The following is a 72,089-nucleotide window of genomic DNA, read 5'->3' as shown; positions in this document are numbered from 1 at the left end:
CTACAGAGTTACAATGTTACAGTCTGTTCTTCAGGCTCCCCCTACAGAGTTACATTGTTACAGTCTGATCTTCAGGCTCCCCCTACAGAGTTACAATGTTACAGTCTGATCTCCATACTCCCCCCTACAGAGTTACAATGTTACAGTCTGATCTCCATACTTCCCCCTACAGAGTTACAATGTTACAGTCTGTTCTTCAGGCTCCCCCTACAGAGTTACATTGTTACAGTCTGATCTTCAGGCCCCCCCCCTACAGAGTTACAATGTTACAGTCTGATCTCTGGGCTCCCCCTACAAAGTTACAGTGATACAGTCTGATCTCCATACTCCCCCCTACAGAGTTACAATGTTACAGTCTGATCTCCATACTCCCCCCTACAAAGTTACAGTGTTACAGTCTGATCTCCATACTCCCCCCTACAGAGTTACAATGTTACAGTCTGATCTCCATACTCCCCCCTACAAAGTTACAGTGTTACAGTCTGATCTCCATACTCCCCCCTACAGAGTTACAATGTTACAGTCTGATCTCCGGACTCCACCCTACAAAGTTACAATGTTACAGTCTGATCTTCAGGCTCCCCCTACAGAGTTACAATGTTACAGTCTGATCTTCAGGCTCCCCCTACAGAGTTACAATGTTACAGTCTGATCTCCATACTCCCCCCTACAGAGTTACAATGTTACAGTCTGATCTTCAGGCCCCCCCCCCCCTACAGAGTTACAATGTTACAGTCTGATCTCCATACTCCCCCCTACAGAGTTACATTGTTACAGTCTGATCTTCAGGCCCCCCCCCTACAGAGTTACAATGTTACAGTCTGATCTCTGGGCTCCCCCTACAAAGTTACAGTGATACAGTCTGATCTCCATACTCCCCCCTACAGAGTTACAAAGTTACAGTCTGATCTCTGGGCTCCCCCCTACAAAATTACAATGTTACAGTCTGATCTCTGGGCTCCCCTCTCCAAGGTTACAATGTTACAGTCTTATCTCTGGACTCCCCCTATAAAGTTACAATGTTACAGTCTGATCTCCAGACTCCCCCTATAAAGTTACAATGTTACAGTCTGATCTCCGGACTCCCCCTATAAATTTACAATGTTACAGTCTTATCTCTGGACTCCCCCTATAAAGTTACAATGTTACAGTCTGATCTCCGGACTCCCCCTATAAAGTTACAATGTTACAGTCTGATCTTTGGTGTCCTGCCGAATTTTCCAACTTGCCGAGATCTCCAACCCATGTCACTTCTGGTCAGAGTTCTCGGCAAGTTGCCTCTACTGCGCATGCACGAACGCCAATACACGTTCACAAACAACTCCAACGCTGTGCATGAGAGTTGGGAGTTCTCGGCAGCAGAATGCAATTACTTACTGCGCATGCGCAAACGGCAATGCACGCTCACAGAGTACTCCAACGCCGTGCATGAGAGTTGGAATTCTCGGCAGGATAATTCAATACTACTGCGCATGCGCCCGCAGACAGTGCCTGACAGTTGGAGTTTGTGGCAAATAAAAACCCATGCACAGTGCTATCCCCCCACAGTAACGTGTACAATTGTGAGCGTCCCTATGCGCTATTTGAATGGGCAGAGACACAGCCAGGAGCTAGCACAGCTAAGCCTGAAAAGGAATGCTGGGATTTGTAGTTCCTCAAAAAAAAAATAGTGAAGCTGAGCTTGACAGTACATGCTGGGATTTGTAGTCCCTCTCCAAAAAAAAAAAAAACACAATTGTGAACAGCCCAGGGACACCGGCTGCGTGATGGGGGACACAGGCTGGATGATGGCGGGGACACAGGCTGCATGATGGGGGACACAGGCTGGATTATGGCGGGGACACAGGCTGCGTGATGGGGACACAGGCTGGATTATGGCGGGGACACAGGCTGCGTGATGGGGGGACACAGACCGCGTGACGGCGGGGACACAGGCTGCGTGATGGGGACACAGGCTGGATTATGGCGGGGACACAGGCTGCGTGATGGGGGACACAGGCTGGATTATGGCGGGGACACAGGCTGCGTGATGGGGGGACACAGACCGCGTGACGGCGGGGACACAGGCTGCATGATGGGGGGACACAGACTGCGTGACGGCGGGGACACAGGCTGCGTGATGGGGGACACAGGCTGCGTGATGGGGGACACAGGCTGGATGATGGGGGGGGACACAGGCTACGTGATGGGGGACACAGGCTGCGTGATGGGGGATACAGGCTGCGTGATTGGGGGACACAGGCTGCGTGATGGGGGGGACACAGGCTACGTGATGGGGGACACAGGCTGCGTGATGGGGGACACAGGCTGGATGATGTGGGGGACACAGGCTGCGTGATGGCGGGGACACAGGCTGCGTGATGGCGGACACAGGCTGGATGATGGCGGGGACACAGGCTGGATGACGGCAGACATAGGCTGGATGACGGCAGACATAGGCTGGATGACGGCAGACATAGGCTGGATGACGGCAGACACAGGCTGGATGACGGCGGGGACACAGGCTGGATGATGGCGGGGATACAGGCTGTGTGATGGGGGACACAGGCTGCGTAATGGGGGACACAAGCTGGATGACAGCGGGGACACAGGCTGCGTGATGGGGGACACAGGCTGCATAATGGGGGACACAAGCTGGATGACAGCGGGGACACAGGCTGCATGATGGGGGACACCGGCTGAATAACGGTGGGGACACAGGCTGCATGATGGGGGACACAGGCTGGATAACGGTGGGGACACAGGCTGCTTAATGGGGGACACAGGCTAGATGACGGCAGGTACAGAGGCTGCATGATGGGGGACACAGGCTGGATGATGGGGGACACAGGCTGGATGACAGCGGGGACACAGGCTGGATGATGGGGGACACAGGCTGGATGATGGCGGGAACACAGGCTGGATGATGGCGGGAACACAGGCTGGATGATAGCGGGGACACAGGCTGCATTATGGGGGACACAGGCTGGATGACGGCAGGGACACAGGCACAGTATTCGTGCAAATTCGACGCCCATGCCAGTCCTCATAAAAATTAGGCATCAGCCACAAAAAAATGAGTGTGACCCCTGGGGGTCATCTAGTCATCTAGTATCCTTGTACCAAGTTTGGTGCCCGTAACCCCCCTGATTCGGGTACCACAGGGCCCTAAATTTATGATAGATTGGCCCACTATGTTAACCTATGGCTCGGTCGCGGTTGGGAATTTGAGGGGCCACAGCTCGGGCCCCGAAAGAGTCCAGGCTCCTACAGCTTGAGCCCCTGGACATGTTTGGGGCCCAAGCTGTGACCCCTCAAAATTCCCTACTGTGCCATATATTAACAAGGCTAGGCATAGACTAGGCCTGGGCCCTGTGGTAACGGAATGATGTTGCCCAGGGGCACCAAATTTGTTAAAGGGTTACTAGAGAACTCCCAGGGGCCACAAAAGTTTTTTGGGGCCAATGCTTAATTTTCATGGGGACCTTCATGGTGGTGGAATTTTCCCGACCACCGCAGGACACAGGAACTGCAGAGCCCCGCTCTGCAAATACTGTTAAATACTGCTAAGAGTCCAGAGATTCCAGCGCCCGAGGGCCACACACTCCCAAGGGGCCCCATAAAAAGTTGACCATAAAATTTCAGGTTAGTGACCCCTAAATTGTGGGGGGGGGGGTATAGGAAGACCCTCCCTAACTCTGTGCCAAATTTGGGCCCCTGGACTCATTCGGGGCCCGATCTGTGGCCCCTCAAATTCCCGATCGCGGCTGCACCATAGATTAACATAGCAGGCCAGGCTAGCCTAAATGTAGGACCCTGTGGTAGCTGAACCACGGTGCCCAGGGGTACCAAGTTTGACACAGGGATACTATATGATCCCCAGGGGCCCTCATACATTTGTTTGGGGCCAATGCTTAATTTTCACAGGGACCTGCATTGGGGGTAGACTTTAGCTGACCACCGCAGAATAGTCAAGGGATTCCTGTGGTATCCAGCCCTCCCTGCTGTGCCGTACGGCCCGGGGGCCACATAGTCTCAAGGGGCCCTAGAAAAAATTGACTAGGAAACTTTGGGCTAACAAACCCCAAAATGTTTGGGGTGGTAAAAGAAGGCCTCCTCTACTTCTCTGCCGAATATGGGCCCCCCGGACTAATTTGGGGTCCAAGATGTAGCCCCTCAAATTTCCAGACTACGACCCTGCCATAGATTAACAAAGCAGGCCATGTTACTATAAATGTATGGCCCAAACCACGAGGGTTCAGGGCACCATACTTGGCAAACTTATACTAGAGGACCTCCAGTAGCCACACAAATTTTTGGGGGGCAATGCCTAATTTTTACAGGGATTGGCATGGTGATCATCTTTGGTCAAATACTGCGGAACATATGTAATGCAAAGCCCCACTTCATGGGTCCTATCGGATAGCTATGACTATGGGGATTAACTACTTGCCCAATGACGGCTACAGCACGGTCAGCTTATTCTGGGAGGGCATACAGGGACATCCTCCCAGAATCGCGCTTCCTGTGGATTGTGGTAAAGGGCCAACGACAGGGGCCCTTTACCACGTGATCGCTTCATACAATGATGGACCGATCATTTGTCAGCAAACCGCTGCATGTCCAGTTCAGCTCTCTCCTCGCATGCCATACACACCGATCGGTACCACCCCTGCCTCATCCATGCCCATCTGTGACTCATCCATGCCCATCTCTGCCTCATCCATGCCCATCTCTGCCTCATTCATGCCCACCTGTGCCTCATTCATGCCCATCTGTGCTTCATTCATGCCCACCTGTGCCTCATTAATGCCCACCTGTGCCTCATTCATGCTCACCTGTGCCTCATTCATGCCCATGCGTGCCTCATCAGTGCTCATTTGTGCCTCATCTGTGCAACATCAGTGTGTCCCTCATCATGCAGCCAGTATCCCCCATCATGCAGCCTGTGTCCCCCATCATGCAGCCAGTGTCCCCGACGTCATGCAGCCTGTGTCCCCATCACGCAGCCTGTGTCCCCCATCATGCAGCCTGTGTCCCTGCCATCATCCAGCCTGTGTCCCTGCCATCATCCAGCATGTGTCCCCCATCACGCAGCCTGTGTTCCCCTCCATCATCCAGCCTGTGTCCTCCATCACACAGCCTGTGTTCCCCGCCGTCATCCAGCCTGTGTCCCCCATCTCGCAGCCTGTGTTCCCCGCCATCATCCAGCCTGTGTCCCTGCCATCATCCAGCCTGTGTCCCCTATCACGCAGCCTGTGTCCCCCATCACGCAGCCTGTGTTCCCCGCCATCATCCAGCCTGTGTCCCTGCCATCATCCAGCCTGTGTCCCCCATCACGCAGCCTGTGTTCCCCGCCATCATCCAGCCTGTGTCCTCCATCACACAGCCTGTGTTCCCCGCCGTCATCCAGCCTGTGTCCCCCATCTCGCAGCCTGTGTCCCCCATCATGAAGCCTGTGTGCCCGCTGTCATCCAGTCTGTGTCCCCCATCATACAGCCTGCGTCCTCCATCACGCAGCCTGTGTCCCCCATCACGCAGCCTGTGTCCCCTGCCGTCATCCAGCCTGCGTCCCCCATCATCCAGCCGGTGACCTCGCCCTCATCCAGCCTGTGTCCCCGCCATCATCCAGCCTGTGTCCCTGCCATCATCCAGCCTGTGTCCCTGCCATCATCCAGCATGTGTCCCCCAACACGCAGCCTGTGTTCCCCGCCATCATCCAGCCTGTGTCCTCCATCACGCAGCCTGTGTTCCCCGCCGTCATCCAGCCTGTGTCCTCCATCATGCAGCCTGTGTTCCCCGCCATCATCCAGCCTGTGTCCCCCATTACACAGCCTGTGTTCCCCTCCGTCATCCAGCCTGTGTCCCCCATCACGCAGCCTGTGTTCCCCGCCGTCATCCAGCCTGTGTCCCCCATCACGCAGCCTGTGTCCCCCATCACGCAGCCTGTGTCCCCAATCACGCAACCTGTGTTCCCTGCCGTCATCCAGCCTGTGTCCCTCATCACACAACCTGTGTCCCCCATCACGCAGCCTGTGTCCCCTATCACGCAGCCTGTGTTCTCCGCCATCATCCAGCTTGTCCCCCATCATGCAGCCTGTGTCCCCCATCATGCAGCCTGTGTCCGCCATAACGCAGCCTGTGTCCCTGCGCTGTTCGCAATTGTGTTTTTTTTTGGAGAGGAACTACAAATCCCAGCATGTACTGTCAGGCTCAACTTCACAATTTTTTTTTGAGGAACTATAAATCCCAGCAGTCCTTTTCAGGCTTAGCTGTGCTAACTGCTGGTTCTGTTTCTGCCCATTCAAATAGCGCATGGGGACGCTCACAATTGTACACGTTACTGTGGGGGGATAGCACTGTGCATGGGTTTTAATTTGCCACAAACTCCAACTGTCAGGCACTGTCTGCGGGCGCATGTGCAGTAGTATTGAATTGTCCTGCCGAGAATTCCAACTCCAATGCACGGCGTTGGAGTCCCCTGTGAACGTGCATTACCGTTCGCGCATGCGCAGTAAGTAATTGCATTCTGCTGCCGAGAACTCCCAACTCTCATGCACGGCGTTGGAGTTCTCTGTGAACGTGCATTGCCGTTCGCGCATGCACAGTAAGCAATTGCATTCTGCTGCCGAGGACTCCCAACTCTCATGCACGGCATTGGAGTCCCCTGTGAACGTGCATTGACGTTCGCGCATGCGCAGTATGCAATTGCATTCTGCTGCCGAGGACTCCCAACTCTCATGCACGGCATTGGAGTTCTCTGTGAACGTGCATTGACGTTCGCGCATGCGCAGTATGTAATTGCATTCTGCTGCCGAGGACTGCCAACTCTCATGCACGGCGTTGGAGTTCTCTGTGAACGCGCATTGCTGTTCGCGCATGCGCAGTAAGTAATTGCATTCTGCTGCCGAGAACTCCCAACTCTCATGCACGCCTTTGGATTTCTCTGTGAACGTGCATTGACGTTTGCGTATGTGCAGTAGCGGCAACTTGCCAAGATCTCCGACCAGAAGTGACATGGGTTGGAGATCTCGGCAAGTTGGAAAATTCGGCAGGACACCGGACTCCCCCTGCAAAGTTACAATGTTACAGTCTGATCTCCAGGCTCCCCCCTACAAAGTTACACTGTACAGTCTGATCACTGGAGGAGAGGAGACTGAGGAAATGCTTCCTCCTGCTGCAGCAGACTGATGACATCATGTCAGCCTAGGCGGAGTCACAGAACCGGATCTCTAAGGTGGCTTTTTTAATGATAAAAAGTGAGATTTTTTCTGAAAACTGATCCTGCTGCTGTATTTTGTAATTTCTTCATGTTTAGTGAACTGTCGGCTTTAAGTAGTTGATGCTTCATCATTCCCGTAGGAGAGCAGTCAGCGGGTTCCGTATCCTGCAGCACATTGGGTTGTTCAGTTCGTGTTTGCTGGGATTTATTGCCAGAGTCAGAGAGTTGTCTCCCGCCTATAGACATATAAATAGAGCGTATATTGTGAATGCAGGGAACGCAGCCCATGTGACCGCGGCTAAATTCAGCTCTCCCTGATACATGGCTTAGACACAATTACAATTTCCTCCTGGTTGGGAATCCAGATGGCCTGGCAGGGGGCGAGAGGACGATTGTAATCATATATGACAGGGGAATAATCTGCAGGAGGATGAGGAGTGATGTGCTGCAGCATGGCTGCTCTTCTTATACACTCTGTACATAAATCTCCAGGGGGCTCATTCACATTCCAGCCGTATAGAAACGCCCATTATGTCGCACATTCAAGTAGGTTGCGTTACGGCAACATATTAACCACTTCCAGACTGGAAGATTTACCCCCTTAACCACTTAAGCCCCGGAAGATTTTACCCCCTTCCTGACCAGGGGGTATTTTGCGATTCGGCACTGCGTGACTTTAACGGACAATTGCGCGGTCGTGCGACGCTGTACCTAAACGAATTTGGCGTCCTTTTTTTCCCACAAACAGAGCTTTCTTTTGGCGGTATTTGATCACCTGTGCGATTTTTTGATCACGCGCTATAAACAAAAAAAGAGCGTAAATTTTGCAAAAATAGCAATATTTTTCCCTTTTTTTTATATGAAATTCCCCCAAAAATAAATGTAAAAATCAAAATTTTTTAATATTTTCGGCCAATTTGTTTTATGCTACCTATGTTTGGTAAAAAAAATCGCAAAAAGCGTATTTTGATTGGTTTGCGCAAAAGTTATTGCGTTTACTAACAAAGGGAAAGATTTTTGTCATTTTTGTTGTTTTTTTTTTTAACGCGTAATGGCGGCGATCTGCGATTTTTTTTGCGGTACTGCGACAATGCGGCGGACAGATCGGACCCTTGACTGACATTTTTGACACTTTTGGGGTTACCAATGACATTTCTACAGTAATCAGTGCTATATATATGCACTGTTACTGTAAAAATACACTGGTAGTGAAGGGGTTAACTTTATTTGAGAGGGAGGGGCTGTGTGTGTCCCTAGGGGCGTGATTCTAACTGTGATTGGCTGGGGCTTCAACTGTATGCAGAGTGATCAATGGATCTACATAGTAGATCCATGTGATCATCTCTCATACAGAGAGGAGAATGACAGGCAGCTTGTTTACACAAGCTGCCTGACTTTCTCCCTCTCCCCCGCCGATCGCAGAGTGGCCGGCGGCGATCGGGTCCGCCGGTCACACGCGCGGGGGGGTCCGTGACCACGCGGGAGCGGGAGCGCGCCTCCGGCGGCGCGCGCTCGCTCCCTAAACCCTCACAGGCGAGCGACGTAGCCCTACGTCACTTTGCCTGTGAGGGGCTGACCGCCGACGTAGATAGTCGTGCGGCGGTCGGCAAGTGGTTAATGGCCAGGCCAATTTGTTCCACTGTTTAGGAGGTTTTCACAAGCGGTGCTGCTGGGGACTTCACCTGCACATGCTCTCCTAACCACTTCTGGACCGGAAGGATTTTCCCCCTTAATGACCAGGCCTTTTTTTGCGATTCGGACCTGCGTTGTTTTAACTGACAATAGCACGATCATGCGACGCTGTATCCAAATAAAATTGATATCCTTTTTTTTCCCCACAAACAGAGTTTTTTTTTGGTGGTATTTGATCACCTGTGCGATTTTTATTTATTGCTCTATAAACAAAAAAAGAGCGACAATTCTGGGGGAAAAAAAAATATTTCACATTCTGCTATATAACATTCTCAAAAACAAACATTAAAAAATCAAATTATTTCATCATTTTAGGCCAATTTGTTTTCTGCTACATATTTTTGGTAAAATAAAATCCCAATAAGCGTATTTTAATTCTTTTGCGCAAAAGTTATGGAGTCTACAAACTACAGGAAAGATTGATGTCATCTTTATTTATTTTTTACTAATAATGGTGGCGATCTGCGATTTTTAGCAGGACTGCGACATTGCGGCGGACAGATCGGACCCCTAACTGACATTTTTGACACTTATGGGGGGACCAGTGACATTACTACAGTAATCAGTGCTAAAAATATGCATTGTTACTGTAATAATGACACTGGCAGGGAAGGGGTTAACCCAGGGGCGATCAAAGGGTTAAATGTGAGCCCAGGGGGTGTTTTTTTAACTGTGGGGGGAGGGGCTTGTGGAAGCAACACAGAGACCTGTGTACCTAAATAGGAGGATCACAGATGCTCTGCATTGATTTCTGAGAGAACAGCGGTCTGCTGTGTTTACAACATCAGACCGCCGTTCGCTCTTCACGGGGAGCGATTGCGGGTGCCCGGTGGCAACCAAGGCCGGCGGGTCTGTGGATCGGCTTCCCTGCTGGCGAGTGGGCGCATGCCCCCAGGATCACTCCTGCGAACTGCTGTACTGGTACGGCGATTCACGGGAACCTGCTACCATATATAGGTGGCGGCTGGTTGGCAAGTGGTTAAAGCGGAGTTCCAGCCATTTACTCACCTGTCCAACGGTCCAGCGATGCGGCCGCCGGAAGCCTCGATCCTCTCCCTCGGCGCCGGCATCACTGCTGTGGGCACCCGGCTGTTACAGTTTGCGGCTTCACAGCCGGGTACCCACTGCGCATGCGCGAGTCGCGCTGCGCGCCGTGATTGGCCGGCAATCTTCTGGGACCTCTGACGTGTCCCAGAAGATTGCAGGGAGGGAGGGGGAGAGGAGAACTTCCGCTCAGGGCGCCGCGGCGCTCCGAGCGGAAGTGGGAGCGGGTACCTGTCAAAACTAGGTACCCGCTCCCCCCCCAAAAAATGACATGCCAAATGTGGCATGTCGGGGGGTCAGGACTCCCTAAAGCGGAAGTTCCACTTTTGGGTGGAACTCCGCTTTAAAATCAACAGGCTGCCAATGCATCACAATGTGTGACACAATGATCTTGCATTATGGTTCCTTAGGGCTCATTCATACGGGCAACAGTCCCTACCACCCCTCTGAAAAGTGATCTGTGGTGGAAAACGTTTTAAAGGTTTTTTCTTTTTTTCAGCGTTTGGCTCGCAATTTCAATGTGGCCCTATTAACTTCAAAGTGGGAGTTTGATGGGTGTTGTAGTGGGATACTCCAACTGGAACTATGTACATTGGATAAGGACAACTCTCACTTGGCCTCACCAGGTTGCTTGTGGAAGCAGTCACACTGCTTAAATCCATACTGCCACATGTATGGAAAGGGTTACATAGTTACATAGTTAGTCAGGTTGAAAAAAGACAGAAGTCCATCCGGCTCAACCAATAAAAAAAAAAAAACACTATAGAAAACCCAACCATACAATCCCATATACACAATCCTATACCCACAGTTGATACAGAGGAAGGCGAAAAAAACCCCAGCAAAGCATGATCCAATTTACTACAGCAGGGGAAGAAATTCCTTCCTGAACCCCCGAGATGCAATCTGATATTCCCTGCATCAACTTTTTGGGATTTTTATTACCAAAGACATGTAGCAGAATACATTTTAGCCTAAATTTATGAAGACATTTTTCTTTTTAGTTGGATATGTTTTATAGCAGAAAGTAAAAAATATTGGTCTTGATTAGAGTCTCCATTAGAGTTGCTGCTACAACAGAGTTCCCCCTTACATCAGGGTCCCCATCAAAGTTCCCCCCTTACATCACAGTCCCCATTAGTGTCCCTCCTCACATTGAGGTCCCCATTAGAGTTGCCGTTACATCAGAGTTCCTATCAGAGTTTCCCCTTACATCAGGGTCCCCATCAAAGTTACCCCCTTTACATCACAGTCCCCATTAGCGTCCCTCCTCACCATGAGGTCCCCATTAGAGCTGCTGCTACAACAGAGTTCCCCCTTACATCACAGTCCCCATTAGGGTCCCTCCTAACACTGACGTCCCCCATTAGAGTTGCCTTTACATCAGAGTTCCTATCAGAGTCCCCTTACATCAGGGTCCCCATCAAAGTTCCCCCCTTACATCACAGACCCCATTAGCGTCCCTCCTCACCATGAGGTCCCCATTAGAGCTGCTGCTACAACAGAGTTCCCCCTTACATCACAGTCCCCATTAGGGTCCCTCCTAACACTGACGTCCCCCATTAGAGTTGCCTTTACATCAGAGTTCCTATCAGAGTCCCCTTACATCAGGGTCCCCATCAAAGTTCCCCCCTTACATCACAGTCCCCATTAGTGTCTCTCCTAACATTGAGGTCTCCATTAGAGTTGCCGTTACATCAGAGTTCCTATCAGAGTTTCCCCTTACATCAGGGTCCCCATCAAAGTTACCCCCTTTACATCACAGTCCCCATTAGCGTCCCTCCTCACCATGAGGTCCCCATTAGAGCTGCTGCTACAACAGAGTTCCCCCTTACATCACAGTCCCCATTAGGGTCCCTCCTAACACTGACGTCCCCCATTAGAGTTGCCTTTACATCAGAGTTCCTATCAGAGTCCCCTTACATCAGGGTCCCCATCAAAGTTCCCCCCTTACATCACAGTCCCCATTAGTGTCTCTCCTAACATTGAGGTCTCCATTTGAGTTGCTGCTACAACAGAGTTCCTATCAGAGTTCCACCTTACATCAGAGTCCCCATTAGCGTCCCTCCTAACACTGAAGTCTCCAATTAGAATTGCCATCACATCAGAGTTCCTATCAGAGTCCCCATCAGAGTCCCCCCTTACATCAGGATCCCCATTAGAGTTGCCATTACACCAGCCACGTGGGGGGAAGTTGAGACCACATGCAGCCTTTGCTGACCTTAATCCTCAAGTTATGCACATTAACCAATTGCCACCCTCCCACTTTCAAATGACAGACACAGCCGGTCACATGTAAATGCGGAAGTGCTGTTTTTCGGCGCCTCTCACCTCACAGAGTGTGTGGCGAGGAGACCCGATCAGGGATGACCAGGATAGGTAATCAAGGCACTGATAAAAAGTGCCCTGATTATTATACAGTAAAATAAATGCACAGCAATGACAGCAACCATGGCCAATCAGTGACCCCAATCAGTGCCCATTAGTGATGCCAGTCGGTGCCCATCAGTGCCTGGTCATCAGTGCAACCCATCAGTGCCCACCAGTGCTGCCAGTCAGTGCCCATCAGTCCCGCCAGTCAGTGCCCATCACTGCCGCCCACCAGTGCTGCCTATCAGTGCCCATCAGTGCCACCTACCAGTGCCCATCTGTGCTGTCTATCAGTGATCATCAGTGCTGCATATCAGTGCCACCTAATCAGTGCAACATATTAGTTCCACCTCATCATTGCCCATAAGTGCCACCTCATCAGTGCCCATCAGTGCCACCTCATCAGTGCAGCCTATCAGTGCTGCCTCATCAGTGCCCATCAGTGCAGCCCATTAGTGCCCATCAGTTTTGCCTCATCAGCACACATCAGTGAAGGAGAAAAACTACATATTTACAAAATTTACTGACAGAAACTAGGAAAAACTTTTTTTTTCAAAATTTTCTTTCTATTTTCTTTTTTTGTAAAAAATAAATAAACGCAGCAGTGATTAAATACCACCAAAAGAAATCTCTATTTGTGTGAAAAAAAATGATAAAAATGTCATATGGTTACAGTCTTGTATGACCGCGCAGTTGTCATTCAAAGTGTGACAGCGCTGAAAGCTGAAAATTGGCCCGGGCAGGAAAGGGGTGAAAGTGCCCGGGATTGAGGTGGTTGAGGATACTGGCTCTAGCTGTGGGCCAGGAAAAATCCTGTAGAAGGCTGGATGTAGCCCATGGGCCGTAGTTTGGAGACCCCTGGATTAGTATAATAAAGTATACATTTATTTACTTCAGATGAATTACTCTTTGAACCTTTCTATATACAGTATGTATATCTTGTCAGTTCCATAGACTTGCAATAAACAGACTTTGATGTGTAAATCTGGTGATTTCCCGTGCATTTTAATTCCTGTGAATGAGGGGCACCTGAAGTGCCGAGGGCCCCCCTATGATCCCGGAGAGAGGCCATCCTTCTCTTCCCATACAGGTACCAGTATTCAATGAATATTTGAAAAATAAAGAGCCTATGTCGTTGGTAAGAAAAAGATATCAATATAATTTGAATGCATAAAAAGAAAAGAAAATGTGTCCAACATACGCGTAATTTCTGTTAAAAAGAGCATTAAATAGATTTATTTTCTGATGGGACAGAAAAAGCCATTATTGGTTCACTTTCACACATTAATGGTTTATCTAGGAAATTGCAAAATGAATAAATCTGGAATATTTATAGCATCTGTAATACACCCGGGTCTGCTTCAATGGTGGTGGTGGGAGGTCTCTGGTTCTGAATTTCATTGACAACGTGTAGACAGCTCTTAGCATTTTTATGAAAAGTGTTAATTGTTTTCTTAGCTTTCATCTTTTTGCTTTTCTATCCTACATTTGATAATTCAGTCTGAGCTCCAGAGAGGCAGAGAGGAGTTCTATTTACTCCGATGATTATGGACCCAGGAGATCAGAGAGACATTTGCAGGAAAAATGAATAAAGCAAAGAATGATGTACAAAGTCAGTAACTTACAACAACCAATCAGAACTTGTCTTTCACTATTCTGTCCAGTTCTGGTCGCCAGTCCTCCGGAGGGATGTGTTGGAGCTGGAGAGAGTCCAGAGAAGGGCAACTAAACTGATTAGGGGATTGGAGGACCTTAATTATGAAGAGCGTCTGCAATCGCTTGATTTATTCTCCCTGGAGAAGAGACGCCTGAGAGGGGACATGATAGCAATTTATAAATACCTCAATGGTGATCTCAGCATAGAAAAAAAGCTATTCAGTCGAAAGGATTGCATGAGGACTCGGGGACATACAATGTGATTAGAGGAGAAGCATTTTAACCTCAGGCAATGCAGGGGGTTCTTTACTGTTAGGGCTACAAGATTGTGGAATTCTCTACCACAAGAAGTGGTTTCTGCGGGAAGTATGGTGGCTTTCAAAAGATTCTTAGACGTACATCTCAAGGATCAGAACATTCAGGGGTATGAGAGATGATTACGGCCACACACACCTACACAGGTTGAACTGGATGGACTATTGTCTTTATTCAACCTCACCAGGCTCACCTACTATGTAACTATTTGTACTGCACTAGATTGATGAGAAATGTAATCTGATTGGGTATTATGGGTTATGGAAATTGCAAAAAAGAAAAAAGAGAAGTGTTGGGACTTTGTAGGTAGCCACTAGTAATCTCATTAAAGAACTCAAGTGCTCAATTGATAAAATATCAGTTTGTTGTAACAACATTAAAAATGTATTTAAAACCGAATCATGAGAAAACATGTGTGAAAGATAAAAAACAATATCTCCCCATTGTGAAACAAAACCTCCCCAGTCAGAGTACAAATACAACAGGGAGACCTGTGAAAATACCCGTTATATATTTATAAAATGCAAATTCTGTGATAGTTTGTAAGGTATCCGGGTCTCACGAGTATCTCAGGTAGTGCTATTGCCAAAAGATTGCTACGCGTTTCGCTTATAGCTTCGTCAGGAGTTCCTATTATTGCCAAATCCCAGGGGGGAAAAAAGGAGAAAAGGCATGGAGCACCCGGAACCGTATGATGGCACAAAAGGGGATCCCAGACACACCGACTCAGAGCTGGAAAGAGGGGAAACACACACACCACAAATATCTTGTCATGGACTTGCAATAGTGTTTGGCAGCTTACCTGTTCCTTCATGTCTGCATTAGAGGCCAGACTCCCCTTCTGGCTCCTTTTTATCATCTCTCCTCCCTGTTCTGCCCCACCCCAGGCCATTCCAGGAAGTCTATATTAACCAGTGCACTGCAGGTCTGCTTTGCTGTTCAACAGTGTTTGTTAGTTGTGTTCTGTCTGCCGTGTGCTTGATCTACCTTTCTGTGTACCAACTTTGGCTTGTCTCTGACTACTCCTGTTTGCCTGTGACCCTGACCTTTGGCCTGTTCCTTGGTTACCCTCGTCTGCCTGTTGTCCCGACCTCGGCTTACCCATCACTATCCCTTGTGTCCTGAGTGGCTTCTTCCCCTTTCTCCCTATGGAGCGTGACCCGGGGGACCCCAGGGGCCGCGACCTGGGCCCAGCTGCAGCCAAGTCCATCCTCACCACTAGAGGCTCTGGTGAACACCTGCTGGGTCTTAGACTCCGCAGGGCTCATGAATCTTAGAATCTTGGGCTCATGTTCCTGTCCATCCACAGCAGTCAGCTACTGGGTTCACTACCTTGCAGTGCACCCCTGCCTCCAACAGGGTGCAGTCGTCACCTGGCCACAGGTGACCTGACATATCTCTCTATGGTCAAAACTTCAGGAGTGTCGTTCTGGGGCCAATAACACTTTCCAAAAATGGCCGACTTGGAGTTAAACAGGCTTCAAGCCCACATAAAGTGGATGATGATATGATTGTCCCTCCAAACATTTTCTCTCTGTTAAAATGTGCTGATCCCTTGCTGCATAATACCCCTCAGCTTAGGGAATCTGGAATGCATCCACCTATTATGGGTTATGGAGCTTTGCACATTATCACTGCTCCAGTGGAGAAAAAAGAGGCATTCTATCAGTGTTGTGGATTTGAACCTATTTGCATCGGTCTCTGCACCAGAGGAGCTTCCAATCTAATATCTCCACCACAGTCACACACTATTATTATTTCTATAGGTTTGTATATCCCTGCCATATATCGCAGTGCTGTAAAGAGAACACTGAGCCAGTCGCATCAGTCTCTGCACCAGAGGAGCTTACACTCTAATGTCCAATCACAGTCACACACTTTTAATATTATAAAACATATACACAGTATATATATATATATATATATATATATATATATATATATATATATATATATATATATATATATACACACACACACAGTATCTCACAAAAGAGAGTACACCTCTCACATTTTTGTAAATATTTTATTATATCTTTTCATGTGATAACACTGAAGAAATGACACTTTGCTACAATGTAAAGTAGTGAGTGTACAGCTTGTATAACAGTGTAAATTTGCTGTCCCCTCAAAATAACTCAACACACAGCCATTAATGTCTAAACCGCTGGCAACAAAAGTGAGTACACCCCTAAATAAAAATGGCCAAATTAGCCATTTTCCCTCCCCGGTGTCATGTGTCAGCGCTACAAGGTCTCAAATGTGAATGAGGAGCAGGTGTGTTAAATTTGGTGTTATCGCTCTCACTCTCTCATACTAGTCACTGGATGTTCAACATGGCACCTCATGGCAAAGAACTCTCTGTGGATCTGAAAAAAAGAATTGTTGCTCTACATAAAGATGGCCTAGGGTATAAGAAGATTGCCAAGACCCTGAAACTGAGCTGCAGCACAGTGGCAAAGACCATACAGTGGGGTCAGGTTCCACTCAGAACAGGCCTCGCCATGGTCGACCAAAGCATTTGAGTGCACATGCTCAGTGACAAATCCAGAGGTTTTCTTTGGGAAATAGACGTATGAGTGCTGCCAGCATTGCTGCAGAGGTGAAGGGGTGGGGGGTCAGCTTGTCAGTGCTCAGACCATACGCCGCACACTGCATCAAATTGGTCTTCATGGCTTTCGTCCCAGAAGGAAGCCTCTTCTAAAGATGATGCACAAGAAAGCCTGCAAACAGTTTGCTGAAGACAAGCAGACTAAGGACATGGATTACTGGAACCATGTCCTGTGGTCTGATGAGACCAAGATAAACCTATTTGGTTCAGATGGTGTAAAGCGTGTGTGGGGGCAACCATGTGAAGGGTACAAAGACAAGTGTGTCTTGTCTACAGTCAAGCATGGTGGTGGGAGTGTCATGGTCTGGAGCTGCATGAGTGCTGCCAGCACTGGGGAGCTACAGTTCATTGAGGGAACCATGAATGCTAATATGTACTGTGACATACTGAAGCAGACCATGATCCCCTCCCTTCGGAGACTCGGCCGCAGGGCAGTATTCCAATATAACGACCCCAAACACACCTCCAAGACGACCACTGCCTTGCTAAAGAAGCTGAGGGTAAAGGTGATGGACTGGCCAAGCATGTCCCCAGACCTAAACCCTATTGAGCATCTGTGGGGCATCTTCAAACAGAAGGTGGAGGAGCGCAAGGGCTCTAACATCCACCAGCTCCGTGATGTCATCATGGAGGATTGGAAGAGGACTCCAGTGGCAACCTGTGAAGCTCTGGTGAACTCCACGCCCAAGAGGGTTAAGGCAGTGCTGGAAAATAATGGTGGCCACACAAAATGTTGAAACTTTGGGCCCAATTTGGACATTTTAACCTAGGGGTGTACTCACTTTTGTTGCCAGCGGTTTGGACATTAATGGCTGTGTGTTGAGTTATTTTGAAAGAACAGAAAATTTACACTGTTATACAAGCTGTACACTCACTACATTGTAGCAAAGTGTCATTTCTTCAGTGTTGTCACATGAAAAGATAGAATAAAATATTTAGAAAAATGTGAGGGGTGTACTCACTTTTGTGAGATACTGTATATATACACACTACTGTGCAAAAGTTTTAGGCAGGTTTGAAAAAATGCTGTAAATTAGGAATCCTTAATAGTTTAATTTTATCAATTAAAAAAATGGAAATTAGAGGAACAGAAGAGAAATCTAAATCAATATTTGGAGTGTTCACCCTTTGCCTTCAAACCAGCATCAATTCTTCTGGGTACACTAGCACACAGTTTTTGAAGGAACTTGGCAGGTAGGTTGTTCCAAACATCTTAGAGAACTAACCAGAGATCTTCTTTGGATGTCGGCTGCTTCAAATCCTTCTGTCTCTTCATGTCTTGCCAGACAGACTCCATGATGTTGCATTTAGGGCTCTGTGGGGGCCAAACCATCACTTCCAGGAATTCTTGTTCTTCTTTACAATGAAGATAGTTATTAATGTTATTGGCTGAATGTTTAGTGGGGATGTTGTCCTTCTGCAGAATAAAGCCTCATACACAGAGAATATCAGACGAATGATCATCCCTTTTTCTTTTTTTTGCATGCTAGTCTCATATCGAAAAAAAAAAGAGGTTACTAAAGTTACGGAAATTCTCGTACGATTGTATTGTATTGTAATATATTCTGTAGTTTCTGAGCATGCATGGTCTTGGTTTTCCAATTTTTTTTTCAGGTGAATACTGTGCTAATTGTACAAATATCATTTGTTCTGGTATCGTAGGAGAAAAATGTTCGTGTTGTTCCTTTTGGGTAATTTTGAGTGTGAATTTTGAATTGGCTCTCGACAGCTGTGTACTAATGATTAGATTATCGTACGATCACTCAGAAAGCGATATTTCTCGTTGGATTTTCTGATCGGCTTAAGTTTAGGAGAAATCACACGCCTCCCTGATGGTATGGCACGATGGATAAGTATCTGCCTGTATTTCTCAGAATTGAGGACACCATTGATCCTGACCAAGTCTCCAACTCAACTTGCAGAAATGCAGCCCCCAACTTTCAAGGAACCTCCACAATGCTTCACAGTTGGCTGTAGATACTCATTATTTTACCGCTCTCCAACCCTTACCCGTACAAACCGCCTCCTGCTACAGCCAAATATTTTTTGACTCAGCAGCCCAGAGCACCTGCTGCCATTTTTCTGCACCCCAGTTCCCATGTTCTCCTGCGTAGTTGAGTTGCTTAGCCTTGTTTCCACGTCGAAGGTTTGGCTTTTTGGCTGAAATTCTTCCATGAAGACCACTTCTGGCCAGACTTCTGCAGACAGTAGATGGGGGTACCTGGGTCCCGCTGATTTCTGCCAGTTTTGTGCTGATGGCACTGCTGGACATCTTCCAAAGTGGAAGGGAAGTAAGCATGATGTGTCTTTCATCTGCTGAATTAAAGCGATTGTAAAGGCAGATGTTTTTTTATCTTAATGCATTCTATGCATTAAGATAAAAAAAACCTTCTGAGTGCAGCAGCCCCCCTCAATTTTTACCTGAGCACATCTTTATCCAGCGAGGTTGCAGGAGTGTTTAAGCTGCCGGGGACTCCCCTCCTCATTGGCTGAGACAGCAGCGTGGCGCAAATGGCTCCCGTTGCTGTCAATCAAAATCATTCAGCCAATCAGGAAAGAGAGGGACGGGGTCAGGTCACGGCTCCGTGTCTGAATGGAGACAGAGAATGGTGCCCCCATAGCAAGCTGCTTGCTGTGGTGGCACTCAACAGGAGTGCTGAAGAGGGACCCAAGAGGTGAAGTGGGACCAGAGAAGAGGAGGATCCAGGCTGCTTTGTGCAAAACCAACTGCATAGAGCAGGTAAGTATAACATGTTTGTTATTTTGTTTAAAAAAAAAATGACAGTTTACAATCACTTTCAGTTACCTTGCCTGACCACTGCGTCTCCTGCCTCAACAATGCCTGTTTCTTTGTGCTTCTTCAAAAGAGCTTGAACAGCACATCTTGAACCCCCATTTTGCTTTGAATCTTTGTCCGGGAGAGTCCTCACTGAAGCAGTACAGGGCGGCGCTCCCGCTAGGCAAACTAGGCAGCCACCTAGGGCGCACTGCCGCCTAGGGGAGCAATGTTGCCTAGGGTGGGGTGACCTGTCCCCGGTTTTGTCCCCGCTTTGCAGGGCCGATCCAGGGCGGTTGCACCGTGAGTTGGGGCGGCCCTGCCATAGGTTCCTTGGGCTGCCTTCGGAAGGGAAGGGAAGGGGGGGAGGGGGCGAGGGCGAGCGCCGCATGATTAAACAGAGCAGGGTTCTTCTCCTTATCTGGTGCGGCCGCTGTAATGTGAAGTCCCGCCTCCTGGACCGCTGCCAACCTATGATAGACAGCACACTGGTGACGTCTATCATAGGAGCCGGTCCAGGAAGCGGGACTTCACATTACAGCTGCCGCGCCAGGTAAGCAGAAGAACCCTGCTCTTTTTAATCATGCAGCACTCTAATCCCCATGCACTGGTCACTCTGCTTTGATGGGGGCACACTGGTCACTCTGCATTGATGGGGGCACACTGGTCACTGATCAATCTGCATTGATGGGGCACACTGGTAACTGGTCACTCTGCATTGATGGGGGCACACTGGTCACTGTTTACTCTGCATTGATGGGGCACACTGGTAACTGGTCACTCTGCATTGATGGGGGCACACTGGTCACTCTGCATTGATAGGAGGCACACTGGTCACTGGTCAATCTGCATTGATGGGAGCACTGGTCAATCTGCATTGATGGGGTCACACTGGTCACTCTGCATTGATGGGGGCACACTGGTCACTCTGCATTGATGGGGGCACACTGGTCCCTCTGCATTGATGGGGGCACACTGGTCACTCTGCATTAATGGGAGCACACTGGTCACTCTGCATTGATGGGGGCACACTGGTCCCTGGTTAATCTGCATTGATGGGGGCACTGGTCACTGGTCACTCTGCATTGATGGGGGCACACTGGTCACTCTGCATTGATGGGGGCACACTGGTTACTCTGCATTCATGGGGGCACTGGTCACTCTGCATTGATGGGGGCACTGGTCACTGGTCACTCTGCATTGATGGGGTCACTGGTCACTCTGCATTGTCGGGGGCACTGATCACTGGTCACTCTGCATTGTTGGGGGCGCTGGTCATTCTGCATTGATGGGGCACTGGTCACTCTGCATTGATGTGGGCACTTGTCACTCTGCATTGATGGGGGCACTGGTCACTCTGCATTGATGGGGCACTGGACACTGGTCACTCTGCATTGATGGGGGCACTAGTCACTGGTCACTCTGCATTGATGGGGGCACTGGTCACTCTGCATTAATGGGGGCACTTGTCACTCTGCATTGGATGGGGGCACTGTTCACCCCCTCCCTGACACATTGCTCCCCCCCTCTCTGACACATTGCTCCCACCTTCTGACACACTGCTCCCCCCCTCTGACACATTGCTCCCGCCTTCTAACACATCGCTCCCGCCTTTTGACACATTGCTCCCACCTTCTGACACACTGCTCCCCCTCTCTGACACACTGCTCCCCCCCCCTCTGACACACTGCTCCCCCCCCTGACACATTGCTCCCCCCCCCTTTGACACATTGCTCCCGCCTCTGACACACTTCTCCCCCCTCTCTGACACACTGCTTCCCCTTTTTTAAACACTGTGAGTGATTCAAGTATACAGGGGAGTATGGGGAATGCATGGAGTGTGCTGCGAGTATAGGGAAATTTTGAAGTTTTTTTTTATTTATTGGGGGGGGGGGGGGGGGCGCAAGTAGCTGGTCTTGCCTAGGGTGCAGAATAGTCTAGCACCGGCCCTGAAGCAGCATATCTACCTTAAGTCTTATTAATGTGCTTGCTCAGTCTTGCCATGTTTTATGACCTGTAACAGGAAACTGTCTTCCACAACCTCACCTTAATAGCAGAGTTTGGTTGTTCCCCACCTAGTTTTAAGCCTCCTTCACTATCTATCCTATCTTTCTGTTTCAGATAATGACTGTTTCAGCCTACACATTTGTTGAAATTGATGATCAGTGGCCAGGGCTTCTGTTAGAAATTGAGGGGGCCCCGTACAGACTACCTGGCAGGGTCCCCCAAGAAAATATTAAAGATATATTTTGCTAAAATTACAACAAAATCACTGTTAGCAGACACAAATAAAACATAACTCACATAATTCCTGCTAAATCTAAAAAAATAACTATGTTGAATAAAAAAGAAGATGAGATGAGAAAAATATACAGGCTGGGCAGTTGGAGCTCAGTGATCAGAGAGACAGAGAGAGAGAAACAAAGTTACAATTTACAAATAAACTCCTGAGCAGAGATAAGTGCTGGGAGGGGGATTAGTGAGGGACAACTGTCTCTTTCTCAGCAGATAAAAGCTGATAGCAGGGAGAAAGACAGATCAGATTCAGGTGCTGGAGGAAGATTTCTGTATTTGTTGTCCATCACTAATCCCCCTCTCTGTGTGGGCCCCCCTGTGTGCTAGGGCCCCCTACAAGAGGGCTGGTGGTCCCCCCCTATCAGCGGCCCTGTCAGTGGCACCTTCTTGGTATAATTGGTTAATTAGGCACCTGAATCCAATCCTTTAAATTCCCTGACTTTGTGCAAGTGTACAAAGTGTGCAAGTGTAAGAACGAATGCTGGTTTGAAGGCAAAGGATAGTCGCACCAAATATTGATTTTATTTAGATTTTTCTTCTGTTTGCGCACTTTTCATTTTGTAAACTGCTAAAAATAAACAATTAAACCACCCATGCAATCCATACATACAAATAAACTAAAACAAAGGAGTTTAGAGTTATGTGTAATAAAATGGAATGACGCAGGGAAAAAGTATTGAACACACTAAGGGCTCTTTCACACGGGCGGTCCGATCAGATCCGCCTGTCAGTTTTTTAGGCGGATCTGATCGGATCCTCCATGCAGCTCTATGGGGCAGTAGGGTGTCAGCGGAGGTCACCTCCGCTGACACCCGCTGCCATCCGCATCCGATCCTGTGCTGAAATCTGGACGGATGGAAACCCTATTTTTCCATCCGTTCAGTAATCGGAGCGGAGCGGATCTGATGAGAGCGGACAAGCGGTCCGCTCTCCTCCGATCCCCCATAGAGGGCAGCGGGTGCTGAGACACCTCCCTCTCCGCTCTGCAAGCGGAGACGGAGCTGTCATCCGCCCGGCTCAATCCCCGCTGAGCAACACGGATCCGCCTGCGGAGGCGGACCGTGTGAAAGAAGCCTAAAAGTCGCATGTGTTTCTTAGGTGTGAGTTTGGCCCATTCTTCCACACAAACAGTCTTCAAATCTTGAAGGTTCCATGGGCCTCTTCTATAAACTCTGATTTTTAGTTCTTTCCATAGATTTTCTTTGTATGTATGGATTGAATGGGTTGTTACTGACCTGTGGTGAAAATTTCATTTCAATAGCACCTTTAGAAGTATAGAAACCAAAAAGAAATATCTGCGTTTGGATAAAAAAAAACATAAAGGCACCTAGCACCAATGGTTTGATTACACACCAAGAAAATATATAAAATACAAAAGGGGGGCAGCGCCTATTAAAAGTCACTTTAAAAGATTAAAAAGAAGTCCTAATAGTGTGTAGATGAGAGGATCACCACACACCAGTAAGCAGAGATGTATAGTAACTAAGTAGAACTACTTCACTACTGTACTTAAGTACGGAAAGGCGGTATCCGTACTTTCCTAGAGTAGAATTTTTTTCTCCTACTTCCACTTTTACTTCACTACATTTTTTCGATGATTTCAATACTTCTACTCCGATATTTTTTTTTTTGTGCTGCATAGTTACTCGTTACAATTATAAAAATTACCACTGCCAGAACAGTAGATGGCTGGATTCATGAAGTTCAAAAAAATGTGTATAATGTCATGTGTAAATCAGCGCATACGAAAATAAATGCTACTGTATGTATAAATAATAATGGTCTACATATCTGCTGTTAAGGGGAAAGAGAACCTCCCCCAACCAAGGAGAGTCACAAGCGTACATAGACCTTTTTTCTGGTAAGAGGCTGATTTTGCTTTTTTCACTGGAAGTTGAGAGCACAGGTTTTGCAGTTTTGTTTCACTGGAAGAGTCTATTTGGATATTATTTTGCACTTACCTTCACCCGCCGGGTAAGGGGGAAATCCACAAGGTGGGAGGAGTCTGCACCTATTATTTGGAATAGCACCTGTTTGATTGCTGCACCTTTGAAAATATATTCATCTTGTTTTGTCACATATATATGGTATTATGGCATTATATATATATATGGACTTTTTATTGACTTTGATTTCATACACTCTTCCTTTATTTCATTATTGGAATATATTGTTGTATATCACATTGGTTTATATATGATTTTGCGCATCAATAAGCTGTGGAGAAAAAAAAACATGCAGGGAAGAGAAGGAGGGATGCTTTAAAGGGGAAAGGGAGGGACATACTTTATCTGTTTTTGTTTACAAAAAGTTACAGCCAAAGGAATTGTGATTGTCCTTTCGGTTAATCATTTGAAATAATAAAAAACAATATGATGTTCAAACCTTTGACTTCTTTCTTTAATAACTACATAACACAGTACTTGTACTTTTACTTTCAGTACTTGAGTAGCAAAAAAAAAAAAAAACTACTTGCAATACTTAAGTACAAAAAATGTTGAATACTTTAGTACTTCTACTCAAGTCACATTTTGATAGAGCACTTCCACTTCTACTCAAGTCACTTTTTGATCGAGCACTTGTACTTTTACTCAAGTATGGGTTTCAAGTACTTTATACAAGTGTGCCAGTAATAGCAGAAGAGAGTGTGATCTAATCATCACCACTGTGCGAGGCTCCTCTGATGAAGTCAGTATGACGGGAGTCACTGTGGGCGGTGGGCTCGTGGAACCCAGCTTACTCTAAAAAGCTATGGAAACCAATTTTCTAGCTCCCTCTGCCCCTCTTATGTGTAAGTCACCCTGTGTCTACTAGGGGATTAGGGTGACAGAGAACCCCAGTCAGGTCTGCACTAACCAGACTCACAGTGCAACCACACTGGACTCAGCATTTTGTGTTACCCCGGTTATCTTGGGTTCTATATGTGTGCTTTGTGTTGAAAGAATGAAGGGGCTCTTTCACTTAGGACAGTAATATTTATGAACAATATTCCTCAAGAAATATATGAAGATAAATAATTCCACCTTTCAGGCTGCTAGGAGTGTCTCAGACCATTGCTAGATAGTTAGAGGTGGGGTGGGGGCTTGTTATGTGTTTGTTAAGTGCCTGTATCCCATTGTTCTATTGTTTCTGTCTGCCTTGGGGGAAAACGGTTATGGGATGTACAGTATATGTGTATGTGGATTGGCTGCTAGAGGGGAGGGGGATTTCTTCTGCAGCCTTTCCTAAAAGCTGTCTGTGTGTCTCTTGTTACTGAATGTAGTTTACCCCACCCTGTCTCATTATGCAAAGAGGGGGGGGGGTTGTCCTCTGAGTGTGTATCTCTTTGTGCCTGTGTTTGAATAAACAGTGTTTTGCTTCTTACCCCCCTACACTGATGTCTCGCCAAGTGACTGAGTGGGCCAAGGGATCTTGGATCGGATCGTGCCGTCACTGGGCAATGGAGGCTTATACGGCGGACATACTTTTCTTGAGTACGGGAGTCCGTCACAGTCAGAATATGACGAAAAGCGCAAGGCAGGACTGAACCATATGATGTAAGCACACTACTAGCCGCGGCCATCTTTAATAACTTGTTTGACATGTCTTTTACTTTTTCATGCTTGTGAGTGCAATATTCTATAAATAAAAGCCTTTTAGACACACTGTACCATTGTGTTGTCATTTGCATCCCTTTTTGAGGTTACCCTGCATCTTTTGCTGGAGGCGGGACCCTTCCCTTTCAGGTATATCTTATTGGAGCAGCCTGCAGGGCAAGATGGCACAGCAAGACAGCTAATGTTCCATCTAGCCTTTGTATTCCACATGCCGGTGTTAATTTCTCTATAATTTGAGGGTCAACACAATCCGGTAGATTGGTCTTCTCACAAAGTGGTGACAATTAGATCACACTCTCTTCTGCTGTTATTGGTGTGCGGTGATCCTCTCATCTACACGCTATAAAGACTTCTTCTTGTGTGGTGATCCTCTCATCTACACGCTATAAGGACTTCTTCTTGTGTTGTGATCCTCTCATCTACACGCTATAAAGACTTCTTCTTGTGTGGTGATCCTCTCATCTACACGCTATAAGGACTTCTTCTTGTGTGGTGATCCTCTCATCTACACACTATAAGGACTTCTTCTTGTGTGGTGATCCTCTCATCTACACGCTATAAGGTCTTCTTCTTGTGTGGTGATCCTCTCATCTACACGCTATAAGGACTTCTTCTTGTGTGGTGATCATCTCATCTACACGCTATAAGGTCTTCTTCTTGTGTGGTGATCCTCTCATCTACATGCTATAAGGACTTCTTCTTGTGCGGTGATCCTCTCATCTACACGCTATAAGGACTTCTTCTTGTGTGGTGATCCTCTCATCTACACGCTATAAGGACTTCTTCTTGTGTGGTGATCCTCCCATCTACACGCTATAAGGACTTCTTCTTGTGTGGTGATCCTCTCATCTACACACTATAAGCAGTGGCGTAGCGTGGGTTGTCAGCACCCGGGGCAAGGCAAGTAATTTGCGCCCCCTAACCCACGGGATTTTAGCACTCGAGTCTCTTCCACTAGATTAGTTAATCTTACTTGTATTGGACCCGCTTCCCGATTGGCCATGAGGAGGATCCTTGTGACAATAGCGAATTTTCATTCGCTATTGTCACACAATGGGTGGGCTCGGGGCGCACTGCTCTGCGCCCCGGGTCCACCCTTTTTTGAAGCCTATTAGAGCCATTGGCTCTAATCAGGGGATAAAAAAAACCCACTCTGTGACAGCGCCAGGCGGCTGACACACTCGCTGCTAAACTGACTGAGCAGTGAGGAGAGGCGGCATAGGCGGGGCTTGACTTGCAACGCCACCCCACCCTACACCAATGGATAGGTGAGGCATAGTCCAGCCCCGCCCTGACCCACCATTTTCAGCCATAGGGCAGCCGCGCTGGACATCTCCCAGCCTAAAGATGGAGGCAGCCGCAGACAGTGTGTGAACTGTGTATGTCAGAGTCAGACAGACAGAGTGACACTGCGGATGCGCCCCCCCAGATGTTGCGCCCGGTGCGGCCGGCCCCCCCTGCACCCCCCACGCTACGCCACTGGCTATAACGACTTCTTCTTGTGTGGTGATCCTCTCATCTACACGCTATAAGGACTTCTTCTTGTGTGGTGATCCTCTCATCTACTCGCTATAAGGACTTCTTCTTGTGTGGTGATCCTCTCATCTACTCGCTATAAGGACTTCTTCTTGTGTGGTGATCCTCTCATCTACTCGCTATAAGGACTTCTTCTTGTGTGGTGATCCTCTCATCTGCACGCTATAAGGACTTCTTCTTGTGTAGTGATCCTCTCATCTGCACGCTATAAGGACTTTTTCTTTTTTTAATGTTTTTTTTTTGAAAATTATGTTTATTAAGTTTTATAGCAACATACAAAACAGAGCCATTTGGGCATACCCCGGCTCAAAAAATAAACAACAAAAAAAAAGAGAAACAAAAAGAACATAGAGAGCAGAACAAACAACAGGGGGGGGGAACCCCCCCACTAACCCCCCAACAGTGGCTGCAGCTCAAAGATAGTCAAGAGTATCACAGGTATGTACCGAGTCCTCTAAGCATTGGTGGGCCCAATCGCGGTCCAGTGCACACCGTAAATCACAAGCTTCACATAGCACAAAGCATATATACACATAAACCTAAGTAGCTGGTCGAGTTACATCAACGGCCGGAGCCGAGGAATCATCAGCGGTATCTGCAGCATCCAACCACAGATCCCACACTTTGTGGAATTTTTTGGAACATCCCCTAAACTTGTACACCGCTTTATATAGAGGTATCATGGAGTTCACCAGCGTTTTCCATTGTGATAACGTCGGGATCCCAGGGGCTCTCCAACGCATCACCACCAGTTTCCTGGCATAGAAGAGCAGAAGCCCCAGGAGGGTACGTGTAGCAACAGAATGGGCCAGCCCGTTCACCAGCCCCAAAATACAAATCTCAATCTCAGCCGGGATAGGAATAGTAGTCAGTTTGGTAATGAAACCCCGGACCTCAGACCAAAACCCCAGCAGGGACGGACAGTGCCAGATCATATGGGTATAGGACGGGGAATCCCCATTACAGCGCCAACAGGCATCCGGGATGTCAGAAGACACCCTGTGTAATCTGGAGGGCGTAAGGTGGAACCTATGTACAATTTTAAATTGGACCAGCCGGTCCCTCGAGGAGACCAAATATTTAAACGGGTAGTCCCAGACATCCTCCCAATCCTCCGTGTTCAGGTCCCGCACCTCCGCCGCCCAGAATTCCTGCAATCTCTCCAGACCCACATGCACGCCTGGCAGCAAGGATCTGTAGATGGAGGACAGCGGTTTCCGAAGATTTTCGTCCCTAAGGAGGAGCTCCAAATCCGCCGGAGTCATATCAGGGGGAGAACCCCCAAACTGAGTCCGAAAGGCGTGGCGAAGTTGCAGGAACCTGAAAAAGTATGAGTTGGGTAGATCAAAATTGGCCTTAAGCCTATCAAAGCTCAGCAAACCCTCCCCTTGACAAATGTGTGAGAGACACTTTATACCCCTAGAGGCCCACAGAGACGGGTCAGGAATGAGTAAGAACTCAGGCAACTCCGGATTGCGCCATAAGGGGGTATTAGGCGAGAGCCCGTGGGGGTCAGATTTAGTATAAGGAGAGACCAGCACCCAAGCCCTGATGACCGCCTTCATAGAGTTGGTGAGGGGATATGGGGCACGGGCGCCACGGAACAGGGCGTTGCGCAGTGCCTCATAGGACCCCAGAAGCGCCGCCTCAAGCACCACCGCAGAGTTCGCGTCATCCGATACAAGCCAGTTGTGGGCATGAGTCAACAGACCTGCAATGAAATACATGAAGAAATCCGGGCAAGCCAGACCCCCATGCGTCCAGGGCCGCTGTAGGACAGCTAGCCGCAGTCTCGGGGGGCGAGCCCCCCATATGAAGGCGGTCATTTGAGAATGAATGGCTCTAAAGATCCGTTTCGGGATCCACACCGGCGACTGCCGCAAAACATATAGTAGGGGAGGCAACAACTTCATTTTAACAAGGTTTATGCGCCCAATCAAAGTCAGCGGGAGATTCGCCCCACGCCCGGAGCCTGTCCTTGAAGGACTGGAGGAGAGGGTAAAGATTCAGAGCACAGAAATCCTGCACCCTCGGGGAGATCGTGACCCCCAGGTATCTGACACTGTCCGCCCAGCACAAGGGCAAAGAGGGGTCCGCCCATGTCCGGGACTCCGCGTCCACCGGGAGCAAGAGAGATTTCTCCCAGTTTACTCGGAGGCCCGACAGCTCCGTAAAACGCGACAGCAGGGCCAGGACAGCCTGGAGGGAGGGGCGCGGGTCCCGGAGGAACAGAATGATATCATCCGCGTACAACGCCAGCTTTTCCTCCAGGGACCCCACCCGAATCCCCCCGATCTCTCCGGAACCCCGAACAGCCCTCGCCAGGGGCTCCACCGCCAGCGAAAACAGCGCCGGCGATAGTGGACACCCCTGACGGGTGCCACGTCGGATATCAAATACAGGCGACACCCTACCCCCCAACTTGATCTGTGCCTGAGGCTTACTGTAAAGTATGTCAATCCATTTGCGGAAGGTAGGACCAAAACCAAACGAGCGGAGCACCTCACTAAGGTAGGGCCAGGCCACAGAGTCAAAGGCTTTCTCTAGATCCAATGACACTAAGACTCGCTGACTTCGATCCTCCGCCGGGACTTGCAGATGTGTATACACCCGGCGGATATTGATATCCGTAGATTTCCCCGGCATGAAGCCCGTTTGGTCAATGTCGACTAAGAGCGGGAGGACGTTCATCAACCTAGTGGCAAGGATTTTTGTGAGAATCTTCAAATCATAATTAAGAAGGGAAATCGGCCGATAGGCCGAGCAGAGGGTAGGGTCTTTGCCAGGTTTCAAGATCAGCACAATGTGGGCCTGAGCTAATGAGTCCGGAAGCGTGCCAGCCTCCAGACTGGCTCGGTATAGACTGCACAATCTGGGGGCCAGGTCTGCAATATACATTTTATACCAATCCCCCGGCAGGCCGTCCGGACCCGGGGTCTTCTCGGGGGGAAGAGAGCGGATGGCCGCCTCCACCTCCTCCAAGGTCAAGTCCGCCTCCAAGGAAGCGGCCTCATCCTCGTCCAAGTGCGGCAAGGAGAGATCCCCAAGAGCCCCCAGGTCCACCACGTCCCGCGGAGGGGAGGGCACAGAATACAGACGTTGATAGTAATTTCGAAACTCATCAAGAATAGCAGCAGGGTCCGCAGTGGTGTCCCCCGCCTCCGTTCGGATAAGGGGGACAACTGTTTGAGATTTAGAATCCGCCACCAGGTTAGCCAGGAGCCTCCCGCTCTTGTCACCACCCCCAAACACTCTAGCCTTGAGTGAGCCAACCTCTGCCAAGGCGGCCGAGGAGACATGCAAATGTAACGCCCTCTGGGCCTGGACCAGGGAGGAGTGCGCCTCAGGAGTCTGATCCAAGGCAAAATCAGATTCAGCCAAGGATACCCCTTCTTCAAACGCCAGCAGCTCCGCAGCGCCCTCCACCCTGGCCGCCTTAATAGCACTAATGTACTCCCCACGAATAGTGGCTTTAAAAGCGTCCCAGCAAATCATAGGTGTAGATGTATCCTCATTACGGTCCCAATACTGAGAGATCTTGCCCTGCATCGCCTCCTCCACCCCAGAGTCCCGCAGCCATCTTGTGCCCAGCCTCCAACACTCGTTCCCCCTCCGGCCCCCCAGCTCCAACGTGAGCTCCAGCGGGGAATGATCCGACAAGCCCGAAGGTAGGTACACGGCAGAGTTCACAAGCCGGAGAGCCAAAGGAGGGCAGAAGGCGAGGTCAATACGCGATCCAGACCTATGGGGCGCCGACACATGTGTGAAATGGCGGAGGTCAGGATTTTTCCACCTCCAAATATCAGTTAGCTGTAAGGCAGAAGCCCAGTGAACAAATTCAGGGCACCCTTGCCTGCTCGGGTTGGATGTGTCAAGCGTCCCATCCAAGATGGCATTGAAGTCACCAGCTAGGAAGATCCCCGGGGTGGAGAACGCAGCCAGGCGCTCGTAAATCAGATACAACACAGCACTAGAGAAAGGCGGGGGCACATATACATTTACAAACACATACAATTTGGCCTCAAACCGCAATGCAAGAATAATATATCGGCCCTGCGGATCAGTAACAACCTGCTCTATATGGCATGGGAACGACTTGTTGACAAGGATAGATACCCCTCTTGCATAGGAGGAGTGCGTGGCGTGAAAGGAATGCCCCACCCAGCGCCGGCGCAGTGCCAGTACCGAGCTCCCAGTCAGATGCGTTTCCTGGAGAAACAGAATATGCGGCTTATGAGATTGGAGATATTTGAACATTAGGGAACGTTTAATTTTATTATTCAATCCCCGCACATTCCACGAAAGCAGCTTAATACCTCCCGCCATGGCATCCAAGGCAAAACGGTTGCAGGATCCCAGGGAGGGAGCGACCCAGCGGCTCCAGGAGGGGAGGTCCCCACACCACACACTCCTCCCCACCAGTTATACACTGGCCGGACCAAGGATCAAACAGTACTCGGTAAAGATACATAATAAAGAGAACGTCTGAGCACAAAATATAAGACAGTGAGCTAGCAGCCATGAGAAAAAAAAAGAAAAACCCAGTAGCACAAAACAACAATAAAAAAGAAAAATTAAAACAGTCCCAAAAAAAATAGTCCCTGCCGACCAGGAAAACAACAACACCCTGGCACGGCTTCATCCCAAAAACATGTGGTACCTCTTGCGGCCACAAGAGGGAAACAGTTACTTCAGGCCGCAAGCATGGGGTGCCGTGAGAGAGCCACCCGCGAAAAACAGGGGAGGCGGGTGGCACCCCACTGCACAGTCAGTGGCAAGGGAAAAGGGCGATAAAGGAAGAAGAAACAGTCAATCGCAGTGTCAAAAAAAAAGAGATAAAAAATAATAACTTTCCGTGTAGGACACCAGAGTAGTAGAGCCCGAGAGCTCCTCATCATAGGAAAAGACAAACCATCCCAACAAGGAGCAATGAGGCAAGGGGAGACCAAGGTCCCATCTAGAAAATAAAAAATGGGGTCAAGGCAAAAACAGGGAGAGGATAACCCAGGGATCCAGAGTGAAGAAAACCGGGGCAAAGAGTCATCCAGGGAAGCAAGGGAGAGAAAGGGGTGCAGCTGCACGGATCCAGGCAGGATGAGGAAGAACAGCAGTGCAGATAGGAGCCATTGCTCACACCTCTCAACGAATGGTCAGCAGCCAGGCATCCGCGTCATCCGGGGTATTGAAGAACCGCACCGTGCCCCCATGAGTGACCCGAAGCCGACTCGGGTATAACATGCCGTACTGGACCCCCTTTTCGCGTAGTCGGCGCCGGACATCAGTAAAGGACTTTCTCTTCCTCTGGAGGTCAGCCGAGAAGTCCGCATAGAGCTGGATAGAGGCATTCTCGAATCGCAGTTCGGGATGCTTCCGGGCCTCATCCAGGATGCGGTCCCGGTCCCGGTAATTAAGGAAGCGGACCAGGAAGGGTCTAGGAGGGGCTCCAGGAATCTTTTTGCCGGTAGGGACCCGGTGTGCCCGCTCCACCACATACGTGGGCGATACCTCCCGAAGGTCCAGAAGCTGCCTGAAGAACCCCTCCGCAAACTCCGCCGGGGTCTCACCCTCCGCTCCCTCAGGCAGGCCGAGGACCCGGACATTGTTGCGCCTCATGCGGTTCTCCGCATCATCCGCCTTAGCCATAAGCGTGTCCACCTTTTGTTGCAGGGCATCCAGCAGGCCAGAATGGCGGGCCGTCGAATCTTCCGTCGTGGATACCCTGTCCTCAACCTCCGTGAGGCGGCCTCGGATCTTGTCGAGATCGTTGCGGATCAAGTTGCATTCTTCCGCAAGATGATCAATGCGGACCAGAAGCGAGGTCTTGCTGTGCTCGATGGCTTGCAGGATGACCGCCGTATCGGCTCCCACGTCCTTGCCCGGAACAGCCGGATCAGGGCTGGCGACTCGCGCATCCTCCATCTCTGCCAGCAAGGCCCGAAGTCGCTCCGTCAAGATGGCGTCCGGGCAGGCCGCAGGCAGGGCCTGGCGCGTGGCAGGCTTGCACGGAGCTGCCGATTTCTTCCCCTTGGACGGCATATTAGAGCAGGATATCGATCCTCAGCAGTTAGAGATGAAACCTAGGCAGGTACAGTCAGCGGATTCCCCAGGATGGCATAGATTGAATCAGGATGGCAGGAGCTCTCAGGGCAGACGTCCATTCCGCTCTACATCCAAGCCACGCCCCCCTTTTTTTAATGTTTTAAAGAGACTTTTAATAGGCGCTTCCCCCCTTATGTGTTTTATACCTTTAGAAATATATTTACCTAGAAAAATGGTGACGTGTTCAATACTTATTTTACCTGCTGTATTTATAGTATATATAACTCTGACATATTCTGCAGTGCAGTACAGAACCGTTTACACCAGTTTCTGCACCAAAGGAGCCCTAGAGGATAGTCTCTTAGGGATTTGATCCCAGAGTCCTGTGCTGCAAGCCCACAGTGCTGGCCACAGGGCAGCCATAATTTTCATCAACATGTGGTACATCAATCCCCAGACTAGCAGTTAGTTTAGAACAGACTTGTTTCTTTCCTATTTGGGGCTGATAAGGTTAAGGACCTGCGTTGGGCGGTAATGGCGTTCTGCGATGGCGATGGGCGGGGGGTCCCTCTTCACATAAGAGCAGGAGGTTAGGAGAGAACACTCAACTTAAAAGCCTGAGTCTAGCCTGCGTCACCACCGCTCAGGCATAAAAGGCTGATTTACTATGGCAACCAACAAAGTACATTCATTAATCGTCTGTCATATGTTGCTCAAATTTAGGAGCCAAAGTTACGTAAAAGGGGCTCATTGTACGGCAGACAAATAATAATGATCCCAGAGCCGGCAGCTGGTGGTTTTGGGCAGCTCCCATCTTCCATAATGACTGTTATCAACTGCAAGTCCAGTTACTGACAGTCTGTTATAATGTAATTTCACCTCCGACAAAGTTTTCAGGATTAAAATGCTGAACAAACACCATAGAGATCCAAGCATTTCTGTACTGCTGTCTAAGCAAAATGTTTATTCTGTCTTCAGTTTTTGACTTCCAGTAAATCGAAACCTAAGAAAATGAATGTAATATATGTGAAACAATTTTGGTGCCTCAGGTCAAAGGAAGCGGGACTTTAAGGGCCAGTCAGGTAATAAACATGTAATAAAAGTATAACAGTTTATTTAAAGAAAAATGCACAAAATTTATATACACAAAATAATTTCATCATTTGTGCCAATGGGTTATAGACCCATGTGAGGAGGTGAGGAGAAATAAAGAGGTGACAAAGTGAATGGTGACTTGGAACTCTATCTATTTTGCTCAGGTGTTTGAGCTTCTGTAGAGAGAGTGTCTCAGGTACTTCCGACGCGTTTCGGCATTATTTGTGGTATATTGCCTTTATCAAGGAAGAGGAGGAGTCACCATGTATGTGACTGAGTAGTCTGATCCCGAACCTTTGTGTTTTCCGCTCTCCCAAAACTAGTCACACAGGATTTAAAAGGGTTTGCTATATCGATTATGTTGGCAAGTAAGGGAACCTTGATGGTAATAATAATTGTTCCTGTAGGGGAAGTCCAATTTGAGATCCCGGTATTTCAATAAGGGTCAGATGGTCTGTGAGAGAGGGGTATCCCTTCTAAGTACTGCAGTTGTGGATATACACAATTGTGCCAGCAGGGGGAGCTCCGGTAAATAATTCCGGTGGTTCCGATTAGTTGTGGGAAATAAGAAGAGTCCGGGGATAGCGCGTCCAGGGCGTCCTTCACATTCCCTCTGCTGAGGCACCAAAATTGTTTCACAACTATTCTTTGGGATGTTGGCCACACCTACTAATCAAGGTACAGGGATCAAATACCTAACCAATGAATGTAATATATGGCAGTTTACCAGTCCTTGGATGTAGTGGCTGCATTAGTTTTCTGTTTTCAGACATTTTTTTATTTTCAGCATTCCATCCAAATGCCTTGGTGCTCTACAGAAAACAAATAATGAAGCAGCAGGTATAGTAGGTGCTCAAAGGGCTTCCAGAGATAAACAAGGTGGTGGGTATAAGACAGTTCCTTTGCATAGATGTCAGTACAATAAAGTCATTAAGCAATCCACCTTGTTCATTTCTGGAAGACCTTTGAGTGCCTACTTACCTGCTGATGTACTGTATCTCATAAAAGCAGAGATGTATAGTAACTAAGTAGAACTACTTCACTACTGTACTTAAGTACGGAAAGGCGGTATCTGCACTTTCCTGGAGTAGAATTTTTTTCTCCTACTTCCACTTTTACTTCACTACATTTTTTCGATGATTTCAATACTTCTACTCCGATATTTTTTTTGTGCTGCATAGTTACTCGTTACAATTATAAAAATTACCACTGCCAGAACAGTAGATGGCAGGTTTCATGAAGTTCAAAAAAATGTGTATAATGTCATGTGTAAATCAGCGCATACGAAAATAAATGCTACTGTATGTATAAATAAAATGGTCTACATATCTGCTGTTAAGGGGAAAGAGAACCCCCCCCCCCCCAACCAAGGAGAGTCACAAGCGTCCATAGACCTTTTTTCTGGTAAGAGGCTGATTTTGCTTTTTTCACTGGAAGTTGAGAGCACAGGTTTTGCAGTTTTGTTTCACTGGAAGAGTCTATTTGGATATTATTTTGCACTTACCTTCATCCGCCGGGTAAGAGGGAAATCCACAAGGTGGGAGGAGTCTGCACCTATTATTTGGAATAGCACCTATCTGATTCCTGCACCTTTGAAAATATATTCATCTTGTTTTGTCACATATATATGGTATTATGGCATTATATATATGGACTTTTTATTGACTTTGATTTCATACACTCTTCCTTTATTTCATTATTGGAATATATTGTTGTATATCACATTGGTTTATATATGATTTTGCGCACCAATAAGCTGTGGAGAAAAAAAACATGCAGGGAAGAGAAGGAGGGATGCTTTATAGGGGGAAGGGAGGGACATACTTTATCTGTTTTTGTTTACAAAAAGTTACAGCCAAAGGAATTGTGATTGTCCTTTAGGTTAATCATTTGAAATAATAAAAAATATGATGTTCAAACTTTTGACTTCTTTCTTTAATAACTACATAACACAGTACTTCAAAGGGTGAGAGAAAAAAGATGCGATCCCTGATACCTAAACTAAGTTGGTGTAGCCACCGTCCCAGAGAAACGTATTAAAACATTTTGATGCCTTAGGTCAAAGGAAATGGGACTTTTACGGGCTTGGTAAAAAATTATATTTATTGGAGATTATTTAGAAAAATTTCTTGCTGTTAAGCAAAAAATATAGAAATACAGACAAAATAGTATAATACAAATGGTGCAAATGGGTTATAGACCCATGTGAGAAGGTGAGAATGGAACGAAAGGTGACAAGGTGAAAATGGTGACTTTTTTGAAACTCTGTCTGTGGGGCTCAGAATTGTGAGCTTGTTGAGAGAGAGTGTGTCTTGTCAGACTTCCAACGCGTTTCGGCGTATATTGCCTTTATCAAGGAAGCGGAGACAGTTCACCATGTCTGAAAGATGTAATAAATGTATATTGAAGTGTACAATATAACACTATTTGAAAAAAATAGTGAAAAAATATATGTAGTAAACACATACAGGTGACCAAGGCGGTTAGGTCCCGGGTTGTATTATTCCCATTGCTCTTCCAAAACTATTCTCACGGGATTTCTGTGGAGTAGCTGTCTGAAATGATATGATTTGGGTGATGGTAATATTGCCAGTTTGATATGGTTAAAATAAGAGATATATAGGCAATATATGTTAAGCAGACTTACATAGCATAGGGATCACATGGAGGGGATCCTTATCTTACACAGCATGGGGATCACATGAAGGGAATCCTTCTGGTTGGCCTAAAGGTATAGCATATTGGATCAATATTTTGAAAATGTATTTATTTTTTATAATTTCAATAGCTTTTTCCTGAGAGCACTATAAAGAATGGTGCTGGTCACTTACAGTTGAAAGACTTGATTGTGATCCAATTTTGTTAATTAGGAGGCCTGTGGAGAATGCTTTTCTTTGAGCCTGCATAGTACTTACCTTTTAGAAGAAATACTTACTTAGAAAATTTCTTCCACAGCGTTTCCATCTCTGTTGTGGGCAGCTGAAGCCGGCGCGGTCCTCTTCTCTGTCTTCTTCCGCGTCTTCGTGTCCCAGAATGCACTGCACCGGCCCCTGTCGTCACTTCCGGTGCGGCGCCGCATTCCTAAACAGCTTCTGGGCATGCTGGTGTTCCGTGAAAAATCCATACCCGTGAGAAAACCATACCCTCGTCACTTCCGGTTCCGCTACGGAGGGTATGGATTTCTCACGGTAGTTAAACTTGCGGCGCTTACATTAAAACAGCTCATCTGAAACGTAAATCATCTCCGCTCTTCGCCCTGTCACTGCCCTCATCTCCGGTAATAAATATAAAAGCGGATCACGGAGCCACGATCGCCGTCACATTTACATCACATACACCCGCCACCGCTTTTATATTTATTACCGGAGATGAGGGCAGTGACAGGGCGAAGAGCGGAGATGATTTACGTTTCAGATGAGCTGTTTTAATGTAAGCGCAGCAAGTTTTACATTAGACACAGTGCCGTGAGAATTTCATGCCCACCGAGCATGCGCACTTGTCTAATTCTTTAATGTTCAATCACGTATCCGGGGCTCTGAGCATGCGCACTGCTGCGCTGCTCAGCTGTTTCAGCCCGGAAGTGACGAGGGTATGGTTTCTCCACGGGGTATGGTTTTTTAACGTTACACCGGAAATGACGAGCGGGGCCGGTGCCGTCGCATTGATTCCTGGGAGCTATGACGTTTAGCTCCCAGGAATCATCGCGAGGCAGGAAGTGACGGGGTGAGCCACGGCTCCGAGGGAGGAAGCAGTCAGAGGTGAGTATTTACGATCTTCAATAAAAAGGTGAGTAAACAAAAAAAAATAAAAATAACTATCCAATTCCTTTTCAGGTGAGCTCTACCTAGCGGAGGGGCACAAAAAAAAAATCGTTTTTGTGCCCGGAACTCCGCTTTATAAAAAAAAACTACTTGCAATACTTAACTACAAAAAATGTTGAATACTTTAGTACTTCTACTCAAGTCACTTTTTGATAGAGCACTTCCACTTCTACTCAAGTCACTTTTTGATCGAGCACTTGTACTTTTACTCAAGTATGTGTTTCAAGTACTTTATACAAGTGTGCACAAAAGTGAGTACACCCCTCAGGTTTTTGTAAATATTTTATTCTATCTTTTCATGTGACAATTCTGAAGAAATGACACTTTGCTACAATGTAAAGTAGTGAGTGTACAGCTTGTATAACAGTGTAAATTTGCTGTCCCCTCAAAATAACTCAACACACAGCTCTTGTGGGATGTTCCCGGCCAGCAGTGATCAGAACCAACCAAAAGAGGTCCAAGGAAGAAAAACTGGTGGCATGGTCGTGGGCAGCCAAGGCTCACTGATGCTTGTGGGAAGCGAAGGTTGGCTCACGTAGTCCAATCCAAAGGAACAGCTACTGTAGCTCATATTGCTGAAAAAATTAAAGGTGTCAGAACCCATAGAGCATCGCCGTTTGTTGTGTATAGGGCTGTGTAGCCACAGATTGGAAGGGTGCCCATGCTGACCCATGTCCACAGCCAGAGGTGCCTACAATGGGCATGTGAGCATCAGAACTGGACCATAGAGCAATGAAAGATTGTGCCTTTGAGCTGTTGGCATGGCCTCTGAATTCTCTAGATCTCAATCCATTGATCATTTGTGAGATGTGCAGGAAAAACAAGTCCGATCCATGGAGGCCCCACCTCGCAACTTACAAAACCTAAAGGATCTGCTACTAACAGTTTGGTGCCATATACCAGAGAGGTCTAGTGGCGTCCATGCCTCGATGGGTCAAGGCTGTTTTGGCAATAAAAGGAGGACCTACTAAATATTAGGTGGGTGTTCATGTCATGGTGGGTGGCCATAATGTTATGACTGATTAATGAATATAAATATATATATGTGTATATATATATATATATATATATATATATATATACTGTACACATAGTGTATTATGTACCACATACATATATATACAGTATATATATATATATATTTTTTTTTATATATATATATATATATATATATATATATATATATATATATACGGTACTATATAGTGGGTGCATTGTACAAGTGTAGCGCACCCCCCAACCTCCAAGAACCTGATGGTGACCCCCAGAGACAGAGGGGGCCGACATTCCTCCTCAGGGTGCAGATTGCTAGGCATGGTGGGTGGTGAACAAGATAGACAGATGGGCGCCAGTCACTTTTATGCTTTAACAAGGAGAAGTTTATTTCTCTCAACAGGAACAAAAATGGGAGAGAGGGGTAGGGCACAGGACACCCTTAGTGAAAATTGCAGATTGGCAGACTCCTTAAACAAAAATGAAGTATAGGCAGACAGCAGTACAGAAAAAGAACCTTTAAGCTTAGACTGACCTGGGAGGCAGCTCCTCTCCCCTGGGTCCAGTCTCTAGTAGCAGTCTGTACTTTGTAGAAGCAGCTGTCTCCTATAGCAAGAGCATGTAACTCACGGAAGGTGCAGGAATTCTATGGATGTTCCCGTCTTGACGCTTTCCCAGGCTCTCCATCCCATGGCAGAGTCACTTCTGGTACTTCATTTCAGGGCTCCATCCCTCCTTCACTCTTCCAAGCAGTATACAGGCTCTCCTTTGCAGAGCCCCAAGGACATGGTTAGGCCTCAGGCCTACCCAACAGCAGCAATTTCACACACACCCACCCCAGGCAGGGGTCTCGGTGGTAAGAGACAGATCACCTGACTCTCTCCAAATAAACAGTCTTTCCCAGCATGCTCAGCTACCAGTGTGATTGGCTGGGAGAAACATACATATTCATAACCGGATTGACTGTAATTTATCACTCTAATGTCAAAGCCAACAGTGCCACCTACTGACAGAAGGGAGAATTACAGCCAAACCAGGATTAGGAGGAAATCCAATGACCACAGGACTATAAATCAGCCAGGCTAGCTACCACCCAGCACAATTAAATTTTCTAGCAACCCTGCTTATGACAAGGGTGCTACTCAAGGAAGGTCAGTGCTTGCCATTGTGGATCAGCCCAAGGTCTAGTACAGGAATTCCCAAACTGTGGGTCGCGACCCACTGCATTTGAGTGGGTCGCCGGTGGATTTTACTGAGAGCAGTCAGAGCTGCCCAGGCATCGGCAGCGCACTGTGTTACAAAAAGGCGGGGCCTTGAGCTCCACTGATGCCCTAACCCTGCCTCTTGCCGTGTGTGCTGTGTCCTGTATGGAAGGGGGCCCCTGGGGGTAGGAGTTGGACTGAGTGGAGCCTTTATCAGAGTGCAGTGCATCGGATCGGAGCTGAGCACCAGGACCAGTCACCAGGTAGGCCAGACACCGCTTGATGGCTTATTTTTGTCCTGGTTGGCAACCCACATTTGCACAGGCATTGATTCGAATGGGCTTGGGCTGCTATGCCTGCAATTTCCACTGAAAAAAGGTGCATGCAGAATTTAAAAAAATGCAGTGGCTGTGAAATCCATCCTTTTGCACCATGCGACTTACCTGTAGTTCCTGCACACGCAAACTGTGTTCTTAACCACTTTACCACCGGAGGATTTTGCTGTCTTACGTCCAGGCCACTTTTTGCGATTCGGCGCTGTGCGACTTTAACTGACAATTGCGCGGTCGTGGTGGTATTTGATCACCTGTGCGATTTTTACTTTTTGCGCTATAAACAAAAAAAGAGCGTTTATTTTGAAAAAATAACAATATTTTTAACATTTTTTTTATATGAAATTCCCCCCCAAAAAAATGTAAAAATCGAAATTTTTTTAAATTTTTGGCCAATTTGTTTTCTGCTACCTATGTTTGGTAAAAAAAAATCACAATAAGCGTATTTTGATTGGTTTGCGCAAAAGTTATTGCGTTTACTAACTAAGGGAAAGATTTCTGTCATTTTTGGTGTTTTTTTAACGAGTAATGGCGGCAATCTGCAATATTTTTTTTTTGCGGGACTGCGACATTGCGGCGGACAGATCGGACCCTTGACTGACATTTTTGACACTTTTGGGGGTACCAGTGACATTACTACAGTAATCAGTGCTATAAATATGCACTGTTACTGTAAAAATGACACTGGCAGGGAAGGGGTTAATTTTATTGGAGAGGGAGGGGTTAATGTATGCCTGGTGCTTACTGACGTGTGTGGGGGGAGGGGACTGAGTGACACAAGGACAGATCACATGTTCAGCTATGCTGAACCCTGCAATCTGTCACTGTCTGTCACTTAGGAGATCCGCCCACTCTGTTTACACAAGCGGGCGGATCTCCAAACTCGATTCCCCGACGATCGGGGAAGAGCAGCGGCGATCGCCGCTGCTCCTCCCCTGGCCCGACTCCCGCTGTGACTGAGAATACAGCGGGAGCGCCGCCGACAGGGGGAGGAGTCCAGCGACGTAGGTCTACGTCGCTGGACGGAATCGAGCCACTTTGCCGCAGTACAGTCCCAGTGACTGGTCGGCAAGTGGTTAAATGCTGGGCCCACGTATATAAAAACGTAGAAAGCTTGCCAGAGCAGGAACTGCTGGAAAGTCGCATGGTGCAAAAACAGGATGGATTTCAAGGCCACTGCATTTTTTAAAATGCTGCATGAACCTTTTTTTCTGCAGAAAATGAGGGCATAGCAGCCCATTCAAATCAATGGGCTGCTATGCCTGTGCAAATGTGGGCCGCCAACCCGCATACATGTGAACCGCCAACCCGCATACATGTGAACCGCCAACCCGCATACATGTGAACCAGGCCTAAGGCAATAGTAAAGTAAATTACAAATAAAAACTGCGACGGGCGTTCGGGAACCAGTTAGGTCATACCGCACTAGTATAACACTGCGATGTGTAAAGGGGCACTATGATGTGCAAATGGCTACAGTGTAATAGGATGCTGCGATGTGTAAAGGGGCACTATGACATGAAAATGGCTGCAAGTGGGTCCCGAAAAATAACTGTATTCAGAAGTGGGTCTCGGCCCAAAAAAGTTTTTGGAAGCCCTGGTCTAGTACATATAGAAAGTAAGCAGGGATTGTGGCACCAATTACGTTTTATTTTGGAATCCAAAAGTTCACACGGAAGAAATGGTGCACCAAGAGTTTTGGCAACATGCTCTTCATCAGCCACAAGACATCTGAGCTAAAGAAATGACAGTTTAACTCTTAAGCCCATTTCACACTTGTGCGATCTGAAAGTCACAAAACTTTGACGCGACTTGAAGTAATGCCTGTGTAATCTAGAGGTCTATGGACCTCAAGTCCTATCAAAGTCGGACCAAAGTAGTGCAGGGACACTTGAAGTCGCACAAATATGAACAGTACTCATTGGAAATCACAGGGTACAACTTGTCGTGCGACTTTGCAGTCCCAAGTCGCACAAGTGTAAAAGGAGCTTTAAAGCAGAAAAAAGGGGGTGTCTAAATTCCAAACAGTTAAACAATTAACGCAGAAGGTTTATCCTAATGCATTCTATGCATTAGGATAAAAAGCCTTCAGTGAGCAGCAGCCCCCCCTCAGCCCCCCTAATAGTTACCTGAGCCTCCTCTCTATCCAGCGATGTACATGAGTGCCTCGGCCCTCCTGATTGGTTGAGACACAGCAGCAGCGCCACTGGCTCACACTGCTCTCAATCAAAGTCAGTTAGTCAATCAGGAGAGAGAGAGGGCAGGGGCAAACTCATCTCCGTGTCTGAATGAACACACAGAGCTGCGTCTAGGCTCTGGTGCCCCCCATAGCAAGCTGCGTGCTGTGGGGGCACTCAACAGGAAGGAGGGGCCAGGAGCACCAAAAAGGGACCCAATAAAAGGAGGATCGGGGGCTGCTCTGTGCAAAACCATTATAAAGCAGGTAAGTATGACGTGTTTATTATTTGTAGCCCACGTTCACATTGGTGCAATTTGACATGTCAAATCGGAGCCAATTGCCGGCGTCACACCAATTCCCAAAAGTAGATTCTATACTACTTTTGCGAGTTCAGAGAGAGATTTCCATTGACATCTGTGCAGGAACCCGCCACCGAAGTCGGATTGAAATGCCACCGAAGTTGTGAAAATCTTGTGGCATTGTGAAATCCACACCAAAGTCGGATTGAAATGCTGGCTTGAAATCATGCAAATCCAGCTGAACAATTTCAAAACGGCGTCAGTGTGAACCTGGGCTTGTAAAATCTCAAGGTTTTTCACCTTAATGCATTCTTTGCATTAAGGTGAAAAACCTTTGGTGCTGCAGCTGCCCCCCAGAGCCCCCACCCCTTATTCTTACCTGAACCCAATCTATCCAGCAACAAGCACGAGCCCAGCGGCTCCACCCGCTGTCTCGGGTCCTCATTGGATAGATTGATAGCAGCTGGAGCCATTGGCTCCCGCTGCTGTCAATCAAATCCAGTGACACGGGGGGGGCGGTCCTGCTGTCTGTGTCAATGGATGCAACAGCAGGACTTGTGAGCGTGCCCGCTCGGATGCCCCCATGGAAAGCATCTTTCCGTGGGGGAACCTGATGAAGAGGAGGAGCCAGGAGCGACGCCGGGGCACCCCAGAAGAGGAGGATTAGGGCTGCTCTGTGCAAATCCTAAGCACACAGCAGGTAAGAATAACATGTTTGTTATTTTGCACAAAAACAAAAACAAAAACAAACTTTTATAATCGGCTACATTCACACCTGAGCGTAGCGTTTTCACGCGTTTTTTACCGCGATTTTTCCGCAATTTTTCCGCGATTTTTACCGCGATTTACAGGCGTTTTTTGTGCAGGCGTTTTTTGATTGAATAGATACCAATGGAAAACGCCTGTAATCTGCCCAAAAAGAAGCTCATGTACTTTTTTGAGCATTGGGCGTTTTGCTTACAGCGTCAAAACGCTCAGATGTGAACAGGGGTCATTGAAATGAATAGGATTTGTCTTGTTGGGCGTTTTAAGAGCTGATCCTAGAGCAGAAAAACTCCCCAAAAACGCCCCAAAACGCCTACATGTGAACGGAGTCTTAGGCTCCGTTCACATGTGAGCGTATGGATCGCGCGCAGAACCGCTGCGGTTCCGCCCGCGATCCGGAGATTTATTGCAAATCGCGGGACGCCTAGCGTTGCCCGTTGATTTGCAATAGCCCCCCAAACGCCGAGCGATGTTGCCGCGATTTCCGTCTGCCGAATCGCGGCAACATCGCGCAAACAAAATCGCGGGACGCAATACGCTCCAAAGAAGTACAAGAGCTGACATGTGAATGCAGCCTTAAGAAAAAAAAATTAGACTTCACAATCACTTTAACAAGAGAAACAAAGCAACAGAAATTGTATACATAGTTTTCAGGTTGTCACATCATAATAACAATGTATATTTCATTATCATATCTCATAAAAAGGGATTTTTCCATAAACAAGAATGAACACTAATCTGTATTAGGGCCATGGGCGTCCGCAGAACTTTTTTTTGGGGGGGGAGGGGGCATAATTTTAAGGTTACCCATGCTCCGCCCTTTTCGCTCCCATAGATCCCCCTTTTAGAACAGAGAAGGCCAGGGTCCCCATAAATCCCCCTTTAGTCTTACCTTTTCAACTATATTCCCCATGCTCCCAGGTTTTCCTGCATATACAGTGGGTACGGAAAGTATTCAGACCCCCTTAAATTTTTCACTCTTTGTTATATTGCAGCCATTTGTTCAAATCATTTAAGTTCATTCTTCTTCCTCATGAATGTACACATAGCACCCCATACTGACAGAAAAACACTGAATTGTTGACATTGTTGCAGATTTATTAAAAAAGAAAAACTGAAATATCACATGGTCCTAAGTATTCAGACCCTTTGCTCAGTATTTAGTAGAAGCCCCCTTTTGATCTAATACAGCCAGGAGTCTTTTTGGGAAAGATGCAACAAGTCTTTCACACCTGGATTTGGGGATCCTCTGCCATTCCTCCTTGCAGATCCTCTCCAGTTCTGTCAGGTTGGATGGTAAACGTTGGTGGACAGCCATTTTTAGGTCTCTCCAGAGATGCTCAATTGGGTTTAAGTCAGGGCTCTGGCTGGGCCATTCAAGAACAGTCACGGAGTTGTTGTGAAGCCACTCCTTCGTTATTTTAGCTGTGTGCTTAGGGTCATTGTCTTGTTGGAAGGTAAACCTTCGGCCCAGTCTGAGGTCCAGAGCACTCTGGAGAAGGTTTTTGTCCAGGATATCCCTGTACTTGGCCGCATTCATCTTTCCTTCGATTGCAACCAGTCGTCCTGTCCCTGCAGCTGAAAAACACCCCCACAGCATGATGCTGCCACCACCATGCTTCACTGTTGGGACTGTATTGGACAGGTGATGAGCAGTGCCTGGTTTTCTCCACACATACCGCTTAGAATTAAGGCCAAAAAGTTCTATTTTGGTCTCATCAGACCAGAGAATCTTATTTCTCACCATCTTGGAGTCCTTCAGGTGTTTTTTAGCAAACTCCATGCGGGCTTTCATGTGTCTTACACTGAGGAGAGGCTTCCGTCGGGTCACTCTGCCATAAAGCCCCGACTGGTAGAGGGCTGCAGTGATGGTTGACTTTCTACAACTTTCTCCCATCTCCTGACTGCATGTAACGCTCCTGCGTTTCTTATATGGTGTGGATTTTCAGCTGCAGAAATAGTTCCACGTCAGTAGTCATGTAAGAGATATGCTGAGATACCATTCCCAACCTCAATGACTCATCATGTGTGGAAGGTCTTATTTCAGCCAGTAAATACACACAATTAGCAAGCTGGTTCCTAGAATGACTTTATGTATGTGGTAACACAATGATGAAGGTTGAGGGATAGGTTGAGTGGAGGTGGTAGGTGATAGACACTTGAAGGTGAGACAGTAGCAGATGGATGCAGGAAGGTTTAGCAATGTTGTATGGTAGCAGATGACAGAATAGCAGGTGGACATACAAAAGAGATCAACCCAGTGCAGAAAAGTAGCAGTAGTCTCAAGAGCTAGCAATCTAGTTATGCAGATGTGATAAACAGTCTTTACTATGCAGAGCTAGATAGTGTAAGCTTAGTATAAGTTTATAGAGAATTCCCCTGCGGGGTACTTAGCACTATTAGTGATACAGCCGAAGGGTGGTTCAGGAGAGGCGGATGATCCAGTAGCGGGATACAGGGATCAGCGCGGCGAGGTTCCGTCAGCGAGGTAAGCTTGCAAGCATGGAAGCTTCAAGCAAGGTTAGCATCCAGGTAAGGGTGTTTGAACGAACACATGTGAGTGAGAACCGGCGCTTTAAATAGCCATCTAGTCCGGCGCTGGGTGATGACAGCTCCAGTCTTAAAGGTGTATGCGCACCTTTCCAAAAGTAAATGGTGGGGCGCATACACTTGTGGAAAGTGTAATTTAGGGTACCAAAGGTACCGGAACATTACAATACCCCCCCCTTAAGGCCTGCTCCTGAAGGCCTCTGGAGCTGGTTTGTCTGGGTATCTCGCATGAAAATTGCGGATTAATCTAGGGGCATGTATGTCAGAGGTGTTTAGCCAGGTGTCGTCTTGGGGCCCATAGTTCTTCCATCTAACCAAGTACTGAAGTCTTCTTCTGTAGATACGAGAATCCAGAATCTCTTTTATCTCGTATTCTTCTCCACCTTCAACTTGTACAGGAGGGGGAGGTGGAATATTAGGCCTTATTCCTTGGTCCGGAACATGGGGTTTTAGTAGCGACACATGGAAAATGGGATGGATTTTTAGGTCCATTGGCAATGTAAGCTGCACTGCAGCTTTTCCAATAAGTTTCTTGATTGGGAAAGGTCCCAAGAACAGAGGTCCAAGCTTTTTGCTAGGGATCTTCAGTCTCAAGTTTTTTGTTGAGAGCCAAACGAGGTCCCCGATAGTATACTGTGGAGAAGGTCTTCTACGAAGATCATAGTACTTCTTTTGTTGACTGTGAGCGTGTGCAATGGTAGTATTTAGTAAACCCAGAGAATCCTTTATTTGGGTAAGATAGTCTGAGGCTACTGGGTTATTTGAAGGAAGGATGCGTGGAGGGAGAATAGAGGGATGGAACCCATAGTTCAAGTAGAACGGACTCTGCTTGGTTGTACTGTGAGTTGCGTTGTTGTAGGCAAATTCTGCCAGGGGGAGAAGATCCACCCAATCATCCTGTTGGTAAGAAGTGTAACAACTTAAATACTGCTCGATGCATTGGTTGACTCTTTCAGTCTGTCCGTTGGTCTGCGGATGGTAAGGAGAAGTGAGCTTCCGCTCAATCCGTAGTATGTGACATAGTTCTTGCCAGAATTTAGAAATAAATTGGGATCCACGGTCAGACAGAAGAGTTTTTGGGATACCATGTAATCTGAAGACATGTTTCATCAGGAGTTCTGACGTTTGTTTGGACGAAGGTAGTCTGCGAATAGCAATGAAATGTGCCATCTTTGTCAGATGGTCCACTGACACCAAGATGGTATTAAATCCTTTGGAAGGAGGCAATTCTACGATGAAGTCCAATGACAAAACCTCCCATGGAGTTTGGGGTATTGGTAGACTGCATAGTAGACCGGATGGTCTCGTAGTGTCAATTTTGGACCTGGCACAGACATTGCATGAAGAGACGAATTTTTGTATAGATGTTTTCATGTCAGGCCACCAGAATTGTCGAGAAATCAAATTGAAAGTCTTTGTCATACCCATATGTCCTGCCATAGGCACATCATGCGATAATTCCAAGATCTTGGTGCGTAGGGTAGGTGGTATGTAAAGTTTGTCGTTGTAGTAGAGGAAGCCTTCTGCATCAGTATTTAGTTGTGGTGGGGGTGAATCCAAACTTATACCATGCAGAACCTCTTCCTTTAAGGAACGGACAACTCCAATAATGCGTTTGTGAGGTATTATAGGAACGGAAGGGATTTCAAAGTAGTTTTCTTCAGTTAGTCGTGATAGTGCATCCGCCTTTTTGTTCTTATCTGCAGGTGTGTAGGTCACTAGGAAGTTAAACCTTAGAAAGAATAGTGACCATCGTACCTGTCGATGCGAGAGAGTTTTGCTAGTCTGAAGATATTGGAGGTTTTTATGGTCCGTGTATATAATTATTGGTAGTTGGGTGCCTTCGAGTAAATGTCGCCAATTCTCCAGAGCCAATTTTATAGCAAGCAGTTCCTTTTCACCCACGGGGTAATTTATCTCGGGACTGCTCAGGGATTTAGAAAAAAAAGCGACTGGATGAAGTGGTGAAGTGTGAGTAGGTCGTTGGGAGAGTATTGCTCCTACTGCCATGTTTGACGCATCTACCTCCAGAATGTATTGGAGGGATGGGTCTGGATGGCGTAATATGGGAGCGGAAGTAAACCTTGTCTTTAACAAGTGGAAAGCCTTATTTGCTTCTTCTGACCATTTAAATGGTATTTTTATGCTAGTGAGCTGTGTGAGGGGTCTCACAATAGCAGAAAAGTTTTTTATGAACTTCCTGTAGAAATTTGAAAATCCCAGGAATCGCTGTAGCGCCTTGCGTGTAGTTGGTGTAGGCCAATCCTGAATGCAGGATATTTTACTCATGTCCATCTCGATTCCTGTTTTGGATATGATGTAGCCTAGAAAGAGTACCTCATCTTTATGGAACAAGCATTTCTTCAGCTTTACATAAAGATTATGTGCAAGCAATCTCGATAATACAAGTCTTACATGTCTTATGTGTTCAGACAGGGTCCGTGAATATATAAGTATATCGTCCGGATATACCACAACACAGACATCTAGTAAGTCTTTAAAAATATCGTTTATAAATCGTTGGAAAACTGCAGGGGCATTGCATAGGCCGAATGGCATCACAAGATATTCGAACAATCCGTATCTGGTTCTGAATGCAGTCTTCCACTCGTGTCCATCACGGATTCGAATGAGATTGTATGCTCCTTTCAGGTCTAATTTTGAAAAATAGGTAGCTCCACGCACCTGCTCAATGAGCTCAGGGATAAGCGGTAGAGGATAGCGATCTTTTATTGTGATAGCATTCAATTTCCTGTAGTCGATGATAGGTCTGAGACTTGAATCTTTATTGCGAACAAAAAAGAGTCCTGCTGCTGTGGAAGAAGTGGAAGGTCTAATAAAACCTTTTTCCAAGTTCTCATCCAAATAGTTTTTGAGATGGGCAAGTTCATCCTGTGAAAGAGGATAAACATGACCGAACGGCAATTTGCTATTTGGGAGTAGATCAATGCTACAATCATAGTCTCGATGAGGAGGTAATGCTTGATCATTTTTCTCAAGAAAAACCTCAGAAAGATCCTGATAACATAGTGGTGCAATCTCATCTGTCACCACAGACAGAATCTTCCCGGAAAACGGGAGGTTACACGTTTCCTCGCAATAACAAGAAGGGAAGGTCAAGGACCGTTTCTTCCAATCTATGATTGGTTGGTGTGTGTGCAACCAGGGAAGTCCCAACACAATGGGAAAGTGGGGTGATGGTATTAAATCGAAGGTAGAAGTCTCCCTATGAGACTCGTTAATAGTGACTAGAAGTGCTTGTGTCTGATCGGTGATCGGACCAGAGGATAACGGAACACCGGTAATAAGACTTACTGAGACAGGTTTGAGTTTAGAAATAATAGGAATTTTATTTAAAGCAGCAAAACATATATCCATATAATTTCCACAAGATCCTGTGTCAATCATGGCCTTAGTAGTAATCCTGTTCTGGTCCCACTGTAATGTCAAAAAAACAGAAATGTAGGGGTTAGTGAATGAAGTTGTCAATCCTCCTAGGGAGACATGTGAACACTCACCCTTCTTTTTGTTGACTAGGGGACAGACGTTTATCTTGTGATCCGGGGATGCACAGTACAAGCAGAGATTTTCATTTCGTCTTTTGGCTTTTTCCATAGTTGATAGCGGTGGGCGTATGGTTCCTACCTCCATAGGAACGGCCAGACTCCGAGAGGAAACGGATAATGGCATTCCCATCTTTTCAGCCTTTCTTTCTCGTAGTCTTCTATCTATGGTAATACTGAGTTGTATTAATGCATCCAGGGTTTTTGGCAGATCCGCTCGGGCGAGCTCGTCCTTAACGGCTTCTGATAGGCCAAGCCTAAATTGGGTTTTCAGAGATGCATCATTCCATTCTGAATCAAGGGTCCATCTCTTGAACTCTGCGACAAAGTCTTCCACAGGCCTCCTTCCTTGTTTCAAGGATCTTAACTGAAGATCAGCAGTACTCTGCCTATTGGGGTCATCATATAGGCTAGTGAGCTCTGCCAGGAACAAGGCATAGGAGTTGAGAAGCTGGTCGTTTTTCTCAAAAAGAGAATCTGCCCAGGCTCGAGGATCGCTTGATAGGTAAGAAATAATAGTACAAACCTTAATGTGATCAGTAAGGTAGGTACGAGGTTTTAGCAAAAAAAGTAACTCACATGCGTTTTTAAATTCGCGAAATTTTTTGCGATCGCCTGTAAATACCAAAGGGGGATTTATCTTGGGTTCAGGGGACTGAGCAGAGGTAAGTTGTGTCAGTCTAATTACCTGCTGCGACAGAGCCTGATTGTCTTCTTTTAATTCAGCAAGTGCGTGTATTAACGCAGATACTTGCTGTTTTAATGTTTTAATTGTGTCACCTGAGTGGTTATTTCTGCTGAATCCATTTTTTGGTTCGTTCAATCTGTAACGCTCCTGCTGCGGGCTTTCATGTGTCTTACACTGAGGAGAGGCTTCCGTCGGGCCACTCTGCCATAAAGCCCCGACTGGTGGAGGGCTGCAGTGATGGTCGACTTTCTACAACTTTCTCCCATCTCCTGACTGCATGTAACGCTCCTGCGTTTCTTATATGGTGTGGATTTTCAGCTGCAGAAATAGTTCCACGTCAGTAGTCATGTAAGAGATATGCTGAGATACCATTCCCAACCTCAATGACTCATCATGTGTGGAAGGTCTTATTTCAGCCAGTAAATACACACAATTAGCAAGCTGGTTCCTAGAATGACTTTATGTATGTGGTAACACAATGATGAAGGTTGAGGGATAGGTTGAGTGGAGGTGGTAGGTGATAGACACTTGAAGGTGAGACAGTAGCAGATGGATGCAGGAAGGTTTAGCAATGTTGTATGGTAGCAGATGACAGAATAGCAGGTGGACATACAAAAGAGATCAACCCAGTGCAGAAAAGTAGCAGTAGTCTCAAGAGCTAGCAATCTAGTTATGCAGATGTGATAAACAGTCTTTACTATGCAGAGCTAGATAGTGTAAGCTTAGTATAAGTTTATAGAGAATTCCCCTGCGGGGTACTTAGCACTATTAGTGATACAGCCGAAGGGTGGTTCAGGAGAGGCGGATGATCCAGTAGCGGGATACAGGGATCAGCGCGGCGAGGTTCCGTCAGCGAGGTAAGCTTGCAAGCATGGAAGCTTCAAGCAAGGTTAGCATCCAGGTAAGAGTGTTTGAACGAACACATGTGAGTGAGAACCGGCGCTTTAAATAGCCATCTAGTCCGGCGCTGGGTGATGACAGCTCCAGTCTTAAAGGTGTATGCGCACCTTTCCAAAAGTAAATGGTGGGGCGCATACACTTGTGTTAAGTGTAATTTAGGGTACCAAAGGTACCGGAACATTACACTGCATCTCTGGAGCTCAGCCACAGTGATCTTTGGGTTCTTCTTTACCTCTCTCACCAAGGCTCTTCTCCCCCGATAGCTCAGTTTGGCCGGACGGCCAGCTCTAGGAAGGGTTCTGGTCGTCCCAAACGTCTTCCATTTGAGGATTATGGAGGCCACTGTGCTCTTAGGATCCTTAAGTGCAGCAGAAATCTTTTTGTAACCTTGGCCAGATCTTTGCCTTGCCACAATTCTGTTTCTGAGCTCTTCAGGCAGTTCCTTTGACCTCATGATTCTCATTTGCTCTGACATGCATTGTGATCTGGAAGGTCTTATATAGACAGGTGTGTGGCTTTCCTAATCAAGTCCAATCAGTATAATCAAACACAGCTGGACTCAAATGAAGGTGTAGAACCATCTCAAGGATGATCAGAAGAAATGGAAAGCACCTGAGTTAAATATATGAGTGTCCCAGCAAAGGGTCTGAATACTTAGGACCATGTGATATTTCAATTTTTATTTTTTAATAAATCTGCAACAATGTCAACAATTCTGTGTTTTTCTGTCAGTATGGGGTGCTATGTGTACATTCATGAGGAAGAAGAATGAACTTAAATGATTTTAGCAAATGGCTGCAATATAACAAAGAGTGAAAAATTTAAGGGGGTCTGAATACTTTCCGTACCCACTGTATATATATATTTCCTGAATATATATACTGTATATACTGTATATATATATATATATATATATATATATATATATTTATACACATATATATATATATATATATAGCCAATATGACCCACTTTAGGGCAGGCTTGTGAATTACATGAGTTGATACTAGCAGAGTACCGCCACTTACAACAGATTTCTAAAGGATTTAGGACAGCATTTCTCAACCTTTTTACCCTGGGGAACTCTTGAAATAATTTTCAGGTCTCAGGAAACCCCTGCTAAAATGAATTCATCTGGGATCAGTCGAAAGGATGGCCCTCTTACAGTGGTGACCAGAATGCCACCTTTACAGACAGCAAAAAAAAAAAAATGAATTGGTGTTATAGTAGGCCCTTGATTCTGCCAAGTGGCTCTGGACCACAAACTACATAGGCACCATCAGAAGGGAGGTCAAACAGCCACAGTTCAAGGATCCCCTTGAAACCCCTGGAAGAACCCTGGTTGAAAATAGTTGATTTAGAAGCATGGACTGGGCCTACTCCCTTTGCTATCAAAAAGGACTTCCAGTCGAGATTTACACAAATTCTTAATAAGTGTTCCTTTGATCTGACAACCATTTCTCTGGAGTTTATTAAAAAAGAGTTCCCTTGAAAACACAGATTGAAGAGCAGGGATCTTCAAACTACGGCCCTCCAGCTGTTACGGAACTACACATCCCATTAGGCATTCTAAAACTCTGACATTCACAGATATGACTAGGCATGATGGGAATTGTAGTTCCTGAACAACTGGAGGGCCATAGTTTGAAGATCTCTGAATTAGAGGATGCGCTGTTAACTTCAAATGGAGCTGAATTCGATTTTGCTTTGGATCTATCTCATGAATTGATTGGGAAAGAAACCTGAAAGAGATACTATAAGGATGATTTCCAACAGAACAAAATGTATTATTGGTCTAATATTGGTTTTTGGGAAGCAAGATTTGCATATGTTGGTCATTGTTTGGCTCATTCGTCAACCGCATTTACTGTCTCATCTACAACTACAGACTCTTCCTCTTTGTTATCTGATACAGAGACAATTGAGTACTGTCCGTGATACTTTATATATATCCACACGGGAGCACAGAAACCTTAATCCAATCCCCATGGGAGATGGTGATTGCCCAAAATAGAGAAGACAACTGGCGTCCCCCCTCCCGCCGCCTTCCCAACGGGAGACCCAGGCCTGCACGGCCACTGAAGAGAAGACCCAATCAAACCTGCATTTGGCTCTTATGGGGTCTCCATGTAAAAACCCAGAAGTGATGTCAGGACTAGGGATGATTGAACGGTTCGAGTCGACCATCGGTTTGACCCGAACATTGGGTGTTCGAGGTTAGGCCGAATTTAGAACTTTTTGCCCAAAAAGTTCTGAATTCGGCAACCAGAACCGACCAAAATGCAATGGTTCAGGAAATGGGCTTTAAAAGCCCGTGATTGGACCAGAACCATTAGCAAAAGCCAATTGAGGGGGCAGGAGAATGCTAGGAATGTGATTGGAGTGACTAGGGGGTCCCTAGACCAATCATTAGTGAATACGCCCCCCAGTATATAAGATAGCCCCCGCCATATTCCTAGCATTGTTATACTGGACATGGAAGAGAATGGAAGCAGTTCTGTTAATTTTACTTTAAAAGTGTCATTTAGCATTTATTAGTGTCAGGAAAGGGATATCTAGTGTAGTTAGAGTGCTCCTTTACACTTTAGTTAGCTTCAAAAATTTAGTTTCTGTAGGGAAAGTGTGAAGTGTCAGGGTGATCGTAATGTAGTGTAGGGTGAACTGACACTGAATGCTATGGCAGGGTGACCAAACCCTTCCATATCAGGGTGAACGCTATAGAGAAAAGCTAGTTTCTCTCAAGTCACTTTCGCTGCAGGAATATGGCCTCGCCGCCGCCAGCATTTTTGGCTGCAGGCGTTGCTAGTGCTTTTTTGAGGACATGTTTGGAGTCAGACATGACATCTGAACATGTGTATAGGGGGTATATATACACACCCATGTCTGTATATATACACCTGCACATATACAGGTGTGAAAGGAACAGAAAAAAATACTTGCGCTAATGAAATAATTAACACCAATATATTTCTGCTCCTATCACACCTATATATGTGTAGGTGTGTATATACATATAAGTATGTGTGTATATACACCACTATACACAAGTTCAGATGTTTTGCCTGCCTCCAAAGAACCCAAAAAAATGCCCAAAAAAACGCTAGCGTAAAAAAAAAAGCCCAGGTGTGTTGTTGCAGGCATTTTTTTGGGGTTTTTGGAGGCAGGCTAAACATCTGAACTTGTGTATATGGGTATATATACCACTATACACAAGTTGAGATGTTTTGCCTGCCTCTAAAGAACCCAAAAAAATGCCCAAAAAAACGCCTGCTACTAAACCGGCAAGGTGTGAAAGGAGAGAAGCCATATTCCAGATCTATAATTGCACTAATACAAATGATCTTTTTTTTCTGGTTCTGGACATGCTACAGAGCTGAAACTTCACAGGTACACTTTTTAGACCCCCCAGACACAAAATCACTTAAAAATTGTCATTTTTGATAGAGTGCCAATTATTGACAAAATTAAAAAAAAAAAAAAAAAATTTAAAAAAAAAAATTTCTTTGGATTTAGTATCTGGGGGTCTAAAAAGTGTACCTGTGAAGTTTCAGCTCTGTAGCATGTCCAGAACCAGAAAAAAAGATCATTTTTCAGTAGAGCAGGGATGGTGGGACCCCCCTTTTACACCTATATGATCTTTTTTTTCGGGGTTCTGGACATGCTACAGAGCTGAAACTTCACAGGTACACCTTTTAGACCCCCCAGACACAAAATCACACAAAAAAAAGTTCTTAAAAATTGTCTTTTTTGATAGTTTTTTGATAGAGAGCCAATTATTGAAAAAATAAAACACAAACAATGAAAATAAAAAAAAAATCTTTGGATTTAGTGTCTGGGGGGTCTAAAAAGTGTGCCTGTGAAGTTTCAGCTCTGTAGCATGTCCAGAACCAGAAAAAAAAAGATTGTTTGTATTTTGTCACTTAGAACACAGGTAGTTGGCTTCGCTCCTTTCACACCCTGCCGGTTTAGTAGCAGGCGTTTTTTTGGGCATTTTTTGGGTTCTGTAAAAACATCTGAACTTGTGTATAGTGGTATATATACCACTATACACAAGTTGAGATGTTTTGCCTGCCTCCAAAGAACCCAAAAAAATGCCCAAAAAAACGCCCAGGTGTGTTGTTGCAGGTATTTTTTTGGGGTTTTTGGAGGCAGGCAAAACATCTGAACTTGTGTACACACACATACTTATATGTATTTTACACTTAGACATATATAGGTGTTATAGGAGCATAACCATATTAGTGTAAATGATTTTATTAGTGCAACCATATATTTCTGCTACTATCACACCTATATATGTCTAGGTGTGTATATACATATAAGTATGTGTGTATATGTACCACTATACACAAGTTCAGATGTTTTTCCTGACTCCAAAGAACCCAAAAAATGCCCAAAAAAACGCTTGCTACTAAACCGGCAAGGTGTGAAAGGAGCGAAGCCAACTACCTGTGTTCTAAGTGACAAAATACAAACAATCTTTTTTTTTATGGTTCTGGACATGCTACAGAGCTGAAACTTCGCAGGTACACTTTTTAGAGCCCCCAGATACTAAATCCAAAAAATCTCTTTTTTTTTTTTTTTCAATAATTGGAACTTTTTTTGTGTGTGATTAATAGTCCCTGTGCATGACCCAGAACCCTAGGCACTTTTTAGGGGCATTTAGTGGGTTTTATGGCTTTAAAATGGTGTTTTGGATTACCGAAGTTCGGGTCCATTGATTTCAATGGGGTTCTGAAATCCGGGCCGAACTTTCGGGTAGTTCGGATGTTCTGGCCGAACCGAACTTTTCAAAAGTTCGATCATCCCTAGTCAGGACATCACTTCCGGGTACTGTCTAGCGCCAGATTCAAAAATATTACAGCATACAAAACAGCCAAACTTGGTGTTTTGAATGCTTTTAAGTGCAGAGGAGGGGTTTGAGGTCTTCTAGACCCCAAAAATCACTCCACAAGAGTACCTGTCAAAAAAAAAAAATTTAATGTACGGAAATATCGGCCAATATCGGCCGAAATCGATATGCGATGACCAAAATATCGGTATCGGCAATAAAAAAATGATATCGGTCGATCACTAGTACCTAGTACCTGACCCGACACTTCCAGGTCTGGGGCGTGCAGGCGTGCCACCGGCGACCCGCCCCCAGGAGATATTTACTGAGCTAGCAGGCAGTTTCATCACTAGCGCATGCGCCTGTGCCGTTCCTTCAGAGCAGTGTGCCATGGCTGGGGGCTCCCGCACGTATGTGGCAACGCATACTAGCACATTATGCCTTTGCCCTGCAGGTAAGTAATAAAAAAAAAAAAAAAGTGCAGCGGTTTACAACTGCTTTCACTACAGAGGCAGAATGGAGATCTGTCAGTAGGGGAAATGTTGATCCTGTGTCTCCCCCTAGTTAAAGCACCTCCCATAAAACACAAACACTGGCTAGGCACACAGTTAACCCTTTATTTTTCCCTGATGTTTAACACCCTTCCCGGCCACTGCCATTAGTACAACGACAGTGCATATTTTTTTAGCACTGATCACTGAATTAGTGTCACTGGTCCCCAAAAAGTGTCAAAAGTGTCCATTAGTGTCCGACTGTCCTCCGCAATATCGCAATCCCCGCTATAACCATAACATACAAAGCCATTCACAACTCTGCCCCGAGCTACATCTCCAATCTTGTCTTCAAATATCACCCAAACCTTCCTCTCCGCTCCTCTCAAGACCTCCTACTCTCAAGCCCCCTTGTCTCCTCCTCCCATGTTCATCTCCAGGATTTTTCCAGAGCCTCTCCCATCCTCTGGAACTCTCTACTCTAATCTGTCCGGCTATCGCCTACTCTGGCTGCCTTCAGGCAATTCCCTAAAAACTCATCTCTTCAGGGAAGCCTATCACGCCTCCAACTAATCTTTTATCACTTCCTTCAACTCATTCCCTACAGATAATTTTTGTACCACTTGCCCCACCCTATTAGATTGTAAGCTCTTCTGAGCAGGGTCCTCTTGTATTTTATTGTATTGTAACTGTATTGTCTCCCTTTTATATTGTAAAACTCTGTGTAAACTGTTGGCGCTATATACATCCTGTATAATAATAATAATAATAATAATAATAATAATAATCCTGTATAATAATAATAATAATCCTGTATAATAATCCTGTATAATAATAATAACAATATTAATAATAATAATAATAATAATAATCCTGTATAATAATAATAATAATCCTGTATAATAATAATAATATTAATAATAATAATAATCCTGTATAATAATAATCCTGTATAATAATCCTGTATAATAATAATAATAATAATATTAATAATAATAATCCTGAATAATAATAATAATCCTGTATAATAATAATAACAATATTAATAATAATAATAATCCTGTATAATAATAATAATAATAATAATCCTGTATAATAATAATAATATTAATAATAATAATAATAATCCTGTATAATAATAATAATAATCCTGTATAATAATCCTGTATAATAATAATAATAATATTAATAATAATAATAATAATAATAATCCTGAATAATAATAATCCTGTATAATAATCCTGTATAATAATAATAACAATATTAATAATAATAATAATAATCCTGTATAATAATCGCTGCCTTTACTAGTAAAAAAAAAAAAAAAAAAAATCCATAGTTTATAGTCGCTATAACTTTTGTGTAAATCAATCAACATACACTTTTTGGAATTTTTTTTTTTTTTTAACAAAAATATGTAGCAGAATACATATTGGCCTAAATTTATAAAGAAATTTTTTTTTTTAGTTTTTATTAAGAATGTTTTAGAGCACAAAGTTTTTTTTTATGGCGCAAAAAATAAAAATCACAGAGGTGATCAACGACCACCAAAAGAAAGCTCTATTTATGGGGGAAAAAAAAAGGACATCAATTTTATTTGGGTACAGCGTTGCATAACCGCGCAATTGTCAGTTAAAGTAACGCAGTGCCGTATCGAAAAAAAAATGGCCTGGTCATAAAAGGGGGTAAATCTTCTGGAGCTGAAGTGGTTAAAATAAAAGCCTGAGTTGGCCAGTTTTAAATCCTTTTCAAGTTTTCATTATTTTCGATGAACAATGATAGGGGGAGTACTGACAAATCCATCTGTCAAGGAAGTCACAAGCCAGGAGCTTACAGCAGGGGCTGATATGTGTCAAACACAGCAAAGAACTGGGCAGGCACTGGGGTTTACATGATGTGTCATGTCTAAGCTGGCATCTCAGTCCAGGATGGCGACTAAGCTCTGAGCAAAGATGGCTCCAGAGAAAAACAGATAATGGCATTTTCCAAGGGGAGTCTTGCATTACACATTTCTTCCGCCTCATGCATAATGCCGCTTTTACTTTTTTTTTTTCCTGCCTCCATGTTTGCCTATATTTCCATGCACACATACGCGTTTAAGGGCGTATTAGAGGAACGCTTAGAGGATGAAAAAAAATTTCTGTAATCAGGAGAGGGAAAGAAAAATTGTTGAAAGCTCCTAAACGCCTGTAAACATATTTAAGCGCACATAAACGCTAGGGGCATTTAGCGCTTGAGCGTTAATTCAGTCCAGTGGCCAGAATAAATTAATTTTCTCGCCAATAGAATGGATGAACAACTAACTGCTAAAAAAAAAAAAAAAAAAAAAACATAATTTCTGCGATCAGGAGAGGAGCTTTTGGGCATAAAAAAAAAAAACGCTGAACACACCTAAATGCCTGTAAACGCATTTAAATGCACCTAATCGCTAGGTGCATTTAGCAGTTGAGCATTCATTCAGTCCAATGGCCAGAATAAATTAGTATTCTGGCCAATGGAATGGATGAACAGCTAATTGCTAAAAAACAAAAAAAACAAAAAAAAACAAAAAAAAAACATAATTTCTGCGATCAGGAGAGGAGCTTTTGGGCATAAAAAAAAAAAAAAAATACACCTAAATGCGTGTAAACGCATTTAAATGCACCTAATCGCTAGGTGCATTTAGCAGTTGAGCATTCATTCAGTCCAATGGACAGATTAAATGAGTATTCTGGCCAATGGAATGGATGAACAGCTAATTGCTAAAAAAATAAATAAATAAAAAACATAATTTCTGCGTTAAGGATAAAAGCGTTTGGTCATAAAAAAAAAAATGCTAAACACACCGAAAAGCCTGTAAATGCATTTAAGCACTCCTAAACGCTAGGTGCATTTAGCGCTTGAGCGTTCATTCAGTCCAGTGGCCAGAATAAATTAATACTCTGTCCAATAGAATGGATGACCAGGTAAACGCTAAAAAAAAAAAAAAAAAAACCATGAAATAAAAAACATAATTTCTGCATTCAGGAAAGGAGCGTTTGGGTATAAAAAAAACTCTGAACACACCTAAACGCCTGTAAATGCATTTAAGCGCGCCTAAACGCTAGGTGCATTTAGCGCTTGAGCATTCACTCAGTCCAATGGCCAGGATAAATTCATATTCTGGCTAATGGAATGGATGAAAAGTTAAACGCAGAAAAAAAAATTAAATAAAAAAAAAAATAAAAACATAATTTCTGCTATCAGGAAAGGAGCGTTTGGGCATAAAAAAAAATGCTGATTACATCTAAACGCCTGTAAATGCATTTTAGCGCGCCTAAACGCTAGGTGCATTTAGCGCTTGAGTGTTCATTCAGTCCAGGGGCCAGAATAAATTTATATTCTCGCCAATTGAATGGATGAACAGCTAAACACTTAAAAAAAAAGTAATAAAAAAATTAATTTATTCTGGCCGTTGGACTGAATGAACACTCAAGCGCTAAATGCACCTAGCGTTTAGGCGCGCTAAAATGCATTTACAGGCGTTTAGATGCGTTTAGCGATTTTTTTTTTTGTGTTTAGACGTTCATCCATTCAATTGGCCAGAATATTCATTTATTCTGGCCATTGGACTGAATAAACGCTCAAGTGCTAAATTCACCTAGCGTTTAGGCGCGCTTAAATGCGTTTACAGGCGTTTAGCGTTTTTTTTATGCCCAAACACTCCTCTCCTGATCGCAGAAATTATGTTTTTATTTTTTTTATTTATTTATTTTAGCATTTAGCTGTTCATACATTCCATTAGCCAGAATATGAGTTTATTCTGGCCGTTGGACTGAATGAACGCTCAAGTGCTAAATTCACCTAGCGTTTAGGCGTGCTAAAATGCATTTACAGGCGTTTAGATCAGCATTTTTTTTATGCCCAAACGCTCCTTTCCTGATCGCAGAAATTATGGTTTATATTTTTTTTATTTATTTTTGCGTTTAGCTTTTCATCCATTCCATTAGCCAGAATATTAATTTATTCTGGCCATTGGACTGAATGAACGCTCAAGTGCTAAATGCACCTAGCGTTTAGGCGCGCTTAAATGCAGACGTTTAGCCGAGTTTAGCGTTTTTTTATGCCCAAATGCTCCTCTCCTGATAGCAGAAATTATGTTTTTATTTATTTGTTTTAGCATTTAGCTTTTCATCCATTCCATTAGCCAGAATATTAATTTATTCTGGCCGTTGGACTGAATGAACACTCAAGTGCTAAATTCACCTAGCGTTTAGGCACGCTTAAATGCGTTTACAGGCGTTTAGCCGAGTTTAGCATTTTTTTTATGCCCAAATGCTCCTCTCCTGATCGCAGAAATGATGTTTTATTCTCGCTCATGAAATGGATGAATGGCTAAATGCGCTTTCGGCGCATTTTTTTAAGCAGTTTTTCTCCTGCTGGGAGAATTGGGGTTTAGGGGAGCTGGGCCCAGCCGCGCATGCATGAGGCCTTATCCCTAACACAAGAAATCTATCAGACCTTTGGATCCACTTTAAGCCGTATTAGTGATATAAATCTGCGTATGACATCCATCAGTTGCTCCGGAAAGTTGCGGATGAGTAACACCTGGCTCCCCGGTTTTCCCATACGCTGAACATTGGTTCATTTGGCAGCTCAGCCGGCGCGGTGAGCGTTTAATTCGGAGAGCTGAGAATTGATGTGACAGGCTGTACTGCTGCTGTAATTAATGTGGACAGGAGTCAGCGGAGGAAAAGCTGTGCCCTAGAGAATGGAGGTATTAATACAGCGGGTATTAATAGGACAGGCCTGAGATCTGCTGCCAGCTGTACGGGGGCTGCTGGGGAACATCTGGAGAGGTGGGCACCAGCAAAGCTGACACCCCTGATTTACAGCTTGTCACATAATCCCAGCAAACACAATCCCAACCAGCAGCAGTGACTTGGAGTCATGGCTCAGCGCAGCCCACTGACATTTCCACCAAGAAATACGTTCCTGGAAATTCGTCTCAAACCGGGCAGACAAGGCCAACTGGAAATGGCCATGTTGGGTTTGGGATGGGAGTTACAGTTTTTATCACAGAGTAGCATGCTGAATTCGTGATTAGAACGAATGCACCGGAGTCATTGCCTCAAATCCCAACTAGGACACTTGCATGGAGTTTGCATGTTGTGTGGGTTGCCTTCAAAGCAGGGGCGTAACTACAGGGGTTGCAATTGCAACCGGGCCCCATGCTCCAGGGGGCCTGTGCGGCTCCCCTGTACACCTGGATAGGAGGAGCAGCATGTAGAGAAATCACTGTCCTTCTTTTTCCTCTTGTAGCTGCAGGAGGAAAATGGAGGCGTTTGGTTCCTCTGTATGCTGCCCCCGCCACTCCTCCTATCCAGTTCACTTGTGTTCTGCTGTCTCTGGGCCCCTGTGTGCTCCCCTGGTCCCCCCCCCTACTGTGCTCCCCTGGTCCCCCCCCCACTGTGCTTCCCTGGTCCCCCCCTACTGTGCTCCCCTTGTTCCCCCCCTACTGTGCTCCCCTGGTTCCCCCCCTACTGTGCTCCCCTGGTCGTCCCCCTACTGTGCTCCCCTGGTCCCCCCCCCCACTGTGCTCCCCTGGTCCCCCCACTGTGCTCCCCTGTTACCCCTCTACTGTGCTCCCCTGCCCCCCCTACTGTGCTCCCCTGGCCCCCCCCCCTACTGTGCTCCCCTGGTCATCCCCCTACTGTGCTCCCCTGGTCCCCCCCACTGTGCTCCCCTGTTCCCCCTCTACTGTGCTCCCCTGGTCCCCCCCCTACTGTGCTCCCCTGGTTCCCCCCCTACTGTGCTCCCCTGGCGCCCCCCCTACTGTGCTCCCCTGGCGCCCCCCCTACTGTGCTCCCCTGGTCCCCCCCTACTGTGCTCCCCTGCCCCCCCCCCCACTCCTCCTATCCAGTTCACTTGTGTTCTGCTGTCTCTGGGCCCCTGTGTGCTCCCCATGTCCCCCCCTACTGTGCTCCCCTGGTCCCCCCCCCACTTTGCTCCCCTGGTCCCCCCTACTGTGTTCCCCTGGTCCCCCCCCCTACTGTGCTCCCCTGGTCCCCCCTACTGTGCTCCCCTGGCCACTCCCCCTACTGTGCTCCCCTGGTCCCCCCCTCTACTGTGCTCCCCTGGTAACCCCCTACTGTGCTCCCCGGGTCTCCCCCCCCCCCCCACTGTTCTCCCTTCCCTCTCCTGCCCGCTTCTGCAGGGGATGTGTCCCAATAGAGGACCAGGAAGGGGTCGGTAAATATGTAATTCACCAGCTCCTTCCTTTCCTGAATGGACAGAGTCATAGTCAGTGACATTGTAAAAAAATAAAATAAAATGATAAAAAATAATACAATTAAAATACCAAAAAATAAAAACTACTGACACCAGTGGGTGAACTTCCAGGATCGCAAAGGTCACACTTGCGACCGGGCCCTGGCATTCCACCACCGTGGGGGGGGCCCAAGATGGCAGGAAGAGGGCCCACTACAGAACTTGTGAAAGGGTCCCGCTGCAGGACCGTAATAAAGGGCCCCAAAACGAGAGTAAAGGGCCCCAGGATCAGTGGGAAGAGCCCCAGGCTTGAAGGCAAGGGCCCCGGCCAGGGGTCCGGGGGGCCCTTCATGATTTCTTTCACCGGGGCCCTGAAGGTTCTAGTTACGCCTCTGCTTCAAAGGCATGCTGGTAGGCTGATTGGCTCAAGTCTAAATCGTCTCTAGTATGTACAGCGCCTCGAAAAACTACTCATAAATGTTCCACAATTTGTCATGTTACAAACAAAAACGTAAATGTATTTTATTGGGACTTTGTGTGATAGTCCGACACAAAGTGGCACATAATTGTGAAGTGGAAGGAAAATGATAAATGGGTTTCAACATTTTTTACAAATAAATCTGTGAAAAGTGTGGCTGCATTTGTATTTACCCCCCTTTACTCTGATACCCCGAACTAAAGTCCAGTGGAACCAATTGCCTTCAGAAGTCACCTAATTAGTAAAAAGAGTCCACCTGTGTGTCATTTAATCTCAGTATAAATACAGCTGTTCTGTAAAGCCCTCAGAGGTTTGTTAGAGAACCTTACTGAACAAACAGCATCCTGAAGGTCAAGGAACACACCAGACAGGTCAGGGATAAAGTTTTGGGTAAGTTTAACCACTTCAGCTCCGGAAGGTTTTACCCCCTAATGACCAGGCCATTTTTTTGCGATTTGGCACTGCATTATTTTAACAATTGCGTGGTCGTACCACGCTGTACCCAAATAAAATTGAACTCCTTTTTTTCCCACAAATAGAGCTTTCTTTTGGTGGTATTTGATCACCTCTGCGATTTTTAGATTTTGCGCTATAATCAAAAAAAAAAAAAAAAATATCATACTTTTTACTTTCTGCTATAAAACATTCCCAATAAAAAAAATTTTAAAAATCTAATTTTTTGATCAATTTAGGCCAGTTTGTATTCTGCGACATGTTTTTGGTAAAAAAAAAAAAAAAAAATCCTGAAAAGCGTATTTAAATTGGTTTGCGCAAAACTACGGGATAGATTTTTGGACTTTTTATTTTCTTGTTTTGTTTTTATTCGTATTGGCGATTTTTAGCGGAACTGCGATATTGTGGCGGACAATATCTGACACTAAGGGGTTGATTTACTAAAACTGGAGAGTGCACAATCTGGTGCAGCTATGCATAGAAACCAATCACCTTCCAGTGTTTTTGTCAAAGCTTAATTGAACAAGTTAGAAGCTGATTGGCTACCAAGCACAGCTGTACCAGATTTTGCACTCTCCAGTCTTAGTAAATCAGACATTAAGTGACACTTTTTGGGGACCAGTGACACCAATACAGTGATCAGTGCTAAATAATATGCGCTGTTACTGTAGAAATGACACTGGCAGGGAAGGGGTTAATACCGGGGGTGATCAAGGGGTTAAGTGTAAGCCTAAATATGCTTGCTAACTGTGGGGGGGGGGGGGGGCTCTGTGACAGGCACACAAAGATCTGTGTTTCAGCTTATCTGAGACACCCGATCTCTCTCTGCCTGTCTGACAGTAGACCCGCCTGCTTTGTTTACATAGACAGGCGGCTGTCCCGTCAGTTTCCCTGAAGATCGCAGGAGCAGCACACAAATGCCGTCAAGACTGCGTGCATATAACCACGTAGATCTACGTGATTATGCACAGCTGAGCCACCCTGCTGCAGTAAATCTGCATGGGGTGGTCGGCAAGTGGTTAAAGCAGGGTTAGGTTATAAAGAAAACCATAAGAAGTCCCGTTTGCAATTTGTGAGAAGCCATGTGGGTGACACAGCAAACATATGAAAGAAAGTGCTCTGGTCACATGAGACCAAAATTGTACTATTTGGTCTAAAAGCAAAAAGGTATGTGTGGCGGAAAACTAACACTGCACATCATCCTGAACACACCATCCCCACCGTGAAACATGGTGGTGGCCAATGTTCCCTTTAAGGTGCGCGCATGCGTGGACGCGCAGTGTCATTGAAAGTCCAGCGCAAGCACATATGCAGATCGTGCAGCTGCAGAAGTGGCGGCCGGGGAGCAGAGTGTGCACCCCGAGAGCACGCCCATTGTGTGACAATAGCGAATGAAAATTCGCTATTGTCACACGGATCCTCCCCCTGGCCAATCAGGGAGCGGGTCCTCCCAATTCCTGATTGGCCGAAAGGCCAACCCCATGCCATTGGCCGAGGAGGAGGCGCCTGGAGGACTGAGGAGACACGGGAAGTCGGGGACTGAACTGAAGAGAAGCTGCCGTGACCTTGAGGGAGGAGACGTGGGGAGTCGGGACTGAAAAGAAGCTGCCGTCAGGTAAGTGCACTGGTCTCGCGGGGGAAATGCTGGCATCTCTGCATTGAAAGGTAGCACACTGGCATCTCTACATTGAAAGGTGGCACGCTGGCATCTCTACATTGATTGGGGGCAATGCTGTGGCACTCTGCATTGATTGGGGGCAATGCTGTGGGCACTCTGCATTGATTGGGGACAATGCTGTGGCACTCTGCATTGATTGGGGACAATGCTGCGGCACTCTGCATTGATTGGGGGCAATGCTGTGGCACACTGCATTGATTGGGGGCAATGCTGTAGCACTCTGCATTGATTGGGGACAATGCTGTGGCACTCTGCATTGATTGGGGGCAATGCTGTGGGCACTCTGCATTGATTGGGGACAATGCTGTGGCACTCTGCATTGATTGGGGGCAATGCTGTGGCACTCTGCATTGATTGGGGGCAATGCTGTGGCACTCTGCATTGATTGGGGGCAATGCTGTGGGCACTCTGCATTGATTGGGGGCACACTGGTCACTCTGCATTGACGTCCCCCCCCCCCCCCCCCCCGCCAAACGGGCCACAGAAAAATTATCAAACGTTGACTGGTCCGCGGCGATAAAAAGGTTGGGGAGCACTGCGCTCAGAAATTTTTTTATTTGCTCAGCACAGTAAAAAATTAGAGGTAACATTGGTGGTGGCAGCATGCTGTGGGGATGCTTTTCTTCAGCAGAGACAGGGAAGCTGCTCAGAGTTGTTGGGAAGATGGATGGAGCCAAAAACAGGACAATCTTCGAAGAAAACCTGTTAGAGTCTGCAAAAGACTTGAGACTGGGGCGGAGGTTCACCTTTCAGCAGGACAACAACCTGAAACATACAGCCAGAGATACAATGGGATGGTTAGATCAAAGCATATTCATGTGTTAGAATGGCCCAGTCAAAGTCCAGACCTAAATCCAATTGAGAATCTGTGGCAAAACTTGAAAATTGCTGTTCACAGACGCTCTCCATCCAATCTGACAGAGCTTGAGATATTTTGCAAAGAAGAATGAGCAAAAATGTCCTCTCTAGATGTGCAAAGCTGGTAGAGACATCCCCAGAAAGACTTGCAGCTGTAATTGCAGGGAATGGTGGTTCTATAAAGTATTGACTCCGGGGGGGGGGGGGGTTGAATACAAATGCAGCCACACTTTTCACAGATTTCTTTGTAAAACATTTGGAAAACCATTTATCATTTTCCTTCCACTTCACCATTATGTGCCACTTTGTGTTGCCTATCACATAAAATCCCAATAAAATACATTTATATTTTTGGTTGTAACATGACAAAATGTGGAAAATTTCAAGGGGTATGAATACTTTTTTTTCAAGACACTGTAGATAGGGTTGGGACCTTAGATTGTTAGCTCCTTGAGAGCACAGACTGATGTGCATATACTGTATATAAAGCGCTGTGTAAATTGTTGGTGTTATATAAATACTGCTATCTCCTTATCTCATAACCAAGCATTATCTTAGGGTTCATTCACACCAGATGCACTGGGGTGCGTTTGTGAGTACCAAGAAATAATGTATAACGTTTAAGTGAGGTGTTGGGTTGAGGCGCTGCCCTATATATAAACCTTTGATGTTATTGCGCAAATGCAAATGCCAAAAAGTGCACTGAATGTTGCAATATATCTCAAAAATAAATTGATAACTATTTAACTAATTGCCTACTGGGCACTTAAACCCCGCTCGTGCCCAGGCCATTTTTCAGCTTTCAGCGCTGTCGCACTTTGAATGACAATTGCGCGGTCATGCAACGCTGTACCCAAATTAATTTTTTATCATTTTTTTCAAACAAATAGAGCTTTCATTTGGTGGTATTTAATCATTACTGGGGTTTTTATTTTTTGCTGAAGAAACAAAAAAATGCCGAAAATTTTGCAAAAAATAAAAAACTGTTTTATAGTTTGTTATAAAATTTTGCAAACAGGTTAATTTTTCTCCTTCATTGATGTGCGCTGATGAGGCGGCACTGATGGGCCCTGATAGGCACTGGTAGGATGCCCTGTTGGGCACTGATAAGCTGTACTGTTGGGCACTGATAGGCTGCACTGATGGGCATTGAGAGGCTGCACTGATGGGCACTGATAGGCGACACTGATGGGCACTGATAATGCAGCACTGATGGGCACTGATAAGGCGGCACTGATAAGGCAGCATTGATGGGTGGCACTGATGGGCAATGATGGGCGGCACTGAAGGGCACTGGTAGGTGGTGGTGAAGGGCACTAATAGGTGTCATTCATGGGCACTGGTTGGCACTAATAGGTGGCACTGATGGATGGCAATGATGAGCAATGATAGGCACTGGTAAAGGACACATGATGGGGCACTGATAGGTGGCACTGGTGAGCACTTATGGGCACTGGTAGGTGGCACTGGTGGGCACTGGTAGGTGGCACTGGTGGGTGACACTGGTGGGCACTTGTGGGCACTGGTAGGTGGCCCTGGGGGAACAAATAATCCCTCTCCTCTTCGGGACCGATGTCCCTCTGACAGCAGCCGGCGATCGTTGTTTTTTTCTCCTCACACTGACAGTGTAAGGAGAAAAAAACAGCTGATCGCCGGCTGCTGTTTACTTTACATGATCAGCTGTGATTGGCTGACAGCTGATCACGTGGTAAGGGGGTGGGATTGCCCTGATCTCCGATCTGTGATCAGGCAAGTCTCATGGGCTCGCCGATCACAGAGCGAGCCGGGCGCGCTTCGCAGGGAGTTGCCGAGAGGACGTCATTGTATGCCCTCCCAGCAATTCAGGTCCGCACTGTAGCCGTCATTCGGCTATAGCGCGGACGTCAAGTAGTTAAAGAGTAACACCACTTTCGTGGGGAAAAAACTAGCAAATAAAGAAAAAACAAAACCGCGTATACAATTGTCAGACAAATCATATTGTAATTGAATGCTATTAAAAATTCCCTTTCCTTTTCAATCTGCAGCTGTTGTAATTTTCTAAAATTGCAAAGCAATATGGCTGCCGTGATCTGTTCTGTACACAGAATGTATACTGACCACACCCCCAGAAACATCATTTCCTGCTTGTGTGATTGGCTCACCAATTTTCCCAGAAGTCTGCCTAAGATACAAGTCAGATTTTTTGCATCCCCTGCAACAAAAATGTCATTTTTGGTGAGATACTCCCAATAGGAACACGTCTAAAGGGATGCAGACCCAGCAGATTTCCTCATTAGAGCTCTGCAGCTGCCACAGCTGATAGATAATTATGAAACCACTCCCATCAGACCCACTCAGCACAGAGGAACAAACAATGATTTCTTCAGAATAACAAAAGGTAGGAATCTGCAACAAAGTTTGTTACAATCCTTGTAATGTACAGAGATCACCCAGAAGGGAATGTTTTTTCTCAACAAAAGTGGAGTTACGCTTTAAATACTGTAAAATGCTAGAAGTGTCATATAAAGATCATATTAAAGTCACTATATTGATCATTAAAAATTCATATAGTAATGTGCAAAATATCGCAGTCCCATGGAAATATTGCAGAAAACAAAAACAGAAACCAAGTGCAAAAAACGCAAAAAAATGCACGTGCAAAGTGTCCAGAATGTATTAATTATTCATCCAAATTATTTATGTGTCCATAAAAAACTCTATAATCAAATGTGTGATTTTCTTGAAAAATGTTGCTGAGCTTGCTGGTCCTTATAGTGCCATCTGTGGAGTGACAATAGTGTGTGCCAACACAATGCAGTTAGTGTCTCAGCATGCAGTGAGCCTCGGTGTGTCTCCACTCGTGCCCCCCACCTGGTATCGCACTCACCAGAAATCCTACCCCTTTCAATAGGGGTGTATCACTTTATGGGTAAATGTAACTGGTGCTTGTGCCTCCTCCACGTCCATTCCCCCGGTGTTCCCCCTTTGGTATGTCATCTTGTTGTTCTCAGCGGGATATAAAACGACAGCCCCCATAGTGTAAATCTGATATAAATTTTAATAATAAAAGATAAATACACTCGTAAGTCACGGTAGGTAATGTTGGGGACACGTCCGCGTTCCACGACTGAAAACCGGAAGTTGTATAATGATGCTAGGCTCCTCCCTATGCATTTCGTCCTTCTGACGTCATCTGGAGGTTTCCCCTTTTAATGCAGGTTATACCAGCACAGATGTGCTCATCCTGTGCTAAAAAAAAAAGGCCAATATGCACTACTGTTTTTCAGTTCAGCGCAACACGTTCAAATGCATGCAAATGCACACAAGAGTGCATAAATACAGAGCACTGCATAGCAAATCAAGGCAAACAAGGGGGAAAAAAACCCCCCCAAACGCAATCCATGTAAAATGCATGCTATTGCATTACAACTCATTACCAAAAAATGCAATGCACTGCAACAAAACCACCCCCTTCCTGCCCAGGCCAATATTCAGCTTTCAGCACTTTTGCACTTTGAATGACAATTGCGTGGTCATGCAGCACTGTACCCATATGACATTTTTATCATTTTCTTGAGACAGACAGAGACTTCTTTTGGTGGTATTTAATCACCACCGGGCTTTTTTTTTTTTGCTAAACAAACATTTGAAAAATGTTATATCGGAAACTAAGAAAAACCTAATTTTAAAAAAGTAATTTTTCTTCTTCAATGATGAGTCTGCACTGATGTGTGCTGATGAGTCTGCACTGATGTGTGCTGATGAGTCTGCACTGATGTGTGCTGATGAGTCTGCACTGATGGGCGCTGATGAGTCTGCACTGATGGGCACTGATGAGTCTGCACTGATGGGCGCTGATGAGTCTGCACTGATGAGCCCTGATAAAGCTGCACTGATGAGGCTGCACTGATGGGCACTGATGAGGCTGCAATGATAAACACTGATGAGCCTGCACTGATGGGCACTGATAGGCAGCACTGATGGGCATTGATTGGCACTGTTAGGGCTACACTGATATTCAGGACACTGATGATCAGTGCCCTGATTATCAGTTTAATGTCCCCTGTCACACTTGAAAAAATGATACCAGGGCTGTAACAATCTAAGTGTAAAGCCGGTATTTGGCTGGTTATTATGAATGGGCTCCGGAGGTAAGTCAGCAGAGGCAGTTCTTCTTGTAACTGTCTCTTTCCTGTTGTTTGAGTGTAATTGTATTGATGACTGCAACTTTAATTAAAAAAAAAAAAAGGACCCTGAATAGGACATTGTAATTTGCATTTCTTTGACAGCGATGGAGAAGTTTTCAGCAATTTCCTCTGTCAATAACAATGCTGGCCATCCATCCTAGTGACAGATGATGTGACAGGTGCTCTTACCGTCACTTCGCCTGTCACTCAGCACCATGAACCGTTCCCTGTATTCGGGACCCGCTCAGAAAACTGTAACCCCAGAGCGTGTCCTGACGTCCTGTGCTTATGATGTGAAAATAAGTCATTACAGAAGATGGGATCGAGTCTACACACCTATGGAAATTATATTCAAGTATATCCTGAGCCAATACTTTTCAATGAAAGAAGAGGGGTTAGAAGATTTAGAGATTTTCTAACTTCGATGATTGCATGAAGAGCAAATAGTGCAGTATGGGATCCGGGAAAGTGAATAGAACTCTGGAGTTCATCCCCAGCAGGAGGAAGGAGGTCCTGATTCCTCTATATAGATCTTTATATTACTGGAGGGATCACCAGGAGGAGGAAGAAGGACCTGATTCCTCTATATAGATCTTTACTTATTACTAGAAGGATGGGCAGCAGGAGGAAGGAGGTCCTGATTTCTCTATATAGATCTTTATATCATTAGAGGGATCACCAGCATGAGGAAGGAGGTCTTGATTCCTCTATATACATAGATTTTTATATCACTAGAGGAGTAAGTCACCAGCAGGAGGAAAGGGGTCCTTATTCCTCTATATACCAGTGCCTTACGAAAGTATTCGGCCCCCTTGAACTTTGCGACCTTTTGCCACATTTCAGGCTTCAAACATAAAGATATAAAACTGTAATTTTTTGTGAAGAATCAACAAGTGGGACACAATCATGAAGTGGAACGAAATTTATTGGATATTTCAAACTTTGTTAACAAATAAAAAACTGAAAAATTGGGCATGCAAAATTATTCAGCCCCTTTACTTTCAGTGCAGCAAACTCTCTCCAGACGTTCAGTGAGGATCTCTGAATGATCCAATGTTGACCTAAATGAGTAATGATGATAAATAGAATCCACCTGTGTGTAATCAAGTCTCTATAAATGCACCTGCACTGTGATAGTCTCAGAGGTCCGTTTAAAGCGCAGAGAGCATCATGAAGAACAAGGAACACACCAGGCAGGTCCGAGATACTGTTGTGGAGAAAGTTTTAAAGCCGGATTTGGATACAAAAAGATTTCCCAAGCTTTAAACATCCCAAGGAGCACTGTGCAAGCGATAATATTGAAATGGAAGGAGTATCAGACCACTGCAAATCTACGAAGACCTGGCCGTCCCTCTAAACTTTCAGCTCATACAAGGAGAAGACTGATC

This window comes from Pelophylax lessonae (assembly GCF_965119305.1).
Source record: "Pelophylax lessonae genome assembly, chromosome: 1".
NCBI lineage: Eukaryota > Metazoa > Chordata > Amphibia > Anura > Ranidae > Pelophylax > Pelophylax lessonae.
Note: the sequence above shows the minus strand (reverse complement) of the source record.